The 67879-nt window shown below is 43.0% G+C and overlaps 2 protein-coding genes across 3 annotated transcripts; one reads left to right on the top strand and one right to left on the bottom strand.

Annotated features, from left to right (window-relative positions):
• Positions 1 to 8108: 8108 nt before the first annotated feature.
• Positions 8109 to 20069, top strand: LOC132866797 (clumping factor A-like). Its single transcript, XM_060899575.1, has 5 exons — positions 8109 to 8329; positions 10167 to 10805; positions 10985 to 11045; positions 17911 to 17961; positions 18952 to 20069. Exons 1-5 carry the CDS (start codon positions 8164 to 8166, stop codon positions 19019 to 19021), a joined length of 987 nt encoding a protein of 328 aa, XP_060755558.1. The 5' UTR covers positions 8109 to 8163; the 3' UTR covers positions 19022 to 20069.
• Positions 20070 to 30487: 10418 nt separating this feature from the next.
• LOC132866352 (uncharacterized) lies at positions 30488 to 62007 on the bottom strand. 2 transcript variants are annotated; one of them, XM_060899088.1, is made up of 5 exons: positions 61931 to 62007; positions 48383 to 48587; positions 46324 to 48237; positions 35181 to 35241; positions 30488 to 30892 (listed from the first exon to the last, which is right to left on the bottom strand). In XM_060899088.1, the coding sequence occupies exons 2-5, from the start codon at positions 48558 to 48560 to the stop codon at positions 30823 to 30825; spliced, it is 2223 nt and encodes a 740-aa protein (XP_060755071.1). In that variant the 5' UTR covers positions 48561 to 48587; positions 61931 to 62007; the 3' UTR covers positions 30488 to 30822. The 2 variants fall into 2 exon arrangements, with proteins under 2 accessions (XP_060755071.1, XP_060755070.1); XM_060899087.1 differs by having other exon boundaries at positions 48383 to 48579; positions 61931 to 61990.
• Positions 62008 to 67879: the final 5872 nt, after the last annotated feature.

The following is a 67879-nucleotide window of genomic DNA, read 5'->3' as shown; positions in this document are numbered from 1 at the left end:
AACAATATTGCATGCTATCAAACCAAATGAATGAAACCTTCCAGAAGGGAATAGAACACATTTTTATTCCATCAAAAAAGTGTCCTGAATGTACAGTATAATAATTCCAGATATTTCACTCCGATGATGTCACTCCCAGTGTTTTTCCACTGACTAGATGCACGTTGTCAAAATGGCGAACGAGTTCAACATTAAAATTCTTTTGATCAACTTGCGTTGTTTTTTTTTGTTTGTTTGTTTTGTGGATGTGTCCATATAATATAAAGTACATTATGCGGTGGTGCAAAGATATGAAGTTTATCTTCTCATCTCATCTCATTATCTCTAGCCGCTTTATCCTGTTCTACAAGGTCGCAGGCAAGCTGGAGCCTATCCCAGCTGACTACGGGCAAAAGGCGGGGTACACCCTGGACAAGTCGCCAGGTCATCACAGGGCTGACACATAGACACAGACAACCATTCACACTCACATTCACACCTACGCTCAATTTAGAGTCACCAGTTAACCTAACCTGCATGTCTTTGGTCTGTGGGGGAAACCGGAGCACCCGGAGGAAACCCACGTGGACACGGGGAGAACATGCAAACTCCGCACAGAAAGGCCCTCGCTGGCCACGGGGCTCGAACCCGGACCTTCTTGCTGTGAGGTGACAGCGCTAACCACTACACCACCGTGCCGCCGTTTATCTTCTCATGTTGAAAAATATATTACTTGATCACGTCACTCACTCGTGAATATATACATTCACCACTTGCAGATAAACTTCATATCTTCACGCAACCGTCTAATATCCTCTATATATACGGCCCTTACCAATTACCTTGAATGAAGGAAAATATGAAAAGTAAATGTTTTGAACTGAAGAATTTTTTTAATGCTTTCAGTTGAAAAGTAGCTAACACTTTTTAGACATTGTCGTTAATTAACATCTGTATGAACGTGTACCACCACAGGGAACCTGACCATAAGTGCAAGGCAGTGTCTCTCATAAACACTTGACCACCGGACAGCAAAATTTATATCTTTACTTCCATAAGATAGATGGGTTTTTATCCAGCGCTTATTTTTAATTTGCTTTTTAAAAAATTAAGTGAGATTATTTACTAACACATTTCATGGAACATATTCATGACAGTTTCATATAAAACGAGTTAAAACAGTTTTATTAGTCCACTAGCTTGTTGAACAGTTCACAGTTTGTTTCATGTAAGGGCGATAGACGGATGTAATCACAGGAAAAGTTTTATTGAAAACACGCTAGCAAACAGATCCAAAATGGAGACAAAGGCAGAGTCGAAAAACAGGCAGTGAGGCACAGACAGGATATCAGAGGGAATAAGATACTCACAGTCCAAAAACACAAATAGGGTCAAAACCAGAAAAGAGATACACAATACAAGGCTTGGTAAAGTTAGATGCAGGGTACAGAGCGTATATTTCACAAAGTCTGTGTGTTACTAAGGGTCCTTATATGATTGCGCTGTGATTGCACTCGAATTAGGAACAGGTACATAGTAATTATTCTGGATGTGACAGATGTAACGAGACAACTGTTTGACATATTGAGTTTGATATTCGATCATAACTATAAAGTAATCATGTAAAGTGAAAGCGCTGGTTCATTGTGTTGTTTCTGGCGCATGGCATGTGGCGTCAAAGAAAGGAGTAAATATATATCGTAACTGCAATGCATATCTCATTATTGGTCTCACTGTCACAAGACAATGCAATGATTTATTGGCGCAAAATACACTGCACGACACAATTCGATGGTTCATTCATGGTGCTACAATATTATTGTTCTATTCAGGTTTATTTTGTTTGCTTGCCCTTGCAAATATTTTGCTCATACACTCATCGAGCACTCTGCTTTTAGGCAGTGACTAAATATATCTACAGTGGTGCTTGAAAGTTTGTAAACCCTTTAGAATTTTTTATATTTCTGCATAAATATGACCTAAAACAACATCAGATTTTCACACAAGTCCTAAAAGTAGATAAAGAGAACCCAGTTAAACAAATGAGACAAAAATATTATACTCAGCCATTTATTTATTGAGGAAAATGATCCAATATTACATATCTGTGAGTGACAAAAGTATGTGAACTTTTAGGATTAGCAGTTAATTTGAAGGTGAAATTAGAGTCAGGTGTTTTCAATCAATGGGATGACAATCAGGTGTGAGTGGGCACCCTGTTTTATTTAAAGAACAGGGATCTAGCAAAGTCTGATCTTCACATTACATGTTTGTGGATGTGTATCATGGCATGAACAAAGGACATTTCTCAGGACCTCAGAAAAAGCGTTGTTGATGCTCGTCAGGCTGGAAAAGGTTACAAAACCATCTCTAAATAGTTTGGACTCCACCAATCCACAGTCAGACAGATTGTGTACAAATGGAGGAAATACAAAACCATTGTTACCATCCCCAGGAGTGGTCGACCAACAAAGATCACTCCAAGAACAAGGCATGTAATAGTCGGCGAAGTCACAAAGGACCCCAGGGTAACGTCTAAGCAACTGAAGGCCTCTCTCACATTAGCTAATGTTAATGTTCATGAGTCCACCATCAGGAGAACACTGAACAACAATGGTGTGCATGGCAGGGTTGCAAGGAGAAAGCCACTGCTCTCCAAAAAGAACATTGCTGCTTGTCTGCAGTTTGCTAAAGATCACGTGGACAAGCCAGAAGGCTATTGGAAAAATGTTTTGTGGATGGATGAGACCAAAATAGAACTTTTTGGTTTAAATGAGAAGCATTATGTTTGGAGAAAGGAAAACACTGCATTCCATCATAAGAACCTTATCCCATCTGTGAAACATGGTGGTGGTAGTATCATGGTTTGGGCCTGTTTTGCTGCATCTGGGCCAGGACGGCTTGCCATCATTGATGGAACAATGAATTCTGAATTATACCAGCAAATTCTAAAGGAAAATGTCAGGACATCTGCCCATGAACTGAATCTCAAGAGAAGGTGGGTCATGCAGCAAGACAACGACCCTAAGCACACAAGTCGTTCTACCAAAGAATGGTTAAAGAAGAATAAAGTGAATGTTTTGGAATGGCCAAGTCAAAGTCCTGACCTTAATCCAATCGAAATGTTGTGGAAGGACCTGAAGCGAGCAGTTCATGTGAGGAAACCCACCAACATCCCAGAGTTGAAGCTGTTCTGTATGGAGGAACGGGCTAAAATTCCTCCAAGCCGGTGTGCAGGACTGATCAACAGTTACCGCAAACGTTTAGTTGCAGTTATTGCTGTACAAGGGGGTCACACCAGATACTGAAAGAAAAGGTTCACATACTTTTGCCACTCACAGATATGTAATATTGGATCATTTTCCTCAATAAATAAATGACCAAGTATAATATTTTTGTCTCATTTGTTTAACTGGGTTCTCTTTATCTACTTTTAGGACTTGTGTGAAAATCTGCTGATGTTTTAGGTCATATTTATGCAGAAATATAGAAAATTCTAAAGGGTTCACAAACTTTCAAGCACCACTGTATATAAACTACTGGAAATGATGCTAGTTGAACCTGCCATTAGCAAAGAAAACATGCTAGCTTGATTAACCAGTTAACATTCACATATTAGCAATATATGCTTTTTCAATTTAGTTGGAATTCATGTCTTGTAGAAAGGCAAAGGATTTTTATAGGATTGTTTTATACGAGTGACTGTTTAGTCCAACAGACCAAGAGCTTTTACTGAGGTAGAGCCAGGAGCTCTCCTCCGCAGGTTCCGCACTGCAGTCCGATGGATTATTCATATTCAGGCACACAGATAGCTGCATTTTGTAACATGAGAAGATCAGCACACATGATGAATTCATATGATTAGTGATAGTTTTTTCTACATCGATGATGATTGGACGCACGTTCAGTTGATGTGCAGCCTGCAGTCACTGGATGGATGAGACAGGAAAGACTGTAAGGAGTATTTTGAAAGTTTAAATAAAATATAAGGAGAAAAAAGTTTTTTTTCTTTTCTGGAACTGTAATTAAGTAGTCACCAAGTGCAATTATAGTATCTTTTCACCCTGTTAAAGAAATGATAAAAATATCATGTGACTAATACTATATAATTGCAATGTTGATGAAATGAAAGGAATTTTTGTTACTCTTAAAGTCACCACTGTACAGAGGGCATTAGGTTCAACTTATTTTATGTATATTATTCGTGGATAAGGGTTAATTCAGTGACTATTTAGAATCAAATAAAAATATTTTCATCACTCTTGGTTTCTGAGGGAACGCAAATTTGTCTCCATTTCTCTATTTAATTGATGTGCTTCATTATATTTACATATATTATTATAATAATTATAATTCAGAATGGGCGGCACGGTGGTGTAGTGGTTAGCACTGTCGCCTCACAGCAAGAAGGTCCGGGTTCGAGCCCTGTGGACGACGAGGGCCTTTCTGTGTGGAGCTTGCATGTTCTCCCCGTATCTGCATGGGTTTCCTCCGGGTGCTCCGGTTTCCCCCACAGTCCAAAGACATGCAGGTTAGGTTAACTGGTGACTCTAAATTGACCGTAGGTGTGAATGTGAGTGTGAATGGTTGTCTGTGTCTATGTGTCAGCCCTGTGATGACCTGGCGACTTGTCCAGGGTGTACCCCGCCTTTCGCCCGTAGTCAGCTGGGATAGGCTCCAGCTTGCCTGCGACCCTGTAGAAGGATAAAGCGGCTAGAGATAATGAGATGAGATGAGATGTTAATAATAATCAGAAGAAGGGCGGCACGGTGGTGTAGTGGTTAGCACTGTCGCCTCACAGCAAGAAGGTCCTGGGTTCGAGCCCCGGGGCCGGCGAGGGCCTTTCTGTGTGGAGTTTGCATGTTCTCCCCGTGTCTGCATGGGTTTCCTCCGGGTGCTCCGGTTTCCCCCACAGTCCAAAGACATGCAGGTTAGGTTAACGTGGGGTGGCCTTGGGCTGAAGTGCCCTTGAGCAAGGTACTTAACCCCTGACTGCTCTCCGGGCGCTGTAGTGTGGCTGCCCACTGCTCTGTGTGTGTGCGCGCGTGTTCACTGCTTCAGATGGGTTAAGTGCAGAGGATGAATCTCACTGTGCTTGAAGTGTGCATGTAACAAATAAAGGTTTCTTCTTCTTGATACTTCATTGTGAGAAATCAATACTCAGTAGCTACAGTGCACTCCACAATTATTGGCACCCCTTGTAAAGATTAGCAAAAAGGGTTAGAAAAAAATTCACCATTTGGTGAAGTCGTTTCATCTCACACTGAAATAATGAGAAAAACCCAACCTTTAATTGAAATAAATTTATTCAGAGAAAAAAAATCCCTCATCAAGAAAATTATTTTCAATAAAAACGCATGCGACACTATTATTAGCACCTCTGTAAATGAGAGTGAACACACTGTTACCAAAACATGTTTCCATTTAAGTTGTACAGTATTTTTGAGTTGATTGGAGTGTGTAGGAACTTTCAAGTTGTAACTTTCAGTCCATGACTTCCTGATTAACTGGGGAACAAATATGAAGTGACACAGAGGCCAAATTCCCTCAACGTCAACATGGGAAAAATAAGAGACACACAAACCACATGAGGGAGAAGTGTGGTGAGTTTCGTAAGTGAGGGAATGGTGATAAAAAAATGGCTACTTGCCTGAAAATGTCCATTTCCTGTGTCCTGATAGGGCAATAATAAAAAAGTGGACACCAACTGGAATTGGTACAAACTTGCTTGGAAGAGGATCCAAGTTTATTTTGCCCCCACGTACAGTGAGGAGGAGGGTACGAGAGGCAAAACAATCCCCAAGGATCAATGTTAGTCAATTACAAGAAAAAGTAAAATCTTAAGATTTCCAAGTCTCCAAAACCACCATCAGACTCCACCTCCATGCCAACAGGTTATTTGGAAGGTTCCAGAAAAAAAACCTTGTCTGTCAGTTAACCACAAATATGAGCACTTGAACTTTGTGAAATACCACTACAACTTTAACTGAAACCGTGTTCTCTGGTCTGATGGAACAAAAGTGGAGCTTTTTGGCAAAAACACTCGCGGTGGGTTTGGTGTAAAAAGAAGCATGGCTATAATGAAAAGAACCTGATCCCTACTGTAAAATATGCTGGACATTCTGTGATGTTTGTTTGGGGGCTGTTTTTTTCTCCAAAGGCCCTGGAAACCTTGTTTGGGTCCATGGCATTATGGACTCCATGAAATACCAGAACATTTTAAATCAGAATCTGGCTAACTCTGCATTTTCGGAAACTAAAACCAGGTCGCCATTGGATCTTACAGCAAGACAATGATCCAAAACATATGTCCAAATCAACACTAAAATGATTACTGAGCAGAGAATCAATCTTCTGCTTTGGCCATCTCAGTCCTCAGAACCCCAGTGAAAACCTGTGGGCTGAGCTGAAGAGGAGAGTGAGAGAGAGAGCATAAGAGTGGGCCTCGGACCCTGGATGATCTGGAGAGACTGTGTAAAGAGGAATGATCTCAGATGCCCTGCTCTGTATTTCCAACCTTATAAAATGTTCTAGAAGAGAATCAGTGCTGTTTTGCTCTCAAAGGGACGGTGTACAAAGTATTAAATGTAGGGGTGCCAATAATAGTAGCACATGTGTTTTTGTTGAAAATAATCATTTTTGTAATGAGGGATTTGTTTTTCTTTGAATACATTTATATCAATTAAAGGTTGGATTTTGCTCATTTTTTCAGTGTGACATGAAGCGACTTCACCAAAAGGTGGATTTTTTTTCCCCAAACCATTTTTTACTAATCTTTACAAGGGGTGCCAATAATTTTGGAGGGCACGGTACCAGGGAAACAGTTCTCACAGGGTCTAAACAAGAAAGCACTAACCTTTCACAGACCTGAAAAATGGGGTAAAACATCTCATCTCATTATCTCTAGCCGCTTTATCCTGTTCTACAGGGTCGCAGGCAAGCTGGAGCCTATTCCAGCTGACTACGGGCGAAAGGCGGGGTACACCCTGGACAAGTCGCCAGGTCATCACAGGGCTGACACATAGACACAGACAACCATTCACACTCACATTCACACCTACGGTCAATTTAGAGTCACCAGTTAACCTAACCTGCATGTCTTTGGACTGTGGGGGAAACCGGAGCACCCGGAGGAAACCCACACGGACACGGGGAGAACATGCAAACTCCACACAGAAAGGCCCTCGCCGGCCACGGGGCTCGAACCCGGACCTTCTTGCTGTGAGGCGACAGCGCTAACCACTACACCACCGTGCCGCCTGGGGTAAAACATATAAAAATAAATGGAATAAACACAAAGACATGACCAAAGAGCAGATAGATAATAATAATAATAGCTAAGAAAAATCCTCCAAGAAATTTGGAAAAATAAACATTTGAAAGAAGTGAATATGGTTTAAAAAAAAATAGACAGAGAGGTGAGTGTCAGAGTGAGTAAAAGTAAACATTTACAACACTTTCAGAAACTTATCTACTTTATTAGTTCACTATCAACATCTTAACACAAACTTTTTGACTGTTTTGTTCCGTGTTGTAAAAGAGAAATATCTGTACAACTGAAAATTAACAGCCATTTCATGTGTTCAAGCTATGGGGATGTAAACTTATACACTTCGCTGCACATGACTGTTCACTATACAGTACAGCATGTCTCTGTGGGCCTGAACATCATGTGATATGATTTGCGCCCATCCCTTTTGTCCTTTTTCACTCATTTTAGACGTAATATATATTTTATGCCAAGATTCAAGTTTCCAAGCTAAAAAAAAAAAACAACTTTGACCTTTTACTCAAAGTCTCATATTTTCACATTCACGCATTTCAGATTTCACATATTACCACTTCTTTAACAAAACAGCATTGTTCGAGATTCTTGTAATGGACAGTCAAAAACAGACATCTTATCAGAAGAAAAGAAAAGAAAACACACACAGAGAAACTGATCCAGGATATTGTTTCCTCACTGTTCTGTTCACAGCAGATTTCCTGGTGCTGTTATACGCAGTCTCGTCATTTGAAACCTAAAACCGGAACAAACCATTATATTCTGTCCGCAAGGTACATAGTTTCATGACTCAGCATAAAAATGTGGAATTCTTAAAGGACCTGACAGGCTTATATATATGACAGGTACGAGGCTCAGTACCTGCACAAGATACAGACAGAACGCAAACAGACTGCAGGATGAAGATCTGTATCAAGATGGAGATGCTGGCGACGATGGTCGCACTGTTCCTGGCTTTAGGTGTGAGTAACGGCCTGGTGATAGGCAAGTGTCGACTGGGGAGCGAACTGAACTCGACCCTACCTGCAGACCTTTTGGACAAGTTCACCAACCTGGTGTCTCAGAGTGAGTAAAACATAAAGCATACACACATGATTACATTGTAAATGATTATAGTGTCTGGCATTAGCGTTAACAGTTCTGGCTTCAGTTTAGTGGTGTCCACTGGGACTAGGATCCTGCTGGACCCAATTAAAAGTCATGAGAGACTGCTTGTAGAACAAAGCAAGGCCATGTTCATTACCATGGAAGCATCAGGTTGCTCTAAAAAGCAAAAATATTTGGGAAAAACACTCTGTTTAGTTTTCCATCCATTATCTGTAGCCACTTATCCTGTGCAGGGTCACGGGCAAGCTGGAGCCTATCCTAGCTGACTATGGGTGAGAGGTGGGGCACACCCTGGAGAAGTTGCCAGATCATCACAGGGCTGACACATAGAGACAAACGTTCACACCTACGGTCAATTTAGAGCCACCAATTAACCTAACCTGCATGTCTTTGGACTGTGGGGGAAACTGGAGCGCCCGGAGGAAACCCACGCAGACACGGGCAGAACATGCAGACTCCACACAGAAAGCCCCATGCCGGCCACTGGACTCGAACCCAGAACCTTCTTGCTGTGAGGCGACAGTGCTAACCACTACACCACCGTGCCGCCCCATTTAGTTTTCCAAGGAACTGAATTAATTAAAAAATATTCCAGGTGGACAGAAACAAAAATTACGAACTGCCTTTCCCCTACTTAATGATAAAACTGGCTAGATGATTATTGATACCGCTTTATTTGTGTATATCTTCAACTATGCAGTTTTCAGTGAGTCTGTGCCCACTGACAGGAGTGGACCTCGATGTGATCTTTTGCTCTTGTAGCCCATCTACCTCAAAGTTTTACGTGTTGTGCATTCTGAGATGCTTTTCTGCTCACCATGGTTTTATGGAGTGATTATATGAGCCGCGGCAGCATGGTGGTGTTGTGGTTAGCACTGTCGGCTCACAGCAAGAAGGTTCAGGTTCGAGTCTCGTGGCCGATGGGGGCCTTTCTGTATGGAGTTTGCATGTTCTCCCCATGTCTGTGTGGGTTTCCTCTGGATGCTCCAGTTTCTCCCACAGTCCAAAGACATGCAGGTTAGTCTAATTGGCGGCTCTAAATTGACCATAGGTGTGAATGGTTTGTCTCTATGTGTCAGCCCTGCAATGATCTAGAGACTTGTCCAGGGTGTACCCTGCCTTTTGCCCATAGTGAGCTGGGATAGGCTCCAGCTTGCCTATGACCCTGCACAGGATAAGTGGTTATGGATAATGGCTGGATTATAATGAGTTACTTAGCTTTTCTGTCAGCTCGAACCAATCTGGTCATTCTCCTCTGGCCTGTCTGTTGATAAACAAGATTTATCAGGGTCATGAGGGAAGCTGGAGCCAATCCCAGCTGACTTCGGGCGAGAGGCAGGGTACACATTGGACAAGTTGACAATCTATCATAGGGCTAACACAGAGTCCAGCAACCATTAACACTCACATTCACACCTGTGAGCAATTTAGAGTAGCTGGTTGACCTAGTCCACATGTCTTTGGACTGTGGGAGAAAACCAGAGCACCTGGAGGAAACCCATGCAGGCATGAGGAAAACATGAAAACTCCACACAGAAAGGCTCCAGTCAGCTGCGAGGTTCAAACCCAGACCCTTCTTACTGTGAGGCAACAGTGATAACCACTGCACTACCGTGCTGCCCCAAGCAACACTATAATTATCTAAAAAAAAATCGCTATACAGTACCTCCTAATACTAGTGCTAGTAATGAAAACTGTGAATTTGCTAATGGAAAAATATGCCTTTTGCCTGGTTAGATATAGTAGTGTTTCTTGTGTTGCTTGCTGTTAAAAATCTCTTCCATACATCCTACAGTTGTGTGCCATGCGGAGCTGAGCTCTGACTTCAACACCAGCACAGTAACTCAAATCACTGGACCCAACATTTGTAGTTTCTTCAAGAGTCGTCATTGTAGACGCAAGAGCAGGTCTGCAGAGTCAAGCAGTGAGGAGTCCAGTGAGGAAGACATTGACTCATCCAGTGGTGCACAACGCCCAAGAAGATCTGCTGAAGATTCAAGCAATGATTACTCCAGTGAGGGAGACACCGACTCATCCAGTGGTGCACGACGCCCAAGAAGATCTGCTGAAGATTCAAGCAATGATTACTCCAGTGAGGGAGACACCGACTCATCCAGTGGTGCACGACGCCCAAGAAGATCTGCTGAAGATTCAAGCAATGATTACTCCAGTGAGGAAGACACCGACACAACCTATAGGCCACCATACCACAAAAGACCTGATGAAGATTCAAGCATTGATTACTCCAGTGAGATAGATGTCAATATAACCTATAGGCCACAACGCCAAAGAAGATCTGTTGAAAATTCAAGCAGTAAAAAATGCAATAAAGGAAATCTGTGGACCTTGTATGGGTTGTTCCAGTTGCCCGATCGCATCTTCTGCACCTCTGGTTTGGAACCATCTCTCAACCTCTGCCGTATCCCCTGTGATAGTGAGTATACTTGACCATCACATCTCAGTCCGTATTCCTTGGTATGTTTCTGTCACCAGTTGACATGTCTGAAAACACTGTTAAAGACACCCTTACTGAAATGCATCTGTGGTTATAACACCAGAGTGAATAAGACTTGTAGAAATATTTGTTTCTAATTAGCAATCTTCTTTTTAAAGATCTGATTGATGACGATATCAGAGATGACATCATCTGTGTTGAGACCCTCCTCAATAAGACGTGAGTAAAAAATCAATTAAATTTAATACAGATTTAGCAAGAAAAAGGCAAAGAGAGGAACCAAAACGGTTCTGTGCTTGGTCTGTCCGGGGGAACCACTGAAGGATCTGGGTAGAACTATCAGAAAAAATGCTCCAAGTCAAACCTTTGGGTATTTGATCAGACCTCAACACTCTGAGACTCTTGATGAATATATAGTACACTATCAGAAATTGGGGTACAGTAGGAGTTCATTTTTGTCCCCCATGGTACAATGTACACTAATGTACCCCTTAGGGGTTATTATTGACCCTCAAGGTAACCATGTGTTCCTTTTTAGGGCCAAAAAGGTACAGTACATATATGTTCCCAAGCAGTATATAAAAGGTACAAATAAGTACCTTAGTGACAAATAAGTCCTGCCCCAGTGACAAGCCGTTGTACCCCTAAAGATACAGTAATGTACTTTAGTTTCTAAGAATGTATGAGTGTTATATATGTTATTATTGTGAGAACCGGATACAGAATGTGAATGCCTCAGTATGTGAGAAAGATCACAGAACAGGTGATGAAGGTCAGGGCCGGTGATCAGACATTTGGGGAATTAAATGGTAAAAGAATTTAAATTTTCCTGAGATGAGGGATTTTACTGTTACTTTAGAGACAAATAGCATTTAAAATGGGACAAACTACCCTCTAATTCTTTTGTACTTATTTTTTTTAATTGTATTTTGAATTTTTCCCCCCACATCTTTAAAAACGTCAATGTTAAAAATATCATTTGCTTTTTAAAGACTTTTTGGTTTCTTGTGTGTGTGTTTTAAATCACTTGTATCTGTCTTAATTTCTAAATGACTCAAATGCAATATTAGTAATAATTGCACGTTATAAAGTTTATACTATTTCAGTGTGGGAAATAAAGAATTTTAAGCAGACTGTTACAGGACAGACAAGTCTGAAATGTTGTCTGTCCATCCAAATTTCAGCCTGTCCGAATGATGGACCAAAGGCCTGGATCAATGTGGTCGGGAGTCTGGGGCCCGCCTTAGGCCCCCAGAAGCTGAAGGGCTTTAGACAACTGGAGATAGCTTCTCAGCTATTTCCAGGCACATTTTTGTGGCCTTCAAAAGCCAAATTACACTGGACATTAGTTGCTAATTACACTACCAATTGAATATAATTTACAAGAAAATGTCAGAAGATTGAACAAAAACATGCTTAAAGTCCTGCCTAAGAAAACAGTAGCACACACCGATCAATTCCATGTCTAGAAAAATGTATGGGGAGACCAAGGATGTTCCAGTTAGTTCCAACTTATTGGTACTCATATATAGGTACTATAATAACACTCATGAAACATTATGTCAGCAGTGACTATTTTTTATACTACGTTTATAATAAGTCTATAAGAAATTTAATAATTAACAAGACAACTATTCTTACATAATAAAGTTACAATTTTGAGTACGAGATTCCAAGTAACTTCGTAACAAAATTACTTTTAAAATGACTCAAAACTAGACATGGTGATATCATTTGGCATTCAGACTCAAATCTGCTGGACTAGAACTTAGAAAATAGAAGAAAATAAAAACTCTATTAAAATATTAATCTACATCCTCCAAAGCGTACGACTATGACGGTCATTCTTATTATGAATAAAAAAAAATGCACATAATAACAACAAAAACATAACCACTGATTGGCAGTTTGGCACTTTAACATACGGTGGTGCTTGAAAGTTTGTGAACCCTTTAGAATTTTCTATATTTCTGCATAAATATGACCTAAAACATCAGCAGATTTTCACACAAGTCCTAAAAGTAGATAAAGAGAACCCAGTTAAACAAATGAGACAAAAATATTATACTTGGTCATTTATTTATTGAGGAAAATGATCCAATATTACATATCTGTGAGTGGCAAAGTATGTGAGCCTCTAGGATTAGCAGTTAATTTGAAGGTGAAATTAGAGTCAGGTGTTTTCAATCAATGGGATGACAATCAGGTGTGAGTGGGCACCCTGTTTTATTTAAAGAACAGGGATCTATCAAAGTCTGATCTTCACAACACATGTTTGTGGAAGTGTATCATGGCACGAACAAAGGAGATTTCTGAGGACCTCAGAAAAAGCGTTGTTGATGCTCATCAGGCTGGAAAAGGTTACAAAACCATCTCTAAAGAGTTTGGACTCCACCAATCCACAGTCAGACAGATTGTGTACAAATGGAGGAAATTCAAGACCATTACCCTCCCCAGGTGGTGGTAGTATCATGGTTTGGGCCTGTTTTGCTGCATCTGGGCCAGGACGGCTTGCCATCATTGATGGAACAATGAATTCTGAATTATATCAGAAAACTCTAAAGGAAAATGTCAGGACATCTGTCCATGAACTGAATCTTAAGAGAAGGTGGGTCATGCAGCAAGACAACGACCCTAAGCACACAAGTCGTTCTACCAAAGAATGGTTAAAGAAGAATAAAGTTAATGTTTTGGAATGGCCAAGTCAAAGTCCTGACCTTAATCCAATGGAAATGTTGTGGAAGGACCTGAAGCGAGCAGTTCATGTGAGGAAACCCACCAACATCCCAGAGTTGAAGCTGTTCTGTATGGAGGAATGGGCTAAAATTCCTCCAAACCGGTGTGCAGGACTGATCAACAGTTACCGCAAACGTTTAGTTGCAGTTATTGCTGCACAAGGAGGTCACACCAGATACTGAAAGAAAAGGTTCACATACTTTTGCCACTCACAGATATGTAATATTGGATGATTTTCCTCAATAAATAAATGACCAAGTATAATATTTTTGTCTCATTTGTTTAACTGGGTTCTCTTCATCTACTTTTAGGACTTGCTTGAAAATCTGATGATGTTTTAGGTCATATTTATGCAGAAATATAGAAAATTCCAAAGGGTTCACAAACTTTCAAGCACCACTGTAATACTGTACTGCAAAGTTTCATGTAAACTGAACTCTTAATCAACCAACTGGATCAGTCAGATACCATCAACCCTAAAACATGAGTTCAACTGCATTGTGCAATAAAAACAACAGTGAATACTGAGTGTATTATTATTGTCTTATTTAGTGTGTCACTCAGGGAGCGGGAGGTGCCTGTAAATTTTGGTGGGGCTAGGACCTTCAGTGGCCGAGTTATTAATTTTTAAATCCCTGCACGTAAGAGTGGCTGGAGCAAGGACTCATGCTAAAGTTTTCTGCAATCCGCACTCACTCCTGACATCGGATCTGGCCGAGCCTGAGCTAGTTTGAAAGGTCTCGGAGAGAGGGAGGCGCCTGTAACGTTTGGCAGGGCTGGGACTTTAGGTGGCCGAGTTATGAATTTTTAATTTCAGGTCCACGGAGGCCCCGTTTCACAGGTCGTGTTATGACTTTAAGTATTCGTCCAGTGTAACGTCTCATCTCATCTCATCTCATTATCTCTAGCCGCTTTATCCTTCTACAGGGTCGCAGGCAAGCTGGAGCCTATCCCAGCTGACTACGGGCGAAAGGCGGGGTACACCCTGGACAAGTCGCCAGGTCATCACAGGGCTGACACATAGACACAGACAACCATTCACACTCACATTCACACCTACGGTCAATTTAGAGTCACCAGTTAACCTAACCTGCATGTCTTTGGACTGTGGGGGAAACCGGAGCACCCGGAGGAAACCCACGCGGACACGGGGAGAACATGCAAACTCCACACAGAAAGGCCCTCGCCGGCCACGGGGCTCGAACCCAGACCTTCTTGCTGTGAGGCGACAGCGCTAACCACTACACCACCGTGCCGCCCCCAGTGTAACGTTTGGAAGAAAATTGGAAGTAGATTAAACCCATATCTTTGCAATTTTTCATGGGCCATCTGGTTTGATGCTTTTGAAATACAGATGGACAAATGCAAAATTACCAGCCAGTGTCCAGCCTTATTTCTCACACCAGTGTTCAAAGTGTTCAGTAATTTCAAAGGCACTAGAAAAGCTCTGGAATATTGAAATACGGAATGTTTGGAATATTTCTCCAAAATGGATCTGGCTAGTTTGTACCTTTCAGCCTTCTACATGTTTTTATCTGGGCGCAGAAAAAAAAAAAACCTCCACCTTCTACCTTGAACATGCCTTTATCTTTACAAAACTGTTGTTTTGTAGCAGTTATTTGAGGATAATTGAGGAGATTGAGTTTTGGGGAGGGCTGAAACGACAGGCTAGCTTCATGAACATGCACGTTTTCCAACATTCATCTGAAGCTCTTACTGATACTAAACCCCAGGCCTTTTTTTTAACTCAACACAAATATCTTGCTCTTTATCAGTAGCTATATTGTCAGTTTGTAGCTTACATTAGCTACTTCTGCTTGCATTACTTTGCTTAATGTGATTGATTAGCTAACGTGAGCTAGCAAACGCATGGTAGCTGATGGTATTGACGACTCAAAACTCACAAATCTTTTTTTTCTGAAGTCAATATAAATTATACAAATATATTTTACCAATATTTTAGATACTAATTAATAAAGCTGGACTTTGAGCTCGGGTTTGATGCGTCATCTTGGGTTTTGGTTGTATGACTCATGGTGTGTCCATTAGTGTTGTCATGAAGACCACCTAAACTGAGACCAAGTCATGATCAAGACCAAAATGTATCAAGACCAAGACTTTGAGGGGTTGAGATCAAGTCAAGACCAGAACCAGACCATAGGGTGTTAAGGGGGGCAGGGGAGAGATAACAGCCATTAACAGGAAGAAATTTTTCAAATTAGCAATGAGTCATGTTACTGGTTGCATTTGAAGAAGAAGTTTTACATCCAATCGCAGTAACGATGTGAGCAAATAAATCAGGCAATTTAGTGAAATTCCCGCAGATGTGGTCTTGACTGGTCTTGAAATAAAATCCAGAGTCTCCGAGTCCGAGACAAGACCGAGTAAAAATGCAGTCGATTCTGAGACAAGACCAAGACCTTCAAAAAGTGGTCTCAAGATCAAAACCAGTCTCAAGTACTACAACACTAGTGTCCATAACCAGCATACGCAGATGAGAGGCAGATGCACTGTCTGACCAGCCATATCTACCGTCACGGGCGCAGATAGAGGGGGGGACGGGGGGGATTCATCCCACCCAGATTTAAATTCACCTTGTTCGGTTCCCCCCACTTATAGGGAGGAAAAAACGTCTATGCTGTCTTTCTTTGCATAAGGCAAACCTCACGGAAAAATCAAAAGACTAATTACCATTCGGTTTATTGAGGTGCACAGCAGTACAAACTTAGTTGCAACTGCGTAGACTGCACAGGTTGTGAGCTCGAGCTTGGTTGCTATGGTTACCCACAACGAGTTTGACAGGCATATCGGGGACAGCTCCTCCTAGTTCAGGACCCCAACACGGCATGATGAAGGGTGCCAAAAGGCAGAAAACGATTGCATCGTTTAAAAAAAAAAAACGACTGTAAGTAAACTGTGCCTTACTTTATCATATCACCTTGCAATTTTTTGATAGTCTGTTCAAAGTAATGTCGTAGTGAAAGTAAAATCGTACGGAGTAGAGATGCCTTTCTGGTAGCCTCCTTCTTTCGGTGGTAGCCTGTAGATACAGTGCTCAGAAGGCAGTTTTAATGTTTAATCTGCCGTTCCCTGCCATAATTTCAGCGAGCATATTGTTTCATAAGGAAACTTTGCGAAGAGTTTTTGACTGACTGCCGCTCACGCAACACACAGGCATAGTTAGGAAGTCAGGATGCACTGGTTTACACTTTACACACACACACGTAGCCCAGCCTCTCGCTATGGTTAACAGTTGGAACTTAGCGGTTTTAAAACTAGTTTTGCAATTTCTGTGCGTGATGATAATGTGTAAACTTTGGATTTCCATAGGCTATGTTAAAATGTTATCATTGTCCTGGCCTGCAGGTAGTTCCTGGTGATGGCAGTGAGGGAGGTGAAATAACATGTATACACACTACCGTTCAAAAGTTTGGGGTCACCCAGACAATTTTGTGTTTTCCATGAAAAGTCACACTTTTATTTACCACCATAAGTTGTAAAATGAATAGAAAATATAGTCGAGACATTTTTCTGGCCATTTTGAGCATTTAATCGACCCCACAAATGTGATGCTCCAGAAACTCAATCTGCTCAAAGGAAGGTCAGTTTTATAGCTTCTCTAAAGAGCTAAACTGTTTTCAGCTGTGCTAACATGATTGTACAAGGGTTTTCTAATCATCCATTAGCCTTCTGAGGCAATGAGCAAACACATTGTACCATTAGAACACTGGAGTGAGAGTTGCTGGAAATGGGCCTCTATACACCTATGGAGATATTGCACCAAAAACCAGACATTTGCAGCTAGAATAGTCATTTACCACATTAGCAATGTATAGAGTGGATTTCTGATTAGTTTAAAGTGATCTTCATTGAAAAGAACAGTGCTTTTCTTTCAAAAATAAGGACATTTCAAAGTGACCCCAAACTTTTGAACGGTAGTATATATATATATATATATATATATATATATATATATATATATATATATATATATATATATATATATACACACACACATATACACACACGCACACATACATGCATACACAAAATGGAATCATTTGCTGACAGCTCAGTCCCCCCCAGTTCAAAAATCCTATCTGCGCCCCTGTCTACCGTACATTCTCTGGCTTCAAAGTCACCTGTGCAGACTCTGGCTCTAATTCTCATCTACTGAACAAACTCCATCAAAATGGTGTCTTTCAAATGAAACAAATTCAGGCTTCAGAACCACACAAGGGAAGTCAGTGGCACCATGTTGTCCACTCATATAGTTTATTGCAATTGTGGTGCTAAAATTACAACTCGGTGCTTGCTTCTGAACGTTCTCTGTGTCACACCATGACAGGTTGGCAGCAAGAAAGAAGCGAGGACCATTGAAAGCGTTCTTCAAAAAACTGTGAGTAGAAAATGCATACAGTAAACACAAGGCTCTTTGTAGTTGTGTATTTGCTCTATATGTATTTTTTGAGCTTTGGAAAAATAGGAGCTCTTAAGACAGATTTTCTCAGTAGGAATTACAAATTGTCAATTGTGAGGGCACTTCAAATGTGTGTTGTTTTTTTTTAAAGCTAGACAGCCTTTTGATTTCATAAAATCAGTGAAATTTAGTTCCCTCTGAAATGTGGTCATTGTGATGTATGTTTATTTCTGTAATATCTCAAAATATCAGGCCATTCTGTGGCTGGGAAATTATTTAATTTGAGGGGATTAAAGCAAATAATGTGCATAAAATCGCTTGCTTCGCGCAGTCAAACAGACAGAGGAAGTCCGTGTGTGTGTGTGCGCATGCGCAGGTTTGAGCGTGCACTGACAGTTCCATCATTCTGTCGCTAAACGAACAGTTGATCACACCGAGGTGCTCGCTGACCGCCGATATTTATTAGTTTGATATTTCCTGCGTTTCCTTTCCTTCGTATATAACATAACGTCTTTTCTTCTCGCTTTCCGTTACTGTAGTCGGTCTTTCACGTTTCATTTGCACACTCACGTCCTCCATTTTTCTCTCCTGTTTCATATTTGTATCCCACAATGCCTTGCGCGAACAGGGAAAGCCCACCACATGATGTGATGCATGACGTAGTATCTTGCATTGGGTCATGGTGAAGCAGGAAAAAATAGCAGAGAATTTAGGGCCACGTGGCCTTAAATTCATTAATTGTTCTATTTAAAAAAACTCATAAAATCAGAAGTCTGTGATTCGAATTCAGTAGCTTTCGGCTCACTAAACAGAAATAATTGGGTGTCTGGGAAAATTCTTTTTATGACCTACACTTGAAAAATCTGAAAGGCTTTAAATCTAGCTTTAAATCTAAAAATTTTTAGTCATGCCAACTCAACCCCCCCCCCAAAACCTCACATTTCTCATCATTTGTCATCTCTGTTGCAGGTATAATGGTTTCTTCCAGAAGGAATGTGCGTATGTGAATGACTTCGAGTACTTCTCCACTTGTTTTTAAATCAGACAGCAGGATGATCAAACTGCTCAACAACTTCACTTTTTCACACCTAACCTTTGTCTTAGCTTACAGCTACTTATAAAATAATTAAATCACACCCAAGTCGAGTATGATTTGATCGATTACGGCAACAGAGTTTATTAACCCTGGGTTAAATTTGTGGTCATGTGATCATGTTTCAACTGTCTGGCCATGCATTTCTTTTCTTTTTTGTTTCTCATGTCTACTTTATTATCAGTATATTACAATATTCCTGACTAATCAATGTTTATGATCATCATAAGCACAAAATTCCTGTTGTGTTGTCCTGTTTCAATTGGAAAGACAGCTGCCTTTAAGGCATTCAGTCATATCCGTTTGAGCGGATCAACGTTTTGTTACAATGGCCAGGAGGCATAGGGAAGACTGTCAGAGTAAAACTGGGTGTTAATTGTTACGACTTCGTAACTTGTTTGCGAATTGACAAGATGTCAGTGCGTCATTTTTCCACCATTCTTGAGCGTAACGTGTGATTCATTACTTTGGTGTCCGACACTGCCCCCTGTTGGTGATGATTTACTTGATCCCCACACTTGCACCTTCCTGCTAAACAGGTTCAGCTGAACTTCCTGTCATTAATTAAAATAATTTGCTGTTTGACACATCACAGATTACAATCAGCTGAATTAATATTTCAACATCCCTAAAGGTATAAAAAAGTGAATCATTAAAGAGTAACGACTTAACTAAACATTTAACTGCAAACCGCACGTTCCACTGACATCTTCCCAATCAGCAAATGAGTTGCACGTGTCGTCACTGAGACGTTGTTTCTACAGATGTGTGTATCCGAATATCTGGGATCTGGATTAAATGGGATTAAGACAAAATAATCTGAGATGAGACAAAGAGAGAAAAGCTCTAATAAAACTGGATCAGTGTTAAATTTGAAAGGAATATGCTGTTAATCTGAACTTTTTGATTTTTTCCCCTGCCTTTTCATGTTCAATTTCTTCTCTATTCTAAAAGCATCAAAAAATGTTTTGTTTGAATAAAATCTGGCAAGACATTTTTGGATCTGTTATTTTGTTTTTTATATCATTGGAGAAACATTACACCTCCCACCTAAGGGTCCTTTAACAACATCTCCGTTAACTAATTAATTCACTGTGTGGCTTTTTATTTTTCTTTGTTTTACTGAAGTGTGTTTTTATTTAAAGACTTGAATGATCGGATGATACACGGACCCTTTTGCCACCACAGAGATCTAAAATTAATTCATTATGTATACTGCTTATCCATCAGGGTCACAGGGGAAGCTGGAGACAATCCCAGTTGATTTTGGGTGAGAGGCAAGGTTCAATCTGGAGACGTCACCAATCTATTACAGGGCTACGCATGGACTAATAACCATCACACTCACATTCACACCTATGGGGGATTTAGAGTAGCCAGTTAACCGAATCCACATGTCTTTGGATTGTTGGAGGAAACCAGAGCACCCCGAGGAAACCCCGCAGGCACGGGGAGAACATGCAAACTCCACACAGAAAGACCCCAGTTGGCCACAAGGTTCAAACCCAGAACCTTCTGAGGTGACAGTGCTAACCACTGCACCCCTGTAATCTAAAATGAAATGAAACAATCCCACATCTATGAATGGATATAATCACATGTTATAGAGGAAGTGACGACAAATATTCCTCATTAATACGTCTATGATTTAGGAAAAGATATAAGGAGTAACACTTATGTCAAACAGTAACTCATTTCTGAGCATCAGTTACTAGCACTGATATTTTTTAAAGCTAGATGGCCTTTCAATTTCATAAAATCAATGAAATTTAGTTCCTTCTGAAATGTGGTCATTGTGATATATGTTTATTTCTGTAATATCTCAAAATATCAGGCCATTCTGTGGCTGGGAAGTTATTTAATTTGAGGGGATTAAAGCAAATAATGTGCATGAAATCGCTCAATTTGCACAGTCAAGCAGACAGAGGAAGTCCATGTGTGTGTGTATGTGCATGCGCAGGTTTACCTTTGAGCGTGCACTGACAGTTCCATCATTCTGTCGCTAAACGAACAGCTGATCACACTGAGGTGCTCGCTGAGCGCCGATATTTATTAGCTTGGTCCTGCGTTTCCTTTCCTTCTTATATAACATAACGACTTTTCTTCTCGCTTTCTGTTACTGTAGTCGGTCTTTCACATTTCATTCGCACACTCACGTCCTCCATTTTTCTCTCCTGTTTCAAATTTGTATCCCACAATGCCTTGTGTGAACAGGGAAAGCCCACTACATGATGTGATGCATGACCTAGTATCTTGCATTGGGTCATGGTGAAGCAGGAAAAAATAGCAGAGAATTTAGGGCCATGTGGCCTTAAATTCATTAACTGTTCTATTTAAAAAAAAACCTATAAAGTGAACCATAGCACCGAGACTGCTCTACTTTGTGTGTCAAACCACATCAACCTGGCTTTTGACAACCATGATGACGTCGTGTTGGTTATGCTTGATTTGTCCTCAGCATTTGATATCATCGACCACAACATTTTGATTGCCAGACTACAAAGCAGATATGGAATCATTGGCACTGCATTGGACTGGATCATATCTGATCTGACTATGCACTCTCAATTAACAGTGATTAATAACTCCAAATCTGAGCCATTTGTGTTAGAGTATGGTGTCCCTCAAGGTTCCGTTCTGGGTCCTTTGCTATTTTCCTTGTATGTTGCACCCATTGAGGATATCATTTGTGCACATGATCTACAGCCAATGTTGTATGCTGATGACACCAAAATTTATCTTGTGGTGAAAAGGTCCAACCATCTACCTTGCACTGGCAAACTGGAATGTTGCATTCAGGATGTCACTAACTGGATGTTTAATAACAAACTAGTTTGTAAGAATATTAAGACTGAAGTTGTGCACTTCTCTTCTTGTGACCTACAAAATCATCCAATCAAGTCAATTGTGATGAACGGAACAAAGATCAAGATGACTTCTGAAGTGCGTGATCTTGGTGTAATGTTTGACAGCAACTTCACTATGGTATCTCAAATAAACAGTATATGCAAGTCTGCTTCATTTGCCCTTAGACGCATTGGCACTATTAGAAAGTTCTGGACCAGCGCAATGCTGAAAACCTTATCCATGCATTTGTAATTTCTAAACTTGATTACTGTAACAGTCTTCTCTATGGCCTTCCCGACAAACAAATCAACAAACTCCAACGCATCCAGAACTGTGCTGCACGTATTCTAACCATGACAAGGAAATCTGACCACATTGCTCCTGTTCTCTATGATCTTCACTGGCTCCCTATTCACAAGCGTATTATCTTCAAAATACTTCTGTTGACTTACAAGCCTGTCAGTGGCTCTGCACCGAAGTACCTAAGTGATCTCTTGAGGCTCCACCAACCAAGACGAATTCTGTGTTCAAGCAAGGATCATCTCAAGTCAAGTTTGTTTATATAGCGCTTTTAACAATAGACAGCTTTACAGAATTTGAATGACTTAAGACATGAGCTAATTTTATCCTTGATCTATCCCCAATGAGCAAGCCTGTGGCGACCGTGGCAAGGAAAAACTCCCTCAGATGACATGAGGAAGAAACCTCGAGAGGAACCAGACTCAAAAGGGAATCCATCCTCATTTGGGCAACAACAGACAACATGACTATAACATTAACAGTTTTAACATGAAGTCAGTTTCATTGATGTTATAACTCTTCATTGATGGAAACTTGAGTGCAAAACTGTTAATGACAACTGCAGTCCTAAAGTTAGCAAGTCAACTGTAGTCCTCAGCCATAAAAGCATTACTGTAAGTGTCCAGAGCATCTTCCAAGTGTGACTTTCAACTGTCCATATGGGGCCATCCTCCACAGGAGCGAAGTGATGAGATTCCAACCAGACATAGGGCATCAGGATGGATCAGGCAGGTCCGAGGAGCAGAAGAGGTCAGCATCTCGATCTCAGGATTGATATGTAACTCAGAGGGATAGACAGGGGGAGGAGAGGGGAGGGGGGAGAGAAAGAGAGAGAAAATACAGGTTGTTAGGTATGCCCAATGTCACCTGAATAAGTAGGACGAGCATACATTTTGCGCTGAGTACAAGCAGGGACTCCGGCAAAACTATGACAGCATAACTAAAAGGGGAGAGTCAGAAGGTAACACAGGCATGAGGGACATAAAGCAGCAGCCACTACACCGTCAACAAACTCGAGTGAGCAAGCGAGTGAGGGACTGACAGCATCCTTACATCCCAGTTTACCAAAATCTCTATGTCTGAGGACCCTCCAGATCTACTCCTTTACCTCAAACACCATTAACAAAAGGCTTGACTAAACAGATATGTTTTCAGCCTAGACTTAAACGCTGAGACTGTGTCTGATTCCTGAACACTACTTGGAAGGCTGTTCCATAACTGTGGAGCTTTGTAGGAAAAGGCTCTGCCCCCTGATGTAGCCTTCACTATACGAGGTGCCAGCAGATAGCCTGCACCTTTTGATCTAAGTAGGCGTGGCGGGTCATAGAGGAGCAGAAGTTCACTCAGGTACTGTGGTGCGAGACCATTCAGTGCTTTAAAGGTCAATAGTAATATTTTATAATCAATACGAAATTTGATTGGGAGCCAATGCAGTGTGGATAAGACAGGGGTGATGTGGTCATATTTTCTAGTTCTAGTAAGGACTCTTGCTGCTGCATTTTGAACTAACTGGAGCTTGTTTATGCACTTATTGGAACATCCAGACAGTAAGGCATTACAATAATCCAACCTGGAGGTAACGAAAGCATGAACTAGTTTTTCTGCGTCGTGTAGTGACATTAAATTTCTTATCTTAGCAATATTTCTGAGATGAAAGAAAGCTATCCGGGTAATGTTATCAATGTGAGTTTCGAATGAAAGACTGGGGTCAATAATCACCCCGAGGTCTTTTACTGCTGCATGTGAAGAAACAGAAAGGCCATCCAGAGTTACTGTGTAATCAGAAAACTTATTTCTAGCTGCATGTCGTCCTAGTACAAGTACTTCAGTCTTATCAGAGTTAAGCAGAAGGAAGTTAATAAGCATCCAGTGTCTAATGTCCTTTACACATTTCTCAATTCTATTAAGCTGGTGTCTCTCATCTGGTTTTGCAGAAACATACAACTGTGTCATCAGCATAACAGTGGAAACTAATACAATGTTTACAAATAATATCACCCAGAGGTAACATATATAAAGAAAAAAGCAGTGGACCCAAGACAGAACCTTGTGGAACACCAAACTTTACCTCAGTATGTCTAGAAAAATCACCATTTACATCAACATACTGATAGCGATCAGTTAAATAAGACCTGAGCCAGGAGAGGGCCGTTCCCTTAACTCCCACAACATTTTCTAGTCTATCCAGAAGAATGGAATGATCAGTGGTATCAAATGCTGCACTAAGGTCAAGCAACACAAGCAGCGAGGCACAGCCCTGATCAGACGCTAACAGTAGGTTGTTTACTACTTTAACCAGAGCTGTCTCTGTGCTATGATGAGGTCTAAATCCTGACTGATACATTTCATGGATGTTATTCCTGTGTAAATATCAGCATAACTGCTGTGCCACAGCTTTTTCAAGGATCTTGGAGATAAAGGGGAGGTTTGATATTGGCTGATCATTGGGCAGCTGACATGGATCAAGGTCAGGTTTTTTAATCAGGGGTTTGATAACTGCTAGTTTAAAGGATTTGGGTACATAGCCAATCCTAAGAGAAAAATGTATTATTTTTAGAAGCGGTTCAATTACTTCAGGTATTATCTGTTTGAGGGGCGGCACGGTGGTGTAGTGGTTAGCGCTGTCGCCTCACAGCAACAAGGTCCTGGGTTCAAGCCCCGGGGCTGGCGAGGGCCTTTCTGTGTGGAGTTTGCATGTTCTCCCCGTGTCCGCGTGGGTTTCCTCCGGGTGCTCCGGTTTCCCCCACAGTCCAAAGACATGCAGGTTAGGTTAACTGGTGACTCTAAATTGACCGTAGGTGTGAATGTGAGTGTGAATGGTTGTCTGTGTCTATGTGTCAGCCCTGTGATGACCTGGCGACTTGTCCAGGGTGTACCCCGCCTTTCGCCCGTAGTCAGCTGGGATAGGCTCCAGCTTGCCTGCGACCCTGTAGAAGGATAAAGCGGCTAGAGATAATGAGATGAGATTATCTGTTTGAATAGACATGTAGGTAAGGGATCTAATACACAAGTTGAGGCTTTTGATGCAGAGATTAATGAAAGTAATTCAATTTCTCCAACGGGAGTAAAACATTCTAATTGCTGATCTGATACAGTTATATTGTTAACTACAGGGTCACTTACATTGTCTGACCTTAAATTAGTAGTTTGAATTTTTTGTCGGATATTTTCAATTTTGGGCGGCACGGTGGTGTAGTGGTTAGCGCTGTCGCCTCACAGCAAGAAGGTCCGGGTTCGAGCCCTGTGGCCAGCGAGGGCCTTTCTGTGCAGAGTTTGCATGTTCTCCCCATGTCCGCATGGGTTTCCTCCAGGTGATCTGGTTTCCCCCACAGTCCAAAGACATGCAGGTTAGGTTAACTGGTGACTCTAAATTGACCGTAGGTGTGAATGTGAGTGTGAATGGTTGTCTGTGTCTATGTGTCAGCCCTGTGATGACCTGGCGACTTGTCCAGGGTGTACCCCGCCTTTCACCCGTAGTCAGCTGGGATAGGCTCCAGCTTGGCCTGTAGAACAGGATAAAGCGGCTAGAGATAATGAGATTAAATTAGAGTCAGGTGTTTTCAATCAATGGGGTAACAATCAGGTGTGAGTGGGCACCCTGTTTTATTTAAAGAACAGGGATCTATCAAGTCTGATCTTCACAACACATGTTTGTGGAAGTGTATCGTGGCACAAACAAAGGAGATTTCTGAGGACCTCAGAAAAAGTGTTGTTGATGCTCATCAGGTTGGAAAAGGTTACAAAACCATCTTTAAAGAGTTTGGACTCCACCAATCCACAGTCAGACAGATTGTATACAAATGGAGGAAATTCAAGACCAGTGTTACCCTCCCCAGGAGTGGTCGACCAACAAAGATCACTCCAAGAGCAAGGTTTGTAATAGTCGGCGAGGTCACAAATGACCCCAGGGTAACTTCTAAGCAACTGAAGGCCTCTCTCACATTGGCTAATGTTCATGAGTCCACCATCAGGAGAACACTTAACAACAATGGTGTGCATGGCAGGGTTGCAAGGACAAAGTCACTGCTCTCTAAAAAGAACATTGCTGCTCATCTGCAGTTTGCTAAAGATCGCATGGACAAGCCAGAAGGCTATTGGAAAAATGTTTTGTGGATGGATGAGACCAAAATAGAACTTTTTGGTTTAAATGAGAAGCATTATGTTTGGAGTAAGGAACACACTGAATTCCAGCATAAGAACCTTAAACCATCTGTGAAATATGGTGGTAGTAGTATCATGGTTTGGGCCTGTTTTGCTGCATCTGGGCCAGGATGGCTTGCCATCATTGATGGAACAATGAATTCTGAATTATATCAGAAAACTCAAAATATCAGGAAATCTGTCCATGAACTGAACCTCAAGAGAAGGTGGGTCATGCAGCAAGGCAACGACCCTAAGCACACAAGTCGTTCTACCAAAGAATGGTTAATGAGGAATAAAGTTAATGTTTTGGAATGGCCAAGTCAAAGTCCTGACCTTAATCCAATCGAAATGTTGTGGAAGGACCTGAAGCGAGCAGTTCATGTGAGGAAACCCACCAACATCCCAGAGTTAGTTGAAGCTGTTCTGTAAGGAGGAACGGGCTAAAATTCCTCCAAGCCGGTGTGCAGAACTGATCAACAGTTACCAGAAAGGTTTAGTTGCAGTTATTGCTGCACAAGGGGGTCACACCAGATACTGAAAGCAAAGGTTCACATACTTTTGCCATTCGCAGATATGTAATATTGGATCATTTTCCTCAATAAATAAATGACCAAGTATAATATTTTTGTCTCATTTGTTTAACTGGGTTCTCTTTATCTACTTTTAGGACTTGTGTGAAAATCTGATGATGTTTTAGGTCATATTTATGCAGAAATATAGAAAATTCTAAAGGGGTCACAAACTTTCAAGCACCACTGTATATTATTACTCAAACATATTTTGAATGAGATGAGATAATGATCTGAGAGAACTTCAGACTGTGGAAGTGTGACTATATTTTCTACTTTAAACCCACATGTTAGTATTAGATCGAGGGTGTGACCACCATTAAGGGTTGGTCCTATGGCATTCTGATTAATCCCTACTGAATCTAAAATCGACACAAATGCTGTTTTCAAGGGGTCTTCTGGGTTATCAAAGTGAACATTAAAATCTCTGACAACGAAACTTCTCATCTCATCTCATTATCTCTGGCTGCTTTATCCTTCTACAGGGTCGCAGGCAAGCTGGAGCCTATCTCAGCTGACTACGGGCGAAAGGCGGGGTACACCCTGGACAAGTCGCCAGGTCATCACAGGGCTGACACATAGACAACCATTCACACTCACACCTACGGTCAATTTAGAGTCACCAGTTAACCTAACCTGCATGTCTTTGGACTGTGGGGGAAACCGGAGCACCCGGAGGAAACCCACGCGGACACGGGGAGAACATGCAAACTCCACACAGAAAGGCCCTCGCCGGCCCCGGGGCTCGAACCCAGGACCTTGTTGCTGTGAGGCGACAGCGCTAACCACTACACCACCGTGCCACCCAACAACGAAACTTTGTCGAAGGAAATAACCAGGTCTGAGATAAAATCTGCAAATTCAGAAAGAAACTCAGAATATGACCCTGGGGGTCTGTAAATAATAAGTAACGGAATTAACTGGGTAGACCTATTTTTCGAAGCTACATACATTATATTAGTATGAAGAACTTCAAATGTATTAAATTTATAACCAGGTTTGTGTGTTACACCTAGATAATCATTATAAATAACCGCAAAGCCTCCTACTCTGCCAGTTAGACGAGGCTGGTGTATATAACTGTATCCAGGAGGATTAGCTTCATTTAATGCTATATATTCATTTGATTTAATCCATGTTTCAGTTAAACAAAGGACATTAAACTCCTGATCAGTAATAAGTTCATTAACCATTAGCGCTTTAGATGTAAGAGATCTCATATTTAATAGCCCCACCTATAGATCAAAGGTGCTGGCAGCAGCTGTACAGTTAGTATGACCTAATTTTATATTGATTAGGTTACTGGAACAAACTCTCTGAGTATTTCTACTTTTTTGTTGAGCTCGGGGAACAGACACAGTCTCGATGTAGTGGACCCTGAGTGACGACTCTGTGCAGCAAGCAGACAGTCGGTTTAGCCTGTTCATCTGCTCCCTGGCCTTGGCTCTGGATTGTCAGAAATTAACTAGACCTGTTCTGAGACTATGACCTATGCTGCAAGAAATGAGAGCAGCACCTTCTCGAGTGGGATGGATACCGTCCCACCCTAACAGGCCAGCAGTGCACTCAAAATTAGTCCAATTATCTATAAAGCCCACACTGTTTTCAGAGCACCACCTAGACAACCAGCAGTTCAGCGACCATAACCTGCTGTAAGCTACATCGCCACGCCACATTGGGATGGGGCCAGAGCATACTACAGCATCGGACATCGCCTTCGCTAATTTAAACACCTCTACAAAGTTACTCTTAGTAACCTCAACCTGATGAAGGTGTATATCATTAGCTCCTGCATGGATAACTATCTTTGAGAACCTGTGCTTGCTTAGGACCCTAAGATTACCTGCTACAGTATGTCCTGCGCCCTGGCTCCCGGTATACACCTGACTAAAGCTGCTGGTGCCCCTAAAGGCTGAGCTAATTTCATGTGCCATATGATAGAGTCCCCTGTAACCAGAGCTCTTTCAGGTTTCTCAGTGGGTGCATCACTAAGGAGAGCAAACCCGTTCGACACGTGAAGTGGAGAGGCATGGTGCTCCCATGGGCAAGCCTCAGCAGTAACTTTGGCACCCATTCACCCCGCTGTAAGGGCTCTAATGCCGGAGTTGGGGGATTACTAACTCCACGTAGGGCATCCAGACTTTCCCCTACAGAAACTACACTGCTCTCATTCTCACTGGCTTTCTCTAAAGCCTGGAAACGCACTTCTAAAACTGCAGTCATCTGCGCTTGTCAAGTCCTCAGTTCAAGACCAACAGCTACAGAGCATGAGCATTCTCTACTTGTGCCCCCAGACTGTGGAATGCTATTCCATTGGAGATACGTGAAGCACCCTCTTGTGAAACTTTCAAGAAAAAACTAAAAACTTACTTGTTTAATCAAAGATAACCATTCAACATTGTTGATCGATATTTTTAGATATAGTGAATATGCATTTTAATATGACATTTTTTCATAACATATTATCTCTATTTTGTAAGAGCATTGAGATTTGCATGGAATGCATTCAAGAAATAAATTATTATTATTATTATTATTATTATTATTATTATTATTATTAAAACTAATAAAATTGGAAGTCTGTGACTTGAATTCAGTAGCTTTTGGTCCACTAAACAAAAATAATTGGGTGTCGGGGAAAATTCTTTTTATGACCTACACTTGAAAAATCTGAAAGGCTGCATAATGTATTTATACTAAATGTGTAATAAGCTTATCTTGGCCATTATTATTCACAAAATCTTCAAGGAAGTGACAAGATTGGCCGAGATAAGCTTATTACACATTTAGCGTAATGAAATGTCAATACACAAGAACACTGTTGTAACTTTTATGTTGTGTTTGATTCCAGCTACTGCACTTTTAACATTAACATCAATAACATCATTAACATCAAGATCCTGTATTATTATCCATACAGGACACTTTATAGATGGAATAAAAACATATGTTCTATTCCCTTCTCGTGGGTTTCATTCATTTGGCTCGATAGCATGCAATATTGCTAGCATATCGCTTATTCTACGTGTATTACGTCACTCTAACCAATGGAGAATTAACGTTGAATATGGTTTACGATATTGCATGGTTGTCAAGACAACGACGTCACACGTCGGAGATGTAAAACTTCTGCGCTAGCGAGCGACTGGGACAATTTGTAAACAAACATGGCTGCCAGGTTTGCTTCATTAAATATGGAAGATTTTGAGAGAATTTTGAAAGAGAAAGATGCATTGAATACCCGAAAGGAGTGTGTATGTAGAATAATAATAATATTGGCTGGCTTTTTCATGGTATATCAGATCTATTCCATTCAGCGACTCATCTTTGACTCATTCAGTATCATGCTAGCTGGATGGAATATACAATATCTGATAGACCATGAAAAAAGGCCAGCCAGTATTATTTAAATATCTCACCGTGGAGCTGAATGAAGGTGACGGACCTGACTATTAGCATTGCAACATGCTCCAAAAATTTACTTTTAATTCATTAATTACAAAAATGATTACTGTAATAATATTAAAAGGGAATGATTTGGATGACAAATGTGTTTTGCTGCTCTTGTTTTAATCAATGCATAGATAAGAGACAGAGGTTTCTGTTGGTTGCTTCGAGATAGCAGGTTAGAATAGGCACAACATCTCCATATAAGCCATAACATATTGAAAATATATGAATATTTGTCAATATAATCCATATACAATATATCTGGTTACACACCCAGTGAGAAGGAACTGATGAATTTCTATAGTAACATTGAACATTATTGACATACAGGAAAGTAAATATGATAAGAGGTTAGTGAAAGTGAGTGTGATTGTGTGAGTACATGGAAATAAAAAGTCAGGATGACATTTGAATCCCGTACAATATGATCTGGACATTTCAGCCACAGTTGGCGAAGTACTTTGATGGATCTACAGACTGACACTCCTGTTTGATGATTATCTTCATCCTGTGAAATACAGCAGAAACTCAGTGAGCGATGAAGCATCAGACACTTTTGCATTAAAAACTGTCTGTACAGACAAGTGTATTGGGTTTACAGTGTTTTGTTTTGGGTTACTGCACAGAAACAGTGTCTTAAGCTCATAAAGTTTGTGCTGAATGTTAGTACCAAGGAAAAACAACCAGTGAACTAGCAACAGAATCACAGGCAGCCAAAGCTCATTGATTTGCATGGGGCACAAAGGCTAGCCCATATGGTCCAATCCCACAGAAGAGCTTATTAACTTTTTCAGTTTGTACTACAGCAGCTCTTCTGTGGGATTGGACCATATGGGCTAGCCTTCATGCTCCATGCAAATCAATGAGCCTTTGATGCCCATGACCCTGTTGCCAGTTCACCAGTTGTCCTTTTGATCCTTGGAGCACTTTTGGTAGGTACTCACCACTGCATACCAAGAACACCCCAAAGGATGTGCCATTTTGGAGATTCTCAGACCCAGTCATCTACCTATCACCATTTGGCCCTTGTCAAAGTCGCTCAGATCCTTACGTTTACCCATTTTTCCTGCTTCCAACACAACAGCTGCAAGAACAGTCTGTTCTCTTGCTACCTAATATATCCCAGCCCTTGACAGGTGCCATTGTAACAAGATAATCAGTGTTAATGTTATTCACGTCATCTGTCAGTGTTTTTAATTTTATGGCTGATAGGTGTATATTTCATTTTATGTCCTGTATATCATCACCATAGTCATCTTTCAGGCATCTTTTTAAAAAAATGCTCATTAAAAATAATAAACAGTCAGAATTGACATGTCCCATTGTCACCAACGTCATATTTTCTATTTTGAAATGAAAAAAAATTGCAAGTGAGATGTTCTAATTTATCCTAATCTGCCCTTCTTATGACTCGCTAGTCAGTAACTGCTGACACACAGAGAGAAGGTCTTTGCTGCAGCTTGGGATGTGGGTGAAACGAGATGCCATGCACTTACCATATAAGGACCATTACAGGATACACCCTAACCACAACCCTTGTGCATCATAGTCCCCTATACAGTGGATATAAAAAGTGTACTTACCCAGTTCAAATGCTAGGTTTTTCTCATCTCATCTCATTATCTCTAGCCGCTTTATCCTGTTCTACAGGGTCGCAGGCAAGCCGGAGCCTATCCCAGCTGACTACGGGCGAAAGGCAGGGTACACCTAGGACAAGTTGCCAGGTCATCACAGAGCTGACACATAGACACAGACAACCATTCACACCTACAGTCAATTTAGACTCTAAATTGACCGTAGGTGTGAGTGTGAACCTGCATGTCTTTGGACTGTGGGGGAAACTGGAGCACCCGAAGGAAACCCACGCGGACACGGGGACAACATGCAAACTCCACACAGAAAGGCCCTCGCCGGCCACGGGGCTCAAACCCGGACCTTCTTGCTGTGAGGCGACAGCACTAACCACTACACCACCGTGCCGCCCCGCTAGGTTTTTCTGATGTAAAGAGACTACGATAAATAATTTCAAAACTTTTCCCACCTTTAATGTGACCTATAACCTGTACAATTCAATTGAAAAACAAACAAATCTGTTCAGGGGAAAAACATAAAAAAAAATGTACAATAAACTGGTTGCATAAGTGTGCACACCCTTAAAGGAACAGTCCACCGTACTTCCATAATGAAATATGCTCTTATCTGAATTGAGACGAGCTGCTCCGTACCTGTCCGAGCTTTGCGCGATCTCCCAGTCAGTCAGACGCAGTCAGACGCGCTGTCACTCCTGTTAGCAATGTAGCTAGGCTCAGCATGGCCAATGGTATTTTTTGGGGCTGTAGTTAGATGCGACCAAACTCTTCCGCGTTTTTCCTGTTTACATAGGTTTATATGACCAGTGATATGAAACAAGTTCAGTTACACAAATTGAAACGTAGCGATTTTCTATGCTATGGAAAGTCCGCACTATAATGACAGGCGTACTAACACCTTCTGCGCACTTCGGCAGCGCATTGATACAGAGCTCAGATATCAATGCGCTGCCGAAGCGTGCAGAAGGTGTTAGTAGTCTATGGAAGTCTATATCTATGGATATCCGCCATACCTTTTGGAATTGTGTCCAAAAAGTTCAACTTTGGTTTCATCAGACCATAACACATTTTCCCACATGCTTTTGGGAGAGTTGATGTATTTTATTTGCAAAATTTAGCCGGGCCTGGATGTTTTTCTTAGACCCTACCTCATAGTCCAGACATATGGAGAATACTGGAGATTGTTGCCACATGTAGTACACAACCAGTACTTGCCAGAAATTCCTGCAGCTCCTTCAGTGTTGCTGTAGGCCTCTCGGCAGCCTCCCTGACCAGTTTTCGTCTTGTCTTTTCATTAATTTTGAAGGGACGTCCAGTTCTCGGTAATGTCACTGTTGTCCCATATTTTCTCCACTTCTTGATGACGGTCTTCACTGTGCTCCATGGTATATCTAATGCTGTGGAAATGTTTTTGTCCCCTTCTCCTGACTGATACCTTTCAACAATGAGATCCCTTTGACGCTTTGTAAGCTCTCTGTGAACCCTGGCTTTTGCTGGAGGATGCAATTGAGTAAATCTCTGAACTTTATTTGGGGTTCATCAGAGTCATTTTAATTGATGGCAGGTGTGAACCCAAAAAGACTGAATGCTGTAAATAAATCAAAAGGTGCTTCTACAAAGTATTAATTTAAGGGTGCGCACACTTATGCAACCAGCTTATTGTACGTGTTTTATTTTTTATGTTTTTCCCCTGAACAGATTTGTTTGTTTTTCAGTTGAATTGTACAGGTTATAGGTCACATTAAAGGTGGGGAAAGTTTTGAAATTATTTATCGTGGTCTCATTTTTTTACATCAGAAAAACCGATCATTTTAACGGGGTGTGTAGACTTTATATCCACTGTATATATATCCACATTCACTGGATATAAGCAATCGCACGCTCTGATTGGCTACTCTACTATGAGGATATCAGCTCAAATACTGTGAGTAGAGAAAAACAAAATGACGGAGCATGTTGCTAAACCAACCGAGGAAAAAATAAAAACTCTACTTGAAAACAAAACCCCAAAAAGACAAAAAAGCAACAAAATATGGAATGAAAGTATTTGATGGTAAGAACGTATCTTTTTTATTTTTCAAGAATTATTATTATCGCATTTTTCACAAATTGCTACTATCATTTCACCGGTTTGTTTTCATTCTAAGCGGAAATGATTTTGTCGGACGTTTTGTGTAAAGTTTTTATTTATCGAATTTGCAAAAAATAAAAATAAAAATGCTCTGTTTCACAAAATCCAGTGAAAAATGGGTGGAGGAAATAAAACAGTTATTCCACTCCATCTTGGTGCTACATGCCTCGTCAGCTGTCAGCTCATGTACGACTCGATTTCATAGAATAATGTTAAATATATATGAAGATGCCCACAGAGTAGAATTCGACCTGATCCAAAGCCTCCCAAGATCCTAAATCTTAATCTTTAACCCACCCTACAACATGGAACAAGAAACACACTTATCCAGCCTGAAACAATGAGTTGTCTCCACTCCCTGGACCTTTGGTTTTACTCCGCCCAGGTAGGAGGAGCTAAATCAGGTCCAACTCCACCCCCTGGATTTTTGATTCTGCAGCAAAAGGTACTTGTTGACGCTTTTTCAGTACAGCTCTTCACTATCCAGTTTCCTTCAACCAAGGCTCTGAATTCAATTTTGTACAAATACTGATGGGCGGCACAGTGGTGTAGTGGTTAGCGCTGTCGCCTCACAGCAAGAAGGTCCTGGGTTCAAGCCCCGGGGCCAGCGAGGGCCTTTCTGTGTGGAGTTTGCATGTTCTCCCCGTGTCCGCGTGGGTTTCCTCTGGGTGCTCCGGTTTCCCCCACAGTCCAAAGACATGCAGGTTAGGTTAACTGGTGACTCTAAATTGAGCGTAGGTGTGAATGTGAGTGTGAATGGTTGTCTGTGTCTATGTGTCAGCCCTGTGATGACCTGGCGACTTGTCCAGGGTGTACCCCGCCTTTCGCCCGTAGTCAGCTGGGATAGGCTCCAGCTCGCCTGCGACCCTGTAGAAGGATAAAGCGGCTAGAGATAATGAGAGATGAGATGAGACAAATACTGATGGTATGAACAAAATATTTATTTAAAATATAAATTTAATCAGTATCAGGGTTCATCTACGCAGTTATACTGGCATGTAAACACACAGGCATTGCAATGACTAGCTGTCATTACTACAATGTGTGTACTGTATCTGTGTTTGCCTGCAACTTACAATTTCTTATACAGAGTCTTCAGGCAAGCAATGTCATCAGTGATGTCATCATCAGTCAGAGCTTTTTGAAAGGAGAAAAGAGGCAAAGTTAGCACATGGGTATGACTACAGGGTCAGTAGATATTTAGATAAAATATACTTCAAAGTGGGCGGCACGGTGGTGTAGTGGTTAGCGCTGTCGCCTCACAGCAAGAAGGTCCTGGGTTCGAGCCCCGGGGCCGGCGAGGGCCTTTCTGTGCGGAGTTTGCATGTTCTCCCCGTGTCCGCGTGGGTTTCCTCCGGGTGCTCCGGTTTCCCCCACAGTCCAAAGACATGCAGGTTAGGTTAACTGGTGACTCTAAATTGACCGTAGGTGTGAATGTGAGTGTGAATGGTTGTCTGTGTCTATGTGTCAGCCCTGTGATGACCTGGCGACTTGTCCAGGGTGTACCCCGCCTTTCGCCCATAGTCAGCTGGGATAGGCTCCAGCTTGCCTGCGACCCTGTAGAAGGATAAAGCGGCTAGAGATGATGAGATGAGATATTTCAAAGTAGGGCTGGAAAATATAGTGATATAATATCTCATCTCATTATTTCTAGCTGCTTTATCCTTCTACAGGGTTGCAGGCAAGCTGGAGCCTATCCCAGCTGACTACAGGCGAAAGGCGGGGTACACCCTGGACAAGCCGCCAGGTCATCACAGGGCTGACACATAGACACAGACAACCATTCACACTCACATTCACACCTACGCTCAATTTAGAGTCACCAGTTAACCTAACCTGCATGTCTTTGGACTGTGGGGGAAAACCGGAGCACCCGGAGGAAACCCACGTGGACACGGGGAGAACATGCAAACTCCGCACAGAAAGGCCCTCGTCGGCCACAGGGCTCGAACCCGGACCTTCTTGCTGTGAGGCGGCAGCGCTAACCACTACACCACCGTGCCGCTGATATAATATCTATATTGTGATAAATTGTCACAATACACTTCTCTGAGTGCTAAACTGACTGGAAGTGCTGATTACATGTTAAAACTTTATTATAATAAAAATATTAGTACTACAAATTTCTATAGAAATGTAAAAAAATGTATTCAAATAATTTATTTCTGTAGAAATTCAATAAAAGTCTTATTGAAGACTGTTTTACTGGCAAACTATATATCACATATCATATCATGCTATAATATTTGCAGTCATATCACCCACTCTGACAGTAAAGCATTAAGACATTCCATAAATATACTTTAATGTAGACAGAAGAAGACCTTAGCATGCTCTTTATACCCTACTAGTCATCCAGAGTATAGTCACAGACTCCCTGTTTGCATCACAATTCTCATGGTGACAAACACCATGTGCTCATACTTGTTTCTGTTATGGTCCTGTCTCCATTCCCCTTGTTTTGTCCTGTTTTGTATTAGTTATTTTAGTTTTCTCATTTATACTTCACTGTGGCTAAGATTCTTTGTAAAATCTTGTCACCTAGTGCTTCCTTATTTCTGTTTTCTGGTCCCTTGATTTTGATCCTCGCCTGTTTTTATGGGTCTGGTGATATACAACCCAAAATTCCATAAATTTGGGACACTCTGTAAAACACTAAATAAAAAACAGAATATGATGATTCGCAAATTTTGGAAACCCACTGAAAACAATACAAAGACAACATATCAAATGTTGAAACTGAGAAATTTTATTGTTTTTTGAAAAATATTTGCTCATTTTGAATTTGATGTGAGCAACACAGGGCGGCACGGTGGTGTAGTGGTTAGCGCCGTCGCCTCACAGCAAGAAGGTCTGGGTTCGAGCCCCGTGGCTGACGAGGGCCTTTCTGTGCGGAGTTTGCATGTTCTCCCCGTGTCCGCGTAGTTTTCCTCCGGGTGCTCCGGTTTCCCCCACAGTCCAAAGACATGCAGGTTAGGTTAACTGGTGGCTCTAAATTGACCGTAGGTGTGAATGTGAGTGTGAATGGTTGTCTGTGTCTATGTGTCAGCCCTGTGATGACCTGGCGACTTGTCCAGGGTGTACCTCGCCTTTCGCCCGTAGTCAGCTGGGATAGGCTCCAGCTTGCCTGCGACCCTGTGGAACAGGATAAAGCGGCTAGAGATAATGAGATGAGATGTGAGCAACACATTCCAGAAAAGTTGGGACAGTGGCAACAAAAAACTGACTTCCGGTGTAGCGACTAATGGAGTAGGACGCGTTTCTCCGAGCTCCTGCAGCAACCTTTAAAAAAAAACTATTTTAGGTACACCTTTTGTATCCTTTTTCGGTGTGTGTGTTCTCCACCATTATAATTTGAATTTAACGCCATCTTTTTGCCGATTAAAATGCCGCCAAAGCCTAAAGTACCTGTACAACCACCGTGGCCTGCTTCGCACGTTGCATCCCCGCCTTGTAGTGACTCCCCTTCTGGTCTGGCCGAAGCCGCAGGTGGCGCTGCTTTCCACAATTTTAAGGCCGAGCTGCTCTCGTCACTCCGTGTTGAGATGTCGGCTATTTTTAAAACTGAGCTTCAGGCTGCCTTGACCGAAAACTTGTCAATTATAAAGACTGAGCTACAGGCAGTGAAGTCTGAATTATCTAGTAGCATTACAAACATCCAGTCTGATGTGTGCACTCTGAAGACTACCGTAGGTGAAATGGAGACATCGCTGTCCTCCTGCGCCGACGACATTACTACCTTACAGGCTAAAGTGGAGCATCTGTCAACTGAACTGACGAGATTGGACAATAAATGCGAGGATTTGGAGGCGAGATCGCGGCGCAATAACATACGGCTAGCGGGCATTCCCGAAGATTTTTCCACCTCCTTTACTGCTACAGCTGTTTCCTCTCTGCTCAAGAAGGCTTTTAAGCTTGAGAAGGAGCCTCTCGTGGACCGCGCTCATCGTACTCTCCAGCCGAAGCCGAAGCCCGGAGAGCGCCCTCGCCCCATAATCGCTCATTTGCACTACTATACAGACTGTGTGGACATACTGCACCGAGCCAGGGCTCAGCAACGGATCAAGACTGGAGACATGAGTTTTTCTGTCTTCCCCGACCACACTCCGAGGATGGCCCGTGCCCGAGCCTCCTTTAATGAGGTCCGACGCCGACTCCCAAAATACCGGGGATTCGCTTTGGTTTGCTGTACCCGGCGCGCCTCCGGGTCACTCATAACGGTGCAGAGAAGGAGTTTAAATCACCAGAAGAGGCCAGCGCATTCATCAGATCACTCAATAGTGAGAGAACCGAGAAATGATACACAACCTTGAGGAAGCAGTGTTAGTTAATATTGACAGTTATTACTTTTATTTCATTTGTTTCCTCTTTTCTTCTTTCTTTACTATTCTCATATACGCACACTGTGTGGTTTTCAGTTTTCACTTCAACTTGGACTTGATTGGTTGTACCGTTATGTCAAATGTTGCTAGGCCTGCAGGAGCTCAATCCGAAGCTCGATAGTCATGCTTAAAGCCGTAAGTTTTTGTTTTGGGGATCTGACTCCTTGTGGAGTTAGCACTGGGTTCTCCATCGTTTGGAGATGGGGTTGTTGTAAGTGCAATGGGGTGGGGGGTTCAATCTGTGTGTTTTCTTTTTTGTTTTATTTTGTTTTTTTGTGTTTTGTTTTTGCGTTTTCCCCCCTCTTTTCCCTTCCTTCCCTGGGGGTCCGCATTCAGTCTATTTCTATCTCTAGGAACTTAACATATGTCCACCAACGCTCGTACTTCTGATATTCCACATATTGGGTCCTCTGTGAGATTTTTGAGCTGGAATATTAAAGGCATGGGGAGTCCAATTAAGAGATCAAGGATATTTGCTCATTTGAAACGTCTTAAAGCTGACCTAGTGTTTCTGCAGGAAACCCACATGCGCGTCAAAGATCAGGTCAGACTTAAATGTTCCTGGGTTTCTGAGGTGTTTCACTCTAATTTCAACTCTAAAGCCAGGGGGGTTGCTATTTTAATTGGTAAGTCAATTCAGTTTTCAGCTTCTAAGGTGATATCAGACAAAAACGGCAGATACTTAATTGTTACAGGCACGCTATTCCATACTCCCATTTTATTAGTTAACATATATGCCCCCAATTTTAATGATCCACACTTTATGAATAAACTTTTTGAATGTCTTCCCTCATTGAACAACAGCCTTCTTATAATTGGAGGGGACATGAACTGTGTAATTGATCCCAACCTAGACCGCTCTAACCCACGAACTCTGACCCCTTCTTTAATGTCGAGGTCACTTTCATATTTTATGTCCAAGAACAGTTGCATTGATCCTTGGAGATTTTATAACCCTTGTACCAAGGAATATTCATTTTTTTCTCAGATGCATCAGTCTTTCTCTTGGATTGATTATTATTTTATTGATGCTAAACTAATTCCCAAAGTACTGTCTGTCAATTACCACCCAATTGTTATTTCTGACCACGCTCCTCTTTCTTTAGATATTCAGTTCTCTTCACAACCCCGGTACTCAACACCTTGGAGGTTCAATACATTACTTTTCTCAGATGATAAGTTCACCGAATTTATTGCAACTAAAATTGATGATTATATCTCTATAAATCAAAATGATATGGAACCCGTTTCTTGTTCTCTGCTGTGGGAATCATTAAAAGCATACTTGCGGGGACAAATTATTTCCTACTCTGCCCACTTGAATAAGTCCCGTAAAACCAAATTGCAAGAACTTTCTATCAATATCACCAAATTGGACCAGCAACTCGCTACTTGCCCCTTTCCCAGTTTACTTAAACAACGTGTTGATTTACAGACTGAATTTGATCTCATCACCACCAGTGATGCAGAGCGACTTCTCTTACGATCACGCTCCACATATTATGAACATGGCGACAAGGCAAGTCGGCTCCTGGCTCATCAACTACGTCGCCAGGCAGCCTCACGTATGATCCCTCAGATAAAAGATTCATCCGGCTCATTGCATAAGGATCCCACTACCATTAATTCTGTTTTTTCACTCATTTTACTCCTCTTTATATACGTCTGAATCTCCACCTGACACCACTGTAGTGAATTCATTCCTAGATGGCCTTAATTTTCCTCTGTTAAGCTTAGATGCTGCTAAAAAACTTGACTCACCATTAATGGTAGAAGAAATCACTCTCGCTGTGAGTAGCATGCAAAATAACAAAGCTCCTGGCCCTGATGGATTCCCAGTTGAATTTAAGAGATTTCAGTGGCAACAAAAAACTGAAAAAGCTGTGTAATGCTAAAAAAAAAAAAATAATAATTAAATTAATTGGCAACAGGTCAGTAACATGATTGGGTATAAAAAGATCATCCCAGAGAGGCGGAGTCTCTCAGAAGTAAAGATGGGAAGGGGTTCACTGCTTTGTGAAAGACTGCCTGGGCAAACAGTGCAACAATTGAAGAATAACGAAACATTCTCAATGTAAAATTGCAAAGAATTTGGGGATCACATCTCATCTCATTATCTCTAGCCGCTTTATCCTTCTACAGGGTCGCAGGCAAGCTGGAGCCTATCCCAACTGACTACGGGCGAAAGGCAGGGTACACCCTGGACAAGTCGCCAGGTCATCACAGGGCTGACACATAGACACAGACAACCATTCACACTCACATTCACACCTACGCTCAATTTAGAGTCACCAGTTAACCTAACCTGCATGTCTTTGGACTGTGGGGGAAACCGGAGCACCCGGAGGAAACCCACGCGGACAACATGCAAACTCCACACAGAAAGGCCCTCGCCGGCCCCGGGGCTCGAACCCAGGACCTTCTTGCTGTGAGGCGACAGCGCTAACCACTACACCACCGTGCCGCCCGGGGATCACATCATCTATGGTAAATAATATCATTAAAAGATTCAGAGAATCTGGAGAAATCTCTGTGTGTCAGGAGTGGCAAGCTGAGGTGAAGTGAGGACCCAAGAGCAGACTCAAAAACAGGCAGTGTTCAGAGAAAACCTTTAATGAAGTAGATGGCAGAGGTACAATAGGGCTCAGGCAAAAATCAGTGGTCAAAGAACGGGCCAAGAGGTCAAAAACACAGTGGAGCAGGCAGGCACAGTCAGGGACAAAAACTTTTTTACAGATGGTGTGATGTTTGCTTCCAGAATTTGCTGGTATTTATTCGAATCCATGCTTCCCTCGACCAACGAAATGTGCCCTGTGCCACTGGCTGCAGCACAACCCCAAAGCATGATCGATGCACACCCATGCTTCAGAGTTGGAGAGGTGTTCTTTTCCTGGAATTTGGCACCCTTTTTTCTCCAAACACAATCCAAAAGAACAGGCAGGCACAACAGGAGCAAAAAACTGGACAGAAAACTAGACACAATTCAAGCAGGGGGGACTCAAGAAGGCACAATATCAAAAGACTGTAGCGAGGTGAGGAAAGTCTACAGGAGACAGTCTAGAGTGGCTCCAAACAGTTCTTAAAAAGGCCCTGGCTGATGGGAGAGGAGTGGTAGCAGGTGTGGGAGTGCCTTCAGAGAAAATGGCCTTCAGCAAGGCAGGACTGAATTCCTGGCCCGGATCTGGCCTGGGAGTCCCACAAACTCAGGCATGGATGGACCAGACCAGACTGTGACACTGTGTGTAAGAGACAAGGCTGAAAACTGACACTGGATGCTTGTGATCTTCAGGCCCTCAGGAGACACTGCATTAAAAGCAGACAAGTGTCTGTAGTGGAAATCACTGGATGGGCTCAGGAACACTTCAGAAAACCATCGTCTGTGAAAACAGTTCATTACTGCATCCACATACCATATGCAAGTTAAAGCACAACTTTATTCATCACACACTTGTGAAATTCCTCTCTGCATTTAACCCATCTGAAGCAGTGAACACACACATACCCAGAGCAGTGGGCAGCCATGTTAACAACACCCAGGGAACAGTTGGGAGTTAGGTGCCTCACTCAAGGGCACCTCAGCCCAAGGCCATCCCATATTAACCTAACCGCATGTCTTTGGACTGTGGGGGAAACCGGAGCAAACCCATGCAGACAACATGCAAACTCCACCGGGGCTCGAACCCAGAACCTTCTTGCTGTGAGGCGACCATGCTAACCACTTACACCACCGTGCCACCCAGTTAAAGGTTAAAATCAGATTTGAACAATATCCAGAAACACCGCCACCTTCTTTGGGCCCAAGCTCTTTTAAGATGGACTGAGGCAAAGTGGAAAATATTCCTGAGGTCTGATGAATCAAAAGTAGAAATTCTTTTCAGAAATCATGGACACCATGTCCTCCAGGCTAAAGAGGAGAGGGACCATCCGGCTTATTATCAGGGCACAGCTCAAAAGCCAGAATCTGTGATGGTATGAGGGTGCATTAGTGCACATGACATGGGTAGCTTGTACATCTGGGAAGGCATCATTAATGCTGAATGATATATACACGTTTCAGAGCAATATGCTGCCATCCAGACAAAATCTTTTTTAGGGAACGCCTTCCTTCTTTCAGCAAGACAATGACAAACCGCTTTCTGCACACATAATAAAACTGCATGGCTCCGTAGTAAAAGAGCCCGGGTGCTAAACTGGCCTTCCTGCAGTCCAGACCTGTCTCCCATTTAAAACATTTGGTGCATTATGAAGCACAAAATACAACAAAGCAGACCCCAAACTGTTGAGCAACTGAAATTATATATCAGGTAAGAATGGGACAACATTTCTCTTTCAAAACTATAGCAATTGGTCTCCTCAGTTCCCAAATGTTTACAGAGTGTTGTTAAAAGTAGAGGTGATGCAACACAGTGGTAAACACACCCCTGTCCCAACTTTTTTGAAACGTGTTGTTGACATCACATTCAAAATGAGCATATATTTTTCAAAAAGCAATAAAATTTCTTAGTTTCAACAATCGATATGTTGTCTTTGTACTATTTTCAATGAAATATTTCCAAGATTTGCAAATTGTCATATTCTGTTTTTTATTTACGTTTTACACAGTGTCCCAAATTTATGAAATTGGGGTTGTATTACCATAAGTGGCCTCTGACCCCCACCTTAGACTCGGACTATGAATACTGGATTGCCTTAAATATGTTTCCCACTGAGTATGCACACTTGCATCCTGCTTATCACTCCTGCATGTTACACATTCAGTGACATTCCAGAAATGGTCCTTCAATGGTTCTTTGGATGGTTAACAGTTCTACCTCTCTGAACAAGTTCTGTGTGGACTCCTGCCTCTTCCATTTTCTTCAATTCCCACCTGTAGTCCGGGAGCCAAAGGCCCAAATTTGGCTGAACCTGGCTTCGTTGGTTAAAGTTTTTTTTTTTTTGCTGTTTGTTGTTGTCCAAGGTCTACTCATTAAGATAAGAGAGGGTGCCCGGTGATATCCCTTGGGCAATTCCGGATATTGGCCCTTTATTGTTGGATGTGCTGCAGTCATAGCCTAAATTCTGACATTTTGACATTCTTCACTTTATGTTCACCAAAGTCTATATATCATACTTATTTTTGTGTTTGTTAACATAATAGGATGAGTTTAAGGCCTGGGGGTGGGGTTCCAGCCATGGTTGGGGGTGTGGCCATGCAATTGGGGGCAGGGCTTATACCAAAAAGCCCTTTATTACTCTATTACTTTGGTTGTTAATGCGAGCCTTAAATTATTAGGCATACACTCCATTGTCATCCTTGTGTTTACTTCTGCAGGGGCATATGAGGGACACAATTAGCTAATTCAAGCCAACTTGTGTAGCTATCTTGCTAACTCTGTCAATCACACTGCCCCCAAAAGATCACAGCACGCATAAGCTAAGCAGAGAAACTATTTGACTGTAATCATGAAAGAGCAGTGACATGTACTCACTGCTCACCAGTGAACTAGACCCATAGTTTCACAACACTGGCTAGCACACCCAACTCTCACCTAGTAAATGCTAGTCACTGATTTTTTTAAGCTAATACATTAAGCTAATAGATTGCTTATTTTAACGATATTGACTGTTGAAATAGTAATGTCCCTGGTTCCCTAGTAAAATTCAGGGCATTGTCCCCGATTATCATCTCAAAAGTCTGTTAACCTTACCCTCACCCCCACTCCAAACCACACTGTTTGTGGACTTAGAGTCATGTACACTAGCCAGTCCACTGACTAGCACGACTTTTAAAACGTTGGGCAGTAAGGTTTCCTTAAGCTAATACATTAAGCTAATAGATTGCTTATTTTTACGATATTGACTGTTGAAATAGTAATGTTCCTGGTTCCCTAGTAAAATTCAGGGCATTGTCCCCGATTCACCCCCACTCCAAACCACACTGCTCTTCCACTGACTAGCACGACTTTTAAAACGTTGGGCAGTAAGGTTTCCTTAAGCTAATACATTAAGCTAATAGATTGCTTATTTTTACGATATTGACTGTTGAAATAGTAATGTTCCTGGTTCCCTAGTAAAATTCAGGGCATTGTCCCCGATTCACCCCCACTCCAAACCACACTGCTCTTCCACTGACTAGCACGACTTTTAAAACGTTGGGGAGTAAGGTTTACTTAACATTCTCCTCTGTACTAGCTGGCATCCAGTACATAAGCATATTTTTACAGACACTAAGCAATGGCAAAGGGTTTAGAGGGTTTTTTTTTTTTCATCTGAACTCTTAGTTCTTTCCTTAAATAGTTTTTGTGTTTTGTGTGTGTGTTTGCATACTGTATGTAATTATTTTACATAATTATTGCTCATTAGTGTGTGTGCATGTGTATGTGTGTGCGTGTGCATGCATGCATGCACGTACATGCTTTATGTACTGTAGTTCTTGTATCAAAATTGTTAATTTTGCAAATTTATGAAAGGGTCAATTACACGTTTGACTAATTTGAATGACAGTAAAGCGTGAATACTGTACAGCCAATTTGGTTAATTGAAAATCAGTATCTTTTGCTATTCTTGTGTGTGTGTGCGCATGCTGTATATGCCATTTTGCATGCTTGATATATTGCATACTGTAGTTTTACATAGTGGATCACTGGTGTGAGTGTATATGCATGCTGTATATAGTTCTATTGCATGCTGTATATAGTTCTTTTACATAGTGGATCACTGGTGTGAATGTATATGCATGCTGTATATATTTCTATTTCATGCTGTATATACAGTAGTTCTTTTACATAGTGGATCACTGGTGTGAGTGTATGCATGCTGTATATAGTTCTATTGCATGCTGTAGTTCTTTTACATAGTGGATCACTGGTGTGAGTGTATACATGCTGTATATAGTTCGTTTACATAGTGGATCATTGGTGTGAGTGTATGCATGCTGTATATAGTTCTTTTACATAGTTATTGGTCATTAGTGTGTGTGTGTGTGTGCATGCTGTATATAGTTCTTTTGCATGCTGTATAGTTCTTACATAGATATTGATCATTATTTTGTATTAACTGTAGAGTTTATGTAATACTTGTATAAAAATCGCTAATTTGGAAAAGTTATGAAAGGGTTAATTAATCCACATTTGATGTATTTGAATGACAAATATAGAGAAAAATGTGAATACCTATCAGATACAGCCAACTTGGTGCATTTAATATCAGTATTTACACTGATATTATTTTTTTTGTATTTTCTTCCATTATTTGGGCATATAGGGCATTAAAGGGTTAATATATTAAATTGCCCAAGGGATATCACCGGGCACCCTCTTAAATCTTGAAGAGCTACCTCAAATCTATAAGATAAAGCAAAAAAAAAAACTTTAACCAAAAATTCCGGGTCCGACCCCATGGCTCCCGGACTACTGCCAGCCAGTTCTTGCCATCATAAAACACCTTGGGAGGGTGAAGGCTAACACAAATAAATCATATCCCTTCCACCCAGAGAGCACAGCCAATTTTGCTCTCTAGGACTAGTTACTCTGGATAGGCAGTGGCAGTTTTGGGATTCTAACTCATCTCCCAAAGATAAGACAAATGTTTCTCTGTTGCACCACTCAGAATACAACCTGGACTCTAATAAAAGAGTGCAGGGTCCTACATAGAACCTTTAACGGTTCCCTCAGAGAAACAAGCTAAAGAATCTTTAGGGTGTTATGCTAGACGGCATGTTTTTTTCTAAAAGCGCATATGTAGCACATATGTAAATTGCACATAAAAATGTGTACATGGAAAATATCATGATATATAACAAAATTTATGAAGAAAAGAATTTCATGGAAAGTGGCCACTATTGTGTATCTTTGCTCACCACTACAGTCCAGTCCACAAAGGTTCAGACTATGTCTTGATCCTGAATGACATGCTGTATCACTCAGCTGGAAGATTCCATAGAGCATAGTCTGAGCTTTAGAGCTACGTTTAGATCTTTTCTCAGTGTCAGGCTCAGGGCGTCCTGTGGTATGTAGTGTTCTGTCTAAGGGATTCATGGGTTTGTCTGTGGTACCAAATAGCATTTCGTAGGTATCATATATTATTTGCTCTGTTGTTGTGTCAGGTGGTAAAGTTGTGGGAGGAAACGACATTTCATTGGCATCAGGTGGCATTTCTTGGTAATCCGGCCATCTGTCATGTGGTAAATGTCCAGTACCAAATAGCATTTCATAAGTATCATATATTATTTGTCCTGTTGTTGTGTCAGGTGGTAAAGTTGTGGGAGGAAACGACATTTCATGGGCATCAGGTGGCATTTCTTGGTAATCCGGCCATCTATCTTGTGGTAAATGTCCGGTACCAAATAGCATTTCATAGGTGTCATATATTATTTGCTCTGTTGTGTCAGGTGGTAAAGTTGTGGGAGGAAACGACATTTCATTGTTATCAAGTCCCATTTCTTGGTAATCCGGCCATCTGTCATGTGGTAAGTGTCCGGTACCAAATAGCATTTCATAGGTATCATATATTATTTGCTCTGTTGTGTCAGGTGGTAAAGTTGTGGGAGGAAACGACATTTCATTGTTATCAAGTCCCATTTCTTGGTAATCCGGCCATCTATCATGTGGTAAATGTCCGGTACCAAATAGCATTTCATAGGTGTCATATATTATTTGCTCTGTTGTGTCAGGTGGTAAAGTTGTGGGAGGAAACGACATTTCATTGTTATCAAGTCCCATTTCTTGGTAATCCGGCCATCTGTCATGTGGTAAGTGTCCGGTACCAAATAGCATTTCATAGGTATCATATATTATTTGCTCTGTTGTTGTGTCAGGTGGTAAAGTTGTGGGAGGAAACGACATTTCATTGGCATCAGGTGGCATTTCTTGGGAATCCGGCCATCTGTCATGTGGTAAATGTCTGGTACCAAATAGCATTTCATAGGTGTCATATATTATTTGCTCTGTTTTGTCAGGTGGTAAAGTTGTGGGAGGAAACGACATTTCATTGTTATCAAGTCCCATTTCTTGGTAATCCGGCCATCTGTCATGTGGTAAGTGTCCGGTACCAAATAGCATTTCATAGGTATCATATATTATTTGCTCTGTTGTTGTGTCAGGTGGTAAAGTTGTGGGAGGAAACGACATTTCATTGGCATCAGGTGGCATTTCTTGGGAATCCGGCCATCTGTCATGTGGTAAATGTCTGGTACCAAATAGCATTTCATAGGTGTCATATATTATTTGCTCTGTTGTTGTGTCAGGTCGTAAAGTTGTGGGACCAAATGGTATTTCAGCAGTATCATAATATCTATCATTGGGGTCAGGCAATCTGTGAGGTTTAATTGTTGCTTGTAAAATATGTCCTGAAGTAGTTTCATCCAACCCTTTGTTCTCCTGTGTTTCTTCAGATTTACCAGTCAATCCTTTTTTAGAGCCACTCCCTTCATCCTTCAATGGACTTTTTCTCCGCTTCTTGGCTTGCCTATCAACATGGGCAGCCCTTCCTTTGGATTGGACCTTGGCTTTTTCAGAATGGAACACCTCTTTGATCTCCTTTCGTTGAGGATTGATGAGCTCTGCAGCCTGTTTTTTGTTTTCAGGAAATATTTGGTCTTTGTTTGTAATATTTGCCCCCTTAGATGTTAAGGGCAATTTTCTTATTCCAGAGACATGATCTTCATCATGACCATTTCGAAATGATGTTTTGATCAGGGTTCTCTTCTCAGAGTGGTCAGCAGTGGTTACAAGATTAGAGTTGAACCCAGAAATGTGTTCTACTGTGCAGGTCACTGCAGAGAAAAAGAAGAGCTCTGTTCAAGGCTCAGATATTGGTTACTATATTACACAATGTCACATGATGCCTTTTCTGAAACATGAGTGTCTTTAGCTTGACCTGAGTATTGTTTATGCCAATAATTACTCTAATTCGCTTACATTTAGCAATGATGTCCTTAGCCATCTCTTCTTGCGACCCAGAAAAGGCTGCCTCAAGCAGAGACTTCAGCTCACATTTCTTCACCAAGACTCCATCACTCCAAGCAGGGATCAATGTCAATACCACCAGCACGGCCAACATCTCCACTGACCAAGCTGGCTTTCCACTTACCAACATGCCGATATCACAGTTTTCCCTGTGGACCTCAAAGCACATTTTTAATTGTACAAATTGAGTGGTGTCAAGGGTTTTTTGCTTAATTGATGACAGAAATAGTGATTCAAATTAATCAAATAAAGAAGTGCAGAAAATAGCAATCATTCAAAAAAAATATTAAGATGATATTGGTAAATTTGCTTTTCTAGCAACAGCCTGAGAAAGTCACTCCAGATTACTCTTTCCCCTTAATTATGAGTTCTTGTAAATAATTTGATTCATAAATTCATATGTGTGGATTTATATGAATAGTTTCATCCATCCATCCATTATCTATTCCACTTAAGGTCGCAGGGGAAGCTGGAATCAATCCTAGCTGACGTTCAGTGAGAGGTAGGGTACAGCCCGGGTAGGTCACCAATCTGTTGCACAGCTAACACAGAGACAAATAGAGGCAGCACGGTGGTGTAGCCCTTAGCACAGTCGCCTCACAGTAAGAAGGTTCCGGGTTCAAACCCAGCGGCCGGTGAGGGCCTTTCTGTGTGGAGTTTGCATGTTCTCCCCGTGTCTGTGTGGGTTTCCTCCGGGTGCTCCGGTTTCCCCCACAATCCAAAGACATGCAGTTAGGTTGACGTGGGGTGGCCTTGGGCTGAGGTGCCCTTGAGCAAGGTACCTGACCCCTGACTGCTCCCCGGGTGCTCTGGTGTGGCTGCCCACTGCTCTGAGTGTGTGTGTGTTCACTGCTTCAGATGGGTTAAATGCAGAGGATGAATTTCACTGTGCTTGAAGTGTGCATGTGACAAATAAAGGTTTCTTCTTCTAATAACCATTCAAATGCCAGCCTATATGAATAGTATCAAAGTTGGTTAAAGTTGCTGTTAGATGTGACTTAACATTCATGTAGATTCATACCATGTTATTTATATAAAACTGAACAAATTAACTTGTTTGCTGACACAAACTAAGTGAGCTTTTCATTACTATATGTTTATATAGTAGGCATATCAGATGCTTGCTGGCCATGGTGTGAAAATTGTGCATGCAGACACTCATCTAAGTTTCCAAACCTGTCATTGCTTAATTCTTGAATATTTTCTATCGTGAATACTATCATCTGGCAGAGGGGCGTGGCCGAGCGTCAGTCTGTGAATGGAGGGCAGAGTCAGGGAAGGTGAGTGGTCGTGTCACTACACCTGTTGTCAATTAACATGTGTTTGTGTGTCTCCTCCAGTGACCATGCCTGATAAACGAAGAGTGAGAAGGGGAGGTTGGCGTCGAGGGCTTGCTTGTAGCCTGTGTGTATATGTGTGTGTGTGCGAGTGAGAGAGAGTTTTTTGAGTTTTGTGCTGAAAAGCAGCAATAAAGTAAAGAATTAAGATACAAACAACCACCTGCCGTACTTCTGTGCTCCACCCACATCAGGTTCTTTCTACAGTGGTGCTGAAACCCGGGAGAGTGCAGAAGGGAACAGCCCCATGGAGTCCTTGCTTTTCAAGGAGCTGATCCATGCCCTCGCCATGGCCCAACAGAACCAGCACCAAGTGCTGGTTGCCCTCCGGAAGGAGCAAGAAAAATGGTTCGAAGCCTTGGTGCTGGCCCAACAGGAAGACCGTCAGGTGTTCCAGCACCTGCTCACTTCGGCTGGGCCCACGACCGCCAGCAGAGCGGACCCTCCCCACCTCACCCTAATGAAGATGGGTCCTCACGACGATCCGGAGGCCTTCCTTGCGCTCTTTGAGCAAGCAGCGGAGGCCTGGGGTTGGCCGGTTGATCAGTGAGTGGCACGCCTCCTCCCCCTGCTGACGGGCAAGGCGCAACTGGCCGCGCTGCAGCTCCCCACCAACGGTGTGTACATGTGTACGCTGACCTCCGGCGAGCCATCCTCCAGCATGTCAGCCACTCCCTGGAGCAACAACGGCAGCGCTTCCGCTCACTGCGTTTGGAGGAGGTCAGCCGACCATTTGCATTCGGGCAACAACTCCGGGACACCTGTCAGCGGTGGCTGAGGGCAGACTACCACGACGCCGAGGGAGTAATTGACCTGGTGACACTGAAGCAATTCATCGCACAACTTCCGGAAGGAACAACTGAGTGGGTCCAGTGTCATTGCCCGGCGTCGTTTGAAATTCTTTATGGAAATCAGGGATGCCGTGTCATTCGGACTAAAGAGGAGAAGGATGACCCAAGTTGTTATCAGCGCTCAGTTCAGAAGCCTGCATCTCTGATGGTATGGGGTTGCATTAGTGCGTATGGCATGGGCAGCTTACACATCTGGAAAGACACCATCAATGCTGAAAGGTATATCCAGGTTCTAGAGCAACATATGCTCCCATCCAGACGACGTCTCTTTCAGGGAAGACCTTGCATTTTCCAACATGACAATGCCAAACCACATACTGCATCAATTACAGCATTATGGCTGCATAGAAGAAGGGTCCGGGTACTGAACTGGCCAGCCTGCAGTCCAGATCTTTCGCCCATAGAAAACATTTGGTGCATCATAAAATGGAAGACATGGCAAAAAAGACCTAAGACAGTTGAGCAACTAGAATCCTACATTAGACAAGAATGGGTTAACATTCCTATCCCTAAACTTGAGCAACTTGTCTCTTCAGTCCCCAGACGTTTACAGACTGTTGTAAAGAGAAAAGGGGATGTCTCACAGTGGTAAACATGGCCTTGTCCCAACTTTTTGGAGATGTGTTGTTGTCATGAAATTTAAAATCACCTAATTTTTCTCTGTAAATGATACATTTTCTCAGTTTAAACATTTGATATGTCATCTATGTTCTATTCTGAATAAAATATGGAATTTTGAAACTTCCACATCATTGCATTCCATTTTTATTTACAATTTGTACTTTGTCCCAACTTTTTTGGAATCAGAGTTGTATATCGATGATATTATTATCTACAGCAATGACTGGCCGTGGCACCTCGAACACCTTAGGGCCGTCCTAAAGTTGCTGAGGCAGGCGGGTCTCACAGCCAACCCAAAGAAATGTGCGATTGGGCAGGTGGAAGTACGGTATTTGGGTTTCCACTTAGGCCATGGGCAGGGGCGTCCCGAAATTAATAAGACGGCAGCGATTGCAGCCTGCCCGAGGCCCAAGACCAAAAAGGGGGTGAGACAGTTCCTGGGGCTGGCTGGCTGCTATCAGAGTGTAGAAATTGCTGAAGGTGGGTGGAGCACAGAAGCAGGCCAGAACTGAGTTCTCACAAAATACTTTTATTTGTGCTTTTCAGCATCTTACTTTGCTCGCTTGCCCACACACACACATGCACACAAGTGTCCAGGTTGGGGAGAGCTCCCTTCCTCTGCTCTCCCTCTCCTCTTATAGTACACGGTCACTGGGGAAGACACACAAACACAGGTTAATTCCCATCAGGTGCAGTGATTCTGCTACTTACCTTCCCTGACTCCGCCCTCCATTCACAGATCGACGCTTGACCATGCCCCTGTTGCCACATACCCCCACCACCCGACTCAGGCTGGGACTCCCCCCCCCCCCCCCCCCAGATGGGAGAGGAAATCCACCACGACTGGGGAAGACACACAAACACAGGTTAATTCCCATCAGGTGCAGTGATTCTGCCACTTACCTTCCCTGACTCCGCCCTCCATTCGTATGGGCATTGTGTGAGACAGCTGCCTCTCCAATAGCTCCAGTAGCTCTTTTCTCTCTTATTCGAGAGAGGAGCTGCTGGCCCTGAAAACAATGGGACGAGCTGGGATACGACACTGCATCCCGGCCGAACTGAGGAGGAAACCCAGGGGCTGCAAGGCTGGAGCTAAGCTAAAGGCTAGGCTAGCGGACAACCGGCGGCACTACAAACCATCCATTCCCTCTGTTATCATGGGGAATGTGAACTCGCTGCCGAATAAGGTCGACGAGCTTTCCGCTCTGAACAACCAGCAGATTTACTGGGAGAGCAGCTTATTTATCTTTACGGAAATATGGCTAGCACACCTTGTACCGGATGCTAACGTGGACCTGTGGGGATTCACTGCTGTGAGAGACAACAGAGACACTAACACGTGGGAAAAGCAAAGGTGGGGGACTCATCATTTATGTTAACAACCGCTGGTGTAACCTGGGACATATCTCCGTAAAGACAGTTTTATGTTGCCTGGACTTGGAGCTGCTAGCTGTTAGCCTGCGGCCATATTATCTGCCGAGGGAGTTCAGTCACGCGATCACCATCTGTGTTTACATCCCTCCGAGGGCAGACACAGCCGCTGCATGTGAGAGGATTCACTCTGTCACAGCAAGGCTGCAGACACAGCACCCTGAGGCATTTATCATCACTTCTGGGGACTTTAATCATGCTACTTTGGACTCTACTTTGGCTGTTTTTTACCAGGCTGTGGATTGTCCAACAAGGAACAACAGGACAATTGACTTGCTGTATGCTAATGTGAGGGATGCATACAGAGTCACACCCCTCACCCCACTAGGGAAGTCTGACCACAACCTGGTTCTTCTACAGCTGAAGTACACCCCCCTGGTTCAAAGGCAGCCTGCAACAACTAGCTCCATCAGGAGGTGGTCCCCCGAAATGGAAGATGCCCTCAGGGACTGTTATGACATCACGGACTGGGATGTGCTGCTTAGCCCACACTGTGAGGACATAGAGGGGCTGACACACTGTCTGACGGATTACCTTAACTTCTGTGCAGACGTGGTCTCCCCCGCTAAGACTGTACGGTGTTACCCTAATAACAAGCCATGGGTAACACAGGAAGTCAAAGTTGCCCTCAACAGGAAGAAGGCCACCTTCAGGAGCAGGGATAGGGAGGCAATGAAAGCAGCACAGCAGGAGGTAAAATGCTGCGTGATGGAAGCTAAGGACAGCTACAGGAGAAAGGTGGAGCAGAAGCTGAAGGAGAACAGCATGAGGGAGGTCTGGGAAGGTGTGAAAACCATCATAGGCCACAATACAAAGACCAGAGTCATTGAGGGGACAGTGGAGAGGGCGAATGAGTTGAATGACTTTTTCAATCGGTTCAACCAGCCCAAGTCCCCCTCACCCTCTCCCTCACTGCAGCCATCTCTCCTTCTTCCCTCAACACACACACACACACACACACACACACACACACACTTCTCCCCCCAGTCATCACAGCAGCCGCCTCTTCCCCCTCCTCCCCCACCTCAACACAGACTCCTCCATACATTACTGCAGACCAGGTCAGAGGTCAACTGAGGAAGCTTCACCCCAGGAAAGCAGCAGGCCTGGACATGGTGTGTCCCCAACTACTGAAGACCTGTGCTGCTGAACTGAGTGAACCACTCCAACACATCTTCAACCTTAGCCTGCAGCTGGGGAGAGTGCCCACCCTCTGGAAGACATCATGTTATCATTCCAGTTCCCAAAAAGAATCGGCCCAGCAAGCTGAACGACTTCCGACCGGTGGCACTCACTTCACATCTGATGAAGACATTGGAGCAGCTCTTCCTCAGCCTCCTCAGACCCCAGGTACAACATGCCCAGGACTGTCTGCAGTTTGCGTACCAGGCAGGTGTCGGTGTGGAAGACGCCATCCTCTACCTGCTACACTGAGTCCACTCGCATCTGGATAAGGGAAATGGCACAGTGAGGATCCTCTTCTTGGACTTCTCAAGTGCCTTCAACACCATCCAGCCCCTATTGCTTCAGGACAAACTGAACAGGATGCGAGTGAACCCCTGCCTGGTCACCTGGATCTCCAGCTACCTCACTGACAGGCCGCAGTATGTCAGGCTGAAGGACATCATGTCTGACACTGTGATTAGCAGCACTGGAGCACCCCAGGGCACGGTGCTGGCCCCTCTTCTCTTCACCCTGTACACCGCGGACTTATGCTACAACTCGGAGCTGTGTCATATTCAGAAGTTTGCCGATGACACAGCCATTGTTGGGTGTATCAGTGACGACAGAGAGGAGGAGTATAGGAGCCTGATGAGGGACTTTGCTGTGTGGTGCAACAGGAACCATCTGCAGCTCAACACCTCGAAGACCAAGGAGCTGGTCATTGACTTTGGGAGGTCCAGACCAAGGTCACAACCAGTTCTGATCGAGGGAGTTGAGGTGGAGGCTGTGGATTCCTACAAGTACCTCGGGCTGTGGCTGGACAGCAAGCTGGACTGGACTTGCAACACCAAACACTTATACAGGAAGGGACAGGGCAGGCTATACTTCCTTAGGAGGCTGCAGTCCTTTAACATCTGCAGGAAACTCCTGTGGATGTTCTATCAGTCTGTGGTTGCCAGTGTCCTGTTTTACACCGTGGTGTGCTGGGGGGGCAGCACATCCAAGAAGGACACATCCAGGCTGGACAAACTGATCAGGCGGGCCGGCTCTGTGGTCGGCATGAAGTTGGACTCTCTGGTGACGGTGGCAGAGAAGAGGTCTATGGACAAACTATTGAACATCAAGGACGATGCCAGTCACCCTCTGCACACCGTCATCAGCAACCAGAGGAGCCTGTTCAGTGACAGAATGCTCCTTCCCGAGTGCAGGACGAACAGACTCAAAAACTCCTTTGTCCCTCATGCCATCAGACTGTACAACTCCTCTCTGGGGGGGAGGAGGGGTAATAGGAGGACAGAGGATGGGAAGGAGCAGTAACCTTGCCTAACAATAAGCAATACCGGACAATGTGCAATATAATGTGCAATATAAAGTGCAATATCTCTCCTGCCTCCACCCCCCTTCTCCCCAGCTTTTTCCTCCTTCTTCCCCCCTTCCTCTCTTCCCCATATCTTATTCTTTTTATATTTGTATATGTAAATACTTTTTTTTTAAATTTATCTAGAAGTTTTCTTTATTTCTTTTCTCTGTTTATCTGTAATGATGCTGCTGGAATCTTAATTTCCCTGAGGGAACCCGCCCAAAGGTACGGTATCAATAAAGTTTTATCTAATCTATGTATCTAATCTCATCTAACCATCTGTGCCCCCAGCCTGTGGACCACCTCGAACTTAAACGGCTGGAGTGCCAGATACCAATGGGTGAGCCGCACATTGGCATCCTTCATGCGGTGGAGCCACTGCAGGGGCGCGTGGTCCGAACAGAGGGTGAAAGGGCACCCCAGCAGGTAATAGCAGAGGGTGAGGACCGCCCACTTGATGGCAAGGCATTCCTTTTCTATTGTGCTGTAACTGCCCTCACGCACCGACAGCTTCCGGCTGATGTACAGCACTGGACGGTCCTCCCCCTCCACCTCCTGGGACAGAACAGCCCCCAGCCCTCTGTCCGACGCGTCCATCTGCAAAACAAGGGGGAGAGAAAAGTCAGGGGAGTGTAACAGTGGCCCTCCACACAGTGCAGCCTTTACCTCAGAGAAAGCCCGCTGGCATTGCTCTGTCCACTGGACCGGATCTGGTGCCCCCTTTTTAATGAGATCAGTCAGCAGGCTGGTGAAGTCTGAATAATTAGGTATAAACCTACGATAGTAGCCAGCCAGCCCCAGGAACTGTCTCACCCCCTTTTTGGTCTTGGGCCTCGGGCAGGCCGCAATCGCTGCTGTCTTATTGATTTGGGGATGCACCTGCCCATTGCTCAAGTGGAAGCCCAGATACCATACTTCCACCTGCCCAGTCGCACACTTCTTTGGGTTGACTGTGAGACCCGCTCGCCTCAGTGATCTAAGGACGGCCCTTAGGTGTTCTAAGTGCCGTGGCCAGTCATTACTATAAATAATGATGTCATCCAAGTATGCAGCCGCATAGGCGGCGTGGGGGCGGAGGACCCTATCCATAAGCTGCTGGAATGTAGCGGGCTCCCCAAACAGCCCAAAAGGAAGTGTGATGAACTGGTGTAAGCCACACGGTGTGGAAAAGGCTGTTTTCTCTCGGGATAGCGGAGTCAAGGGGATCTGCCAATATCCCTTTGTCAAATCCAGTGTTGAATAAAAATGAGCCGTGCCTAGTCGATCGAACAACTCGTCAATGCGAGGCATTGGGTACGCATCGAATTTAGACACCGTGTTGACTTTTCTATAGTCCACACAGAACCGGACCGACCCGTCGGCCTTGGGAATCAAGACCACTGGGCTGCTTCAGTCACTGTGGGACTCCTCAATGATGCCCATTTCGAGCATGGCCTTGAGTTCTTCCTGAACCACCTTTTTTTTGTGTTAGGGCAGTCTGTAAAGGCGGCTGCGCACTACTACCCCCGGGGGCATCTCAATGTGGTGTTCTATGAGGTGGGTGCAGCCGGGCAGGGGCGAGAACTTGTCAGAAAATCCTGTCAGCAACTGGACGACCTCCGTGAGTTGGGTCGGGGAGAGGTGGTCTCCACAGGGGACTGGAGCAGTGGGCAATGTCAATTTTCCTTTTTGAACCTCTGGCCCCAGCTCCGCCTTCTCTGGAACCACCGATGCCAATGCCACGGGGACCTCCTCGTTCCAAAGTTTTAACAGATTGAGGTGGTAAATCTGTAATGCCCCACCCCTGTCCCTTTGCTTCACTTCATAGTCGACGTTCCCGACTCGCCGTGTGACCTCAAAGGGTCCTTGCCACCTGGCGATCAATTTGGAGCTTGACGTGGGCAACAACACAAGTACTTTATCTCCCGGTGTGAATTCCCTAAGGCGCGTGCCCCTGTCGTACAGACGGACTTGACGTTCTTGGGCCTGCCGCAAATTCTCCTGGGTTAGTTGCGTGAGTGTGTGGAGTTTGGCATGCAGGTCGATTAACGTAATGAATTTCATTTTTACTTGTTGAAGGTCCCTCCTCCCAATTTTCATGCAGCACATCTAGAATGCCAAGTGGCTTACGCCCATATAATAATTTGAACGGGGAGAACACCGTGGAGGCTTGCGGGACCTCTAGCACTACAAATAACAGGGGCTCGAGCCATTTATCCCAGTTGCGTGCATCCTCGCTTACAAATTTCCTAATTATGTTCTTGAGGGTGCGAATGAACCATTCGACCAAGCCATCCGTTTGTGGGTGATAAATGCTGGTGCAGATAGGCTTAATTCCCAGTAACCCATACAGTTCACGCAGTGTGTGTGACATAAACATAGTGCCTTGATCAGTCAGAATCTCTTTGGGGATTCCGACTCATGAGATGACGCGGAAGAGTGCTTCTGCAATACGACGTGCTGAGATATTGCGAAGAGGCACTGCTTCCGGATATCGCGTTGCATAGTCCACCAGAACTAAAATAAAGCGATGTTCTTGTGTTGACCGATCTAATGGCCCAACGAGATCCATTCCAATTCTTTCGAACGGGGTCTCGATTAATGGCAGAGGACGCAAAGGCGCTTTTGGAATGGCCGCGGGACTTACTAACTGGCATTTGCGGCACGCCATACACCACCTATGGACATCGCTGTGAATCCCTGGCCAATAGAACCAGGCCATTATTTGGACTAGTGTCTTATCCTGCCCCAAGTGTCCAGCCATGGGATTAAAGTGAGCTGCCTGGAATATAAATTCCCGGCAGCTCTTTGGGATCAAAAGCTACGTTATCAGTTCCTTAGTCTGAGTGTCCTGTGTCACTCGGTATAACCTATTCTTAATAATGGAGAAATAGGGGAAGGACGGGGTGGCGTTTGGCTGGAGCGTTTGACCATCAATTACTCTCACTTGGTCAAACGCATCCCGCAGAGTTTCGTTTCGCGACTGCTCCAATGGGAAATCCGCTAGGGATTCCCCGAGAGAGGGAAGAGGAGCCTGCTGCTCCTCACTCTGACGCAGTGATGACGTAGACAGCTCTATGACAGCTGCTCCCACCAATGCCACACAGGGACCTCCCCCCGCTAAATTATGGCAGGCCGTTGCTGCTCCGGGGTGCGCCCCACACATTGGGGGATGGCCCTGCAAAGGTCAGCGTAGACCAGCTGGCTGTCAGCAGGAAGCTGTAGCTCAGCCAGCTGCACCTCGCCCATTAGCAGGGGGAGGAGGTGCGCCGCACACTGTTCCACCGGCCAACCCCATGCCTCTGCTGCCTGCTCAAAAAGAGCTAGGAAGGCTTCGGGGTCGTTCTGCGGACCCATCTTCGTTAGGGTGAGGTGGGGAGGGTCCGCGGCAATAGCGATGGTGGACCCCGCCGACACGAGCAGGTGCCGGAACGCCTGGTGATCTTCCTGCTGCGCCAGCACCAGGGCTTTGAACCGTTGTTCCTGCTCCTTCTGGAGGGCGACCAGTGCCTGGTACTGGCTCTGTTGAGCCATGGCGAGGGCATGGACCAGGTCCTTGAAGGGGGAGGACTCCATGAGGCTGTTCTCTTCTGTACTCCGTCCCGGGTTTCGGCACCACTGTAGAAAATGTTGAAGGTGGGTGGAGCACAGAAGCATGGCAGGCCAGAACTGAGTTCTCACAAAATACATTTATTTGCGCTTTTTAGCGTCTTACTTCGCTCGCTCGCCCACACACACACACACACACACACACACACACGAACACAAGCATCCAGGTTGGGGAAAGCTCCCTTCCTCTGCTCTCCCTCTCCTCTTATAGGGTGCGGTCACTGGGGAAGACACACAAACACAAGCTAATTCCCATCAGGTGCAATGATTCTGCCACTTACCTTCCCTGACTCCGCCCTCCATTCACAGACTGATGCTTGACCACACCCCCGCTGCCACACAGAGGTTCATACCTAATTATTCGGACGTCACCAGCCCGCTGACGGATCTCACTAAAAAGGGAGCACCAGATCTGGTCCAGTGGACAGAGCAATGCCAACAGGCTTTCTCTAGGGTAAAGGCTACACTGTGTGAGGGGCCACTGTTACCCTCCCCTGACTTTTCTCTCCCTTTTATTTTACAGACAGATGCATCGGACAGAGGGCTGGGGGCCGTTCTGTCCCAGAAGGTGGAGGGGGAGGAGTGTCCTGTGCTGTACATTATCCGGAAGCTGTTGATGCAGGAAGGCAGGTACAGCATGATCGAAAAAGAGTGCCTAGCCATCAAGTGGGTGGTCCTCGCCCTCCGGTACTACCGGCTGGGACGCCCTTTCACCCTCTTTTCGGACCACGCGCCCTTCCAGTGACTCCACCGTATGAAGGATGCCAACACGCGGATCACCCATTGGTATCTTGCACTCCAGCCATTTAAATTTGAGGTGGTCCACAGGCTGGGGGCGCAGACGGTGGTGGCGGACTTCCTGTCCCGTCTGGGGGGGGGGGGGGGGAGTCAGCTTCAGGCCGGACAGCTCCCCGGCCTGAGTCGGGTTGTGGGGATATGTGGTAGTGGGGACGTGGCCGAGTGTCAGTCTATGAATGGAGGGCGGAGTCAGGGAAGGTGAGTGGTCGTGTCACTACACCTGTTGTCAATTAACATGTGTTTGTGTGTCTCCTCCAGTGATTGTGCCCGATAAAAGGAGAGTGAGAAGGGGAGGTAGGCGCAGAGGGCTTGCTTGTAGCCTGTGTGTGTATGTATGTGTGTATGTGCGAGCAAGAGAGAGTTCTTTGAGTTTTGTGCTGAATAGCAGCAATAAAGGAAAGAATTAAGATACAAACAATCGCCTGCCGTCCTTCTGTGTTCCACCCAGATCAGGTTCTTTCTACATATCATTAAAAAGTTTGTAATATCTGCTTTCCAAAGAAGTTTAACTCATTAAGATCTGTTCAGTACTTTGGGAGTAACGACAGGTTGAAGTTGATACAACAGAGTAAAAACTCTGCTCACAGGATGTCAGGAAACTGCCAGTGTTTTTGTTTTTGAGTCATGGGAAAGTGGTCAGGCGCGCTCTCTCTCTCCTGATCGGTTTCCCACTGGATTACTCATGAATATCAATCAGATAACTTTTTTTTTTTAAGATTTTTTTTGGGCTTTTTTCACCTTTATTGGATAGGACAGGAAATGAATGGGAGAGAGACGGGGAGGGATCAGGAAATGACCTTAGGTCGGAATCAAACCCGGGTCCCCGGATTTATGGTATGGTGCCTTAGCCACCTGAGCCACAACGCCCCAGGTAACTTTTTTTTTAATAGGGATGTTCTCTCGCTCTCACTGTTTCTGATGAAGGATTCAGCAAAATTTTCCCTCTGCTAGTTTTGATGTTATGATTCATGGGAGACTTTGAAATGAGTTTTCATAGCTTTACCTACTTATTTTTTCAAATCAAACTCATTCCTGTACATAAATAACTATTTTAGAATATAACTGGAGCTGTTTTGATGAAAAATATTGAGATCTTAGTGGTAGGAATGATATTTAGAAAAAAAACAGAAGTCAGAAATGCGAGTGTCAATTTCAGTTCAGTTAATGTGAATTGTTTATTGGATGTGGATCAGACAGTTTTTTCGAGGTTCGCCTTGAAAGCTGTGAATATTAATCGAAATAATCATTTATATTCTTTCATATAAACACTAGTAGGCCCTACTTTTGAGAAATACAAAGGCCTACAGAGCACAAAGAGGGTATTAGAAATAACCTTTTATTACTTTTTTTTTATTATTTTGATAGAGAATGGTAGATGTGAATGACATTCAATGCTTATTTATGCATATTTTATAATTAACACTGATTTCTCCTTCTTTGTGATGTATCAGTGAGAGTTAAGATCAGCTTTATACTGCACAAATAAAGCCATTTGGTGAAACTTTGAAGAAGAGAGTGTATCGATTTAACATTTTACCTAATTAGCATAATTAATACTGATTAAATACTAATTTGCATAATTGTTTTTTACTAATTTTTCAGACATTGTATTCAGTATCCAACCATCTATGTGCTGCCAATTTCCATGTAAATATCTTGTAAAATAGAAAAGTTATGAAGAAAAATTGGTTAATGAGGCCCATTTTGGACCTCATACAGAATATTATAGTTGTTTTCTAAAAATTAAGCCATTTTTTTCAATTTTTGATTTGTAATATATCAAGAATGGATAAACATTTTAATTCTGTAAAAAATCTGTTGTTCTGCATTCGATTCGGAATTCAGTGAGACCAATTTGGACTGAATTTGAATTTTTACCTGATATGCCTTTATATAGATTTTGGTCCAAAAATACTGAAGCCACAGTGAAAGTTTTTCATTTAAAGCTTGAAATAAACAGAACATTTTCAAACATTTTTGAAAAATTTAAAGGAAATGTTCTGCAGCCAAGGTTGCAAGACTGAACTGAGCTATAACTGCATTGTATATTTTCAACAAAGCATACTATTATCAGTATTTTTTTCTTAAAAAAGATGTCAACTAATAATAGATTTCTGAGTCAAAAATGAATCATATTTGTAATGCTGTTATCTTGAGAAACGGAGTCAAAATAAATTAGAATAAATGATAAAAAATTCAGTTTGTGTAGTAATAAGGTTGCTGAATCTGGATGTTAATTGGATAACAGATTAATAATTTGACAAAAAAAAGTCTCATATAACAACCTGCTTCGATAATTAGGCTGAAATCATACAGTATAAGTCAGTTTACTCTCAGGTCCAGCTCTTACCCAGGCAGTGTGTGTCGCCTCAGTGACTTGGTTCAATCTTCAGTCTTCGTCACCTCTATGTACAATAATGGAGAATTTCTCATTCTTATATACCTGGCAGTAACCCAATGCCACACCACACCATGCCACACCCCACCTGGTCAGACTTGATTCACTTTAAACAGGATTGGGAATATTTGCAAACCAGTTATATGAACCAGGCATGAATTTTTATACACCTTAGACATCTGATAACGAACCATATACTCCACAGGACTCATGTTGTTGCACAGTTTATCTTTGTAAATGTTTTTGGTAACATTCAGAATTGATCAAATGAGTCAAATTGTTTCAGTTATTTGGAGGACACTTTTCAAAGTTATGAGAAAAGTCACCTTTGCCAAGCATTCATGGCCTGACTAGATATTATATTTAGTATCGACAAAAAAGGCCCTGTGTCCACCTTAATGTGTGAGGTGACAACAGTAAACTGCATCTTTTCAAACTGCTCCTTATGCAACGTTAAGTGGTGGCGTAACACACTCAGAGAAAGCATTATTCAACTTTTCCAAGGGTTTCTTAAGTCTTCTTTGGTTTGTTTTTAGTTTCCAGAACAGGTAATCAAAACCACGTAAATGGAAACCAAGTCATGACCAAGACCAAAGTGCATTGAGATCAAGTCAAGACCAAGACTTTGAGGTGTTGAGATCAAGTCACGACCAAGACCAAACTGCATCAAGATCAAGTCAAGACCAAGACTTTGAGGTGTTGAGATCAAGTCATGATCAAGGCTAAAGTGCATTGAGATCAAGTCAAGACCAAGACTTTGAGGTGTTGAGATCAAGTCATGACCAATACCAAGGCAGGGCAACACTGAAGGCCAATTTATGCTGACAACCCAGTCCTCGCAGACGGTGTCGCAGACAGTGTCTGCGTAGCCCCCCCACCTTCGCAGACGCTCTGCGCGCACCTCCCAAAAATTGTGACCACCGCAGAAGCCTCGCAGACAAGAGGGCTCTGATTGGTCCACTCTACCCGCTGTACACGCACTTCCGCTTCCCTACTTTCCCGGTTTGTTTTGTTTTCACGACCGGCATTTTTAAAAACACGAGCGAAGATGGAGCAGCATGAAGAGCGGTTGATTGAGGAAGTGAAGAAGTATGGACATCTATACGACTCCAGTTCTAGTCATTATAAAAAAGTTCTAGTCATTATAAGTAACCGGAGGATAAACACTCCATTAACCACACCCACCAACTACTCCTAGCGACTTCTCGCCCCCTTGCGTTGTGCCGGTGAATAACATCGCGCACGCCTATTACTCCCCGCTCAACAATAAATTACAACTGTCTGCGAAAAGCTATCTGCGAAAGCCTTGTCGCACAAGCATGCAGAGGCCTTGAGTCAAGACCAGAACCAGACCAGTGGATGTGAAGGGGTGGGGGAGGGGTGACAGCTGTTAACAAGAAGAACAATTTCCATTTAATGGTATTTTAAGAAAGGTAATATGAATGTTTAAGTGCAAGCAGTGAATGTTCTGATCATTGATCATGTTTCAGCACAAGCTGTAAGACTGGCTTAAGTGTGTTTATTTGGTATGACACAGTGAAACAAAGTATGACTGTTTAAACATCTTTGGAGGGACATGTTTGCTCTGGATTCTAAGCCTCTTTTTTTTCCCTTGCACACACTAATTTAAGCCTCTCACACTGCTAAAATTATTCAGGCCCAAGCTCAAGCATGTTTCGTTCCTGAGAAAGTACATTCTGAGGAAAATGAGATGAAATGCAGAACCCTAAAGGTTATTTTGTTGTTGTTTCTCCTTATGACAGAGCCCTTGACTAATCACACCTTTCCCAAAACCCATCACTATACACCTGCACTTTCATGTGCCACTTTTTTACTTTCTCTACCTTTTTTGGCTCAGCCTTTGGATGGAGCCTATAGAGACACCTGTCTGTATGTGTAAGTTTAACCAAGTTTGAGTGTGTGTAAGAAAGTAATTGGCGTGCCAGCCTCAGGTAGTGATTCCACAGTTGGGGTGTGGTGCCGCTGCATACTATGTAAGCGCCACGTTATATAACCTCAATTGATGATGTAATCCTCCATGGCTGAGTGGTCTAGAGTGCTGTCTAGGAAAAGAGCAGAGTTTGTAATGTTAGCTTGAATCCTGGTGTCGATGTAAAAGGCTGTACGGGTCTCTTGATCTCGCTGCTATGTGTTATTGTAGAGTCTACAGTTTTGTTTTGCACTTTTTTCCCTCTTCCATCATCATTGCAGTGTTGTCCTGTGTATTTATTGTATGGTGTTGTATACAGGTTGACCTCGAGTTGGCCTAGTGATTAGCGTGTCCACCTCTCGACCGGAAGATCGTGAGTTCTACTCGAGGTTGGGTCATACCAAAGACCATCATTAAAATGGTACCTACTACCATCTGGCAAGGCACGCTGCAATATGGATGCAAGTAGGGAAGTCAAACTCTTGCGGTAACCAGAGGACTAGTCCCCCACTGTAACCCTAGCTGTGTGTATGGGGTGTTGATGTGCAATTTTCAGTTTATTGCTAGGCTCATAAGGCATCCATAAGACCTTATTTGTCTAACCGCCTCTCACACTCAAACCAGCTCCACCTCCATCATTAGGACAGGTGCACCCTGGGTAGCCCGACCTTGCAGTTAGGTGAGCCAACGGAGCAATGGCACCACAGAAGTGAAGTAGCCTCTTTCTTTGTGGTTAAAGCTTAAAAAGGCATATAGTTCATTTTATGAAAAGGTTACATATGTATGGAAAGAGGTGATACTGGAGTGAGAATTTGGATAGCCTTGTTGTAGTGTTTGGTGGTGTTTGTATGGTATTTGTATGGTATTCATGTGGTGTTTATGATATGGAACAGAAGTACCACAAATTTCATCTTGGTACCATCAATGTTAGAACGTGCAGGTGTGAAAGCAAATTAGTAGACTGTCGCACACTGCGAACGGTTAGGTCATGACATTACCTGTATGCAGGAAATGCGACAAAGAGGGGAAGGCGAAATATGCTTTGATGATGATATATTAAAGGGATGGCACCTTGTGTACAATGGCATGAAGACTGCACAGGCTGGTGTTGCTGTAGCCCTGGCGCCACATATCATATTGCTAGATATTCAGCATATCATCGAAGGAAGACTCACAGTAGTTAGAGTAAAAGTTCATGGAGTAAAACTGGCAATATATAGCTGCTATTGTCCTACTGAAGAGTATGCCACCGGTACAAAGGAAACTTTCTATCGCAAGCTTAACAAAGCAGTACAAGGTATGAAGAAAAAACATCCTTCCTTTAAAACTATTGTTGCTGGAGACTTTAATGCTATTATTGGCAATGACTGTGAATCTGAGAACTGGAAAAGCGTTGGCCCTCATCACGATGAGAATCCAACGAGCTTCAACGGAACCAAACTCATTGAAACAGCAGAAGAGAACTCAATGTTTATCCTGAATACCATGTTCGTGACAAGAACAGACGAACACAGGTGATCCTTTCATTCAAACCTTGGTTATAAACATAGATTGGATTACATAGTGGTGGAATGGCATGTGAAACATGCAACTACCAACTGCAGATCATACCTGATGCAAAGCCTGCCATTTGAGTCAGATCATCGTATTGTAGTTATGGATGCTCTTTTTCCCACAAGGAAAATGCTAAAGAAGACCTCTCGCAAAATATGGCCGGATAAAAAGCATCCTGATCTTCGCCAACTGAGAGATGATCCATCCATACGAGACTCGTATAGCGGCGCACTTGATTCTCTGCTACTAACTAAGCAAATGCCTCAGACACCTGACGAAGCTGAAGAGCTGCTAGCAAGTATAATACAACAGGCATCAACAGAAATCATCCCACCGAGGTCAAATAATGAGCTGAAGAAACCATGGTCGAATGAAGAATATCAGGATCTGCTGAGTCAATACCACAAAGAGAAAGATCCAGTTAAGAAGAAAGTACTATCTTACGAAGTCAGGAAAGCTCGCACCAAGCTGAAAAATGCCTATTTTACAGCCAAGGCTAATCAACTTAACTATGCCAGCGAACAGCGTGATACAGAGGAGGAGTTTAGGCTGATGAAAAGATTTACCTCACTATCACGAGTGAAAAGATCAATGATACAAACCAAAAAATTGGAAGAACACTTCTCTGAACACTTTGTGGCTCGCTCCTACAGCCCATAGCCAGAATTAGAACACCCTGATGATTACCCTCACCTATCACCACCTGCTGACCTTTCTGTCATCGACACTAGCCCACCAAACTGCTTGGAAATCAAGGCTAGCATAGCAAAATTAAAGAATAGTAGCTGCCAAGGGACGGACAATATACACTCTGAACAGCTGAAATACTCAACATCAGAAACACTACTGAAGTACATAACGCTTCTAATGCAAATGGTATGGTCGTGTCAAGTTGTCCCCACAAAATGGCTGGAAGCGTCCATAACTTGTTTACACAAGAGAGGGCTGAGATCCTTACTCGAAAACTACAGAGGATTAAGCATAATTGCAACTCTATCAAAGGTGTTATCTGGTGTTATCATTAAGAGGATCAGGGAGAGCTATGAAAAGATCCTGCTACCAACACAATTTGGATTTCGGGCCAACAGGTCAACTACTGATGCTATATTTATTTTACGTCATGTTCTTGAACTCTCAAAGAAATCAAAAGTTCCCATTTTTGTGGCGTTTCTCGACCTGAGAGCTGCATACGACTGGATCCCTCAGGATGCCTTATTTCGCTGCCTTGACATTCGTTTAAAATGTCCTACACTAACATCCATACTCCGAATCCTCTACACAGGCACAAAGGCATGTATTAAGGGTTCAAAGAATTTTTTTAAGACTGTCGTTGGATGTCGCCAAGGGGCCCTTGAGTCTCCGCCATTATTTAACATCTATATGGACTTTGTGGTAAGAATTGCACATCAAGAAGTACAAATAGCAATCCCGGAAGCAGGCTTCCGCATAGAGTATACCATCTCTAACAAAGTATCACCAAGGGAGCTGCGGAGAAAAACATCAGCCCATGGAAACAGCAACATTACCGAGCTTCTATATGCCGATGACCAGGTTGTATTTGCTAACTCGACTGAGGAACTGCAACATATACTGACAATATATAATAAAACGTTCAAGCAGTTTGGGCTACAGATGTCATATGAAAAGACTGAAACTATGGTGTTTAATACTGATGTAGCCTTGATGGAGAAGGAAAGCATAGTGTCTCTCGGCGATAAGAAGACCAAGAATGTCAGGAAATTTAAATACCTCGGATACACTATCACAAATTCAGATAACACCATGTCCTTTCTTCATGCAAGAATGAGCTCCGCCTATGAGAAATGGAATGAACTTAAGAATATTCTCACGGATAAACGGATATGAATGGATACTCAGATAAAATTTCTAACGATGTGCGTACGATCGCGTCTTCTGTATAGTATACAAGCTTGGCAGCTATCGGAAGGAGAACTCAAAGTGGAAGTAATCTGGCATGGTTTCGTCAGGAAGATGGTAAAAGGGGGATTTGAAAGGAAGAATGCACCTAGCCACAGGCAATCAATAAACGCAGACACCGAAAGTCGCAATGAAACACCCTTGGACTGGAGCTTTAAGTTTTCTAATGAAAAACTATGTAAGATCACAAAGACCCGTCCAATACACGATTTCTGCTTTATTCAACAGCTTAAGTATATAGGCCATGTCTGCCGCTTAGACAATTCAGAACTACAAAAGCAGGTGCTATTCGATAGTAGAACGCCTAAAATATATTGGAATAAGATAGAAAGGACTCTGGGGATGGATGCCCAGCAAATTAGAAGGGCTATGATGATGAGAAGTGAACTATCGCGAATGCTGAACAATTTTCATGCATAAGCACCCCAAGGCCGACAATGGTGCCTAGTGGGAAGAGATGATGATGATGATGATGTATA

Source organism: Neoarius graeffei, chromosome 18 (assembly GCF_027579695.1).
Source record: "Neoarius graeffei isolate fNeoGra1 chromosome 18, fNeoGra1.pri, whole genome shotgun sequence".
Lineage (NCBI taxonomy): Eukaryota > Metazoa > Chordata > Actinopteri > Siluriformes > Ariidae > Neoarius > Neoarius graeffei.
This window is presented reverse-complemented; position numbering and strand designations above follow the sequence as displayed.

Excerpts from the sequence above, each read along its gene's own strand:
- LOC132866797 (XM_060899575.1), top strand. The coding sequence starts at position 8,164 with ATGAAGATCTGTATCAAGATGGAGATGCTGGCGACGATGGTCGCACTG. Across the intron at positions 8,330-10,166 it reads CACCAACCTGGTGTCTCAGA|TTGTGTGCCATGCGGAGCTG; the intron begins GTGAGTAAAACA and ends TACATCCTACAG. Across the intron at positions 17,962-18,951 it reads AAAGCGTTCTTCAAAAAACT|GTATAATGGTTTCTTCCAGA; the intron begins GTGAGTAGAAAA and ends TCTCTGTTGCAG.
- LOC132866352 (XM_060899088.1), bottom strand. The coding sequence starts at position 48,560 with ATGTTGGTAAGTGGAAAGCCAGCTTGGTCAGTGGAGATGTTGGCCGTG. Across the intron at positions 48,238-48,382 it reads TAAGGACATCATTGCTAAAT|TGACCTGCACAGTAGAACAC; the intron begins GTAAGCGAATTA and ends TTTTCTCTGCAG. Across the intron at positions 30,893-35,180 it reads AAGACTCTGTATAAGAAATT|GATGAAGATAATCATCAAAC; the intron begins GTAAGTTGCAGG and ends TGTATTTCACAG.